The following is a 70,161-nucleotide window of genomic DNA, read 5'->3' on the forward strand; positions in this document are numbered from 1 at the left end:
GGGTGCTCAGCCATTGGAATGGGCTGCCCAGGGAAGGATTCTCCATCCCTGGAGGTTTTTAAGGTGAGACTGGATGTGGCATCAGTGCCATGGACTGGGAACCACGGCGGGGTTGGATCAAGGGTTGGACTTGATGGTCTCAGAGGTCCCTTCCAACCCAGCTGATTCTATGATTATTAATGAGTTTTATCTCTTTTTCCATGACTTTTCAGCTTCTGAGAGTTGGATTTGCTACAGAGGCTATAAAAATGTCTGAGTCATGTGTAGCTGAGCTGGGTTGGTGGGACACAAGGGCTGATAAGGAAGGATATCTCAGATGACCTCATCTGCTGCCTCTTGATTTCTGTTTCCCTTTGACACTCCTGATCACAGAATAAAAGTATTTCAAAAATCTGATTATCATCTGTGCCATTAAGTGCAAGTTTAATTGCTGAGCAGAAGCAAGAAGAGTTGAGAAATTTGTTCTCCTGGTTTTTCTTGGAGCACCCACGTGACACACACATGTACACACCCACTCCCCTCTGCAGGAAAAGCAGCAATTGTTTGTAAATTTGGAGTTGCTTGATTGGGAACCTTCATCTAAACATTGGTTTAGCTGTTGTGTATCAGCTCTCAGCAATTAATGCAAGGCAAGCCTTGCTGCTCTCCTGGTGGAATTCTCAGGGCCGGTTCCTGAGGCGTGATCCCAGCCTGGAGGAGATGACAGTGCTGCTGGCTTGCAGTGCACAGTAAAATGGGATTATAGGGTCTTGTCTTTTATCAGTGGAGATGCTGGTTAATGCCAACTAAGCAGCTTATGGTGCCAGAGGGCCTGAAACCACATCTCGTGACTGGCAGGTTTCCTCACTCCGGGGTTTTCTTGGCCTGGGGCCTTGGTTAGGGAGGTGTCCTGCTGCCTTTTCCCTTTCCCTTCCCAATCCCACCCGATAAAGCTGCCAGACTAAACCTTGCCTGTCTCCATCACTGATTTTCTTGGAGAATAAAATAAGTCAACATGGACAGAAAAAGGCAAAGTCTTTTGTTCTTTTGTGCTTGGAAAAAAACCCCTCATGGCTCCACAGTAAAAGCGAACAAAACCCCTCCAGAAATCCCAGCCCAGATCCCCCAGTGCCCCCAAACCCTTAACCAGGACCTGTCTCTTTTCCACCCTCAGCTGCACTTTGAAGAGGAAATCTGTGGTCATTGTAAAAATGGTCATTGTAAAAATGGAAATGACCATTTTTTCCAGAGTAACAAGACAGTGAATATTCAAACCAGTTCAGTTTTAAGTCTAAGTGAGAAATAATTAATTATGCTACTTAATATTTACTTTAATAAACAAGTTTTAACCCTTATTTGCAGGCACTGCCTTTCATCCCATCTTGATTTAATTAAGGCTTCAAGGCTGTCCTGGTGCCCACATAGTCTTTCTTGTATAGGTATATTTTCTCTCCAGAAAAGTTACGTTGCTTTGAAAGATTTAACATGTCTTTCACCTCAAGTAAACAGAATTTTCTAGCAAATGGGCAATTAACAGCTATTAAGAGGTTCTAAAATACCACTGTTGGAAGAGTCTTTGTCAGGTTTAGTTATTATTGCAATTACAGTAGACAGGAGCTGTTGGCATTTCCTGAGCAGCATTCGGAAGGGAAACTTAAGGGAAAAACCTAAACCCTACTTTTTTTTTCTTTCTAATATAAACCAAACTGTGTTTTTGAGTGTCCATCAGCTGCATTTCCACCTCTGTTGATTTACTTGAACATGTCATTACCTTACTTTTGAAGTAACCCCTGTGTGCAGTGGGTTTTGATGCTTCAATGTGCAGAAAATTCCACTTTCTGTGATTTTTAAAAGGCCATTTTTCAGGTTCTGTCCTGTACTTTCACCTGTATCTGAGCTGGTTTCACCCACAGGTGTTTGTGGCTTCATTTTCTGTTTGAGGCTCAGGAACCCCAGGCTGCAAAACTTGCTTTGCTGCAGAATTTTCTGTGCTGTCCTGCAGGAAGTTTATGTTTAAATCTGTTAAATGCTATTCTTTAGTCCTGGAAATGGCAAATGTGTGGATGATGATGGGCAGGGAGGGCTAATTTAAGGAGCAAATGGGGGAAAACTGTACTGCAGTGACCCATCTGGGAAAACAAAAAGGGAACTGTGGGCTGTAAGATCTTCCTGTTCCTGTGCCAGAAGAGTAGTGAAACTAATTAAAATGCACCAGTTTATCCTGAAGCTGTTGCTTCAACATCATCAGGCAGATGACCTGGAACATCCCTCAAACGACTGGGATAATTTTGGGTGGGGATGTTCAGCAGAAAGGGGTAATTTGGGGTGGGGATGTTCAGCAGAAAGAGCTGTTTCTGTCTGAATTAGACTCACTGAAAGGCAGGTCCTTCACTGTCCATCTGGTCTGAGCTTCCTGGATTCTTTTATTTAATAATGAGTTATTTTCAGAAAAAGGATTCAGTTACACAGAGGTAACTGCAAATGTACACTCCTTGAGGAAGCCCAAGTCCTGTCTGCAGTGGGTGTTCAGCTGTTTTAACTCTGCTCCTTACCTGGAGTACAAGTGTACTTTGTTCCCAAAAAATTCCATGGAAATGGCTGTGAAATGGGAAAAAACCAAAGGTTTCAATTTGCTACTAATGATTGAAGATCACAAGAGAAGAATGAGAAAATAATCACAGTATTCCTATCCTGAAAGAATTTAAAATACCTTCAGCTTTATATTTAAATGATAGTCTGTTAATTATTGGGGAGGATTGATGAGAGCTGGTGAGTCATGAGTGTGAAAGGGAGCCCAGGCTGTGGGGTGGTGTGAATGTACACAGATCTTAGGGAGTAAAAATATCCATCTTCAATTCCAGGAGCCATTGATGCCAACGACACCCTGATGTCCCAGCTGGATTACTGAGAACTCTGGTGATAACTGGAGGTGCTGCTGTTCACATAAGGAATTGTCCTCAGTCCTTGGCCTCTCATCCCAGCAGCATCCGTTTGGGTGCTGAATGCAAGTCCTGGACATTCTGGAAACGATGGGGATTGGCAAAAACACCACCTCGAAGTCGGTGGAGGCGGGAGGCTCCTCAGAGGGCAAATACGAGGATGAATCCAAACATCCCACCTTCTTCACCCTGCCTGTAAGTACCACATTCCAGCTCCACGGAGTCAGGCTCAGTGGGAATCAGGCCATAATGTTCTAATCATGTTGTACAAACCCCTCATTGCCACAAGCAGTTGGTAACAAACCTCTTTTGCCACTGGATGGTGTTTACATGGAAACACGGCCAATTTCCCAGTGTGGGTGTTCCCTGTGTGCTCCTGAGCTGGGCTGCTCCCAGGACAGGCAGCACCTCAGGCACTGCAGGACTAGAGCAGTTACCTGTCCTCCTGCAGCATGAGCACGAGCCCCTGGTATGGAATCATGGAATCATTAAGGTTGGAAAACACCTCCAGGATCATCAAGCCCAACCTTTGACCAAATCCCACCACTTATGTCCCAAAGTCTGCTTGATTTCTAAACACCTTGAGGGATGGGGATTGCACCCCTGCCCTGGGCAGCCTGTTCCAGTGTTTAAACACTCTTTCAGTGAAGAAATTTTCCATGATATCCAACCTGACCCTCCCCTGGCACAGCTGGAGGCCGTTCCCTCTCCTCCTGTCCCTTGTTCCTTGGGAGCAGAGCCTGACTCTTCCCCAGCTCCCCTCTCCTGTCAGGGGGTTGCAGAGCCAGAAGGTCCCCCCTGAGCCTCCTTTTCTCCAGGCTGAGCCCCCCCAGCTCCCTCAGCCCCTCCTGCTGCTCCAGCCCCTTCCTCAGCTCTGTTCCCTTCCCTGGACACCTCCAGCCCCTCAGTGTCTCTTGTTGAGGGCCCAGCCCTGGACACAGCCCTGGAGGTGCCTCGGCAGTGCCAGCACAGGGACGGGCACTGCCCTGGGGCTGTGACACCCCATGGCTGGGACAGCCCAGGGGCCACTGGCCTCCTGCCCCCCTGGGCACCCCTGGGGTCACGTTCAGCCCCATCAACCATGCGTCCTGAGTTGCTCAACTAAGAGTAAAAGACAACAGCAAGGAAACATTTGCTTCTCTTTTTCTACTTACTCAGATGGTCTGTTGGAGAACTCTTCCAACCAGTCTGCTGCTAGTTCCCCCCACCCCCAGCTGGCACTGCACAGGCTTTCAGGAGCTCTCTGTGATGTCTTTCAGGAGCTCTGTGTGATGTCTTCGAGGAGCTCCATGTGATGTCTTTTAAGCCTCTCTCTCTCCCCAGACCTGCTGTTACAGAAATGATGACTTGCCGTGCTTGTCATGTTTTCTGACAATGTCAGAGGCAGATGGCAAGTACCAAGGGAGAAAACTGAGAGACACAAGGGGTGATTGCAAAGAGTGTTTATTTTAAGACCTTGTGTTTGCTATTTGTTGTGTTTTTAAGGTTGTGATAAACGGTGGAGCAACGTCCAGCGGTGACCAGGATACAGAAGACACGGAGTTGATGGCCATCTATACCACAGAAAATGGCATAGCAGAGAAGGTATGTGGTGGTTCCCTTGTAGGTGAGGACTCGTTCTTGCTGTCTCAGTTCATTCTTTGCCCACCCCAGTCCCACGTGGCTGTGATTTCCTGTCTCAGCAGATGGTGCTGACTCCAGACTCACGTCAGGCTCGGGGTGGTTTGGCCCCATGACTGCTCTGGTCACACACTGTGGTTGCAGAACACGGGGCATGACTCAGGGGATGGCAGCAGGGAATGCACTTTGACCTGGCACCAGAATTCATAATATGCAAGTTTTTGATTTCTTCATTCCCACTGGCCTTTTGCGTGGTTTCCCTGGCAAGGTCACTGTGCTGTGCTCATCAGTTGATAACCTCCTCTGCATTTCTCTGGGGAGACTGGTGGTGCTGAGCACCTCTAAAAGTAGGATCTTTCCCACTCTCCCAATTTCTTCCAAGCTCCAGCCTCATAAGATTAATTTTTCTAGTCCTTTTTCCAACTAGAGGCTGCTCATTATTATTGAGTGGCAGCTTTATGAATAAACTCGAGGTCATAAAAACCCTTGAACGTTTTTCCTGGGGAAAACTATGACTGTGTTTCACCTATTCAGGGAGACCATTTGAAGCCTCAAAGGACACCAGTTTGGTTGTGATTTTTCCAGCTTTTTACTCCATTCCATCATCCCCTAAGCCTGTTCAATAATAATCCTGCCAGCTGAGATGCTTTGAATCTGAGCTTTTATTTAAAATAAGGACGAGGATTATGGTAAATCTGAACAGCACTTTCTGAAATGTATACTCCAGCTTCAAGTGTCCCAAGTGAAACAAGACCAAAGCTCTCCTAATTCCAAGAAAGAGCATCTTGGTGCTCATCTGTGTGAGGCTGTAACTTGTGATGGGACAAGGATGATACCAAGGGGTACAGTGGGGGTTTTCCAACTCAGACAGCAAAATTGTCCTCTGAATTTCAAATTTAAAATACTCCTAAATAGATGATTCTCCAGAGGTCTTTTAGTGGTGCATTTCAGAAGAATGTTACGAACACCCGCATGTCTCGAACACAACTCTGTGACCATCGTGGTCGTGCTGATCTTCAGTGGACAGATTTTGGCAACTGTTGACCTGCATGTCTGTGATGGCTGATATTTGGAGCGTGCTTGGACTGGAGTGGAGAGAGACAATCTGATAAAGCCCTGAGCAAAAGGTGTTTGGGTGAAATTGTGCAACCAAGATAAGCGATCTCCAGACACCAAACTGTGTCTTCATGGCCTGGTTTTACCAAATGCGTGTTTTTTCTGCTGTCCAGTTGATCCATGTGATCAGAACTATAAATGATGGGGACTAATTCACCTCAGAGAGACCCATGAGCTTTTGAGCAACCAAATCTACTTGACTTAAAGCTTTGTTGTGGTCACAGGGAATGAACAGGGTGGGGAGGCCCTGGCACAGGTTGCCCAGAGAAGCTGTGGCTGCCTCGTCCCTGGAAGTGTCCAAGGCCAGGTTGGAGCAACCTGGGCTAGTGGAAGGTGTCCCTGCCCATGGCAGGGGGTGGGATGAGATGGGCTTTAAGGTCCCTTCCAACCCAAACCATTCCATGATTCTGTGATTCTATGTTTGTTCTTGGCTTTCCTTTCTCTTGAGAGATCATTCCTAACGAAAGACCTTTATAAAGGCCTTTTATATATTTATATATTATAAAAATATATTTTTATAATTTTTATATATTTTATAATTTAGCAAAGAGGCCTGAAATGTCCTTAATCACTGGAGGGTGCCCAGTGCTCACATTGGCTCCCAGTATTTGTTAGCTGAGACAGTAAACTGTGAGCCCAAATGAGAAATAAGTGTTGCTGCATCCCTGTAAAATAAACAGTGTGATGTTGCTTAATAGAATCCTGGAATGTTTTGGGTTGGAAGGGACCTTAAAGCTCATCCAGTTCGACCCCCTGCCACGGGCAGGGACACCTTCCCCTAGACCAGGTTGCTCTGTTGTGGGTTCTTTATTGAAGGTGTTTCTCCAAAGGCTTTGCTCCCCACACTTCATCAGTTTTCTCATCAGAGCCTTTGTCTTGCACTGCTGGGGTTTGTTTCTTTGCATTTTGTACTTGATTGTTGTGGGGTTTCTTCTTTCCCTCCAGCATTCTTTCTACAACTTTGTCTGTCTCATCCCCCCTGTTTATACTTACCAGAAAAATGAAAAAAAAGAAAAGCACAGCATGTTCCACCTTTGGCCAGTTAAAAATAATTAAAGGAGGAATTAGCCTGTGATCAGTATCTTGTCCAGGGAGGTGCAGCTCATTCCCAGCAGTTCCCTTGGCACACTTGGCAAACACCAGCTCTGAGTCAGGGATAGACCAGCAGGCACATGCTGGAGAAGCCAAAGGGCCAGTGACTGCCCAGTGAGTTACTGGGATGGCCAGGCCTCACCTGAGTTCTGCAGTTCCTCATTGTTCAGGCTTGGTCTGCTCAGGGTTTGACCAAGGTGAGAGTTCCCTGTCCAAAGGGATCTAAGTCTGGCTTTGGAAGGAATGAGGAGTATCCTGGTTGTTTTCTTTATACAACCCCTTTACTGTGTAGACATTGCCATGACATTTATGCCTTGGAAATTGGAAGTTCTTTTGTTAGAAGACCTGTAACCTTCACTTTCTAAAGGAGAGCCTGAGTTGGTTGGCACTTGTTGATCTGTACCCAGAGAGACCTTCCTCCGTGCCACGGAGCAGCTCCCTTGTGCCTGCTCCTGGTTTTTGTTCTTTGCAAGACTAATTTAGGAATAATGTAATCCCAAGTGGAAAGCTCTGAAAGGACTAATACCCTTGCTGTGTGTGCTGTGGCCTTCCTGGTAGAAACAGGCCATTGCTTCTGCTTTCTGCTGCCCAAAGAAGAGGGAGGATAGAATAAGACTGACTAAACTAGGACTGACTAGAATAGGATAGACTAGAATAGGATAGACTAGAAGGGCAAGTGGAAAAGTTAAGGAATGCACTTGATGCGACCTCATCAGTCCAGTGAAGAAAAATAAGTGTTTGGCACCAAGTGGAACTCTGGGACAGCTTCTGGATACTGGTCTGGCCAAGCTGGAAAAGAGCCCAGAAGAAGGGTTTTCCAAAGTCCAGAGTCACCAACCTGCACAGATCTCTGACTGGGTTTTAGACAACCTGGTATCCTGCATGAGAACAGCATGAACTTTGGCAGTCCCATTTCTGTCCATCCTTGGTAGGGTTGTGGAGGTTTCTCAGTGCAGGGTGGTGGGTGTTTCATCCATTCCCTGTCCACAGCTGGTTCTCCTCAATCCCTGCTGCTCTTTGGGTGGCTCCAGCCAGCCAGCACTGACATGAGTCCCGAAGCAAACAGTTATTTCTGCTGGTGCTTCCCTGTTCATCCCTCACGGGCAGATGGTGTAACATCCTCACTGTGCCCCTCAGAAAGTGTGTGGTGCCCTCTGGGTCACAATGCTGGATAAACACAGCAGGGCTGGTGAGCAAAGTCCTGCAGTGGAGCCTGTGGCCGTGGAAAAGGGGAGGGACGAGGCAATGGGACACACCGGGAGTTTCTTGGTGTGTAACTCAGCTTTTGGGCTCCTCAGGACAAGAAGGACACTGAGGGCCTGGAGTGTGTCCAGGGAAGGGACTGGACTGGGGAAGAGTCTGGAGCAGCTGAGGGAGCTGGGGGGGCTCAGCCTGGAGAAAAGGAGGCTCAGGGGGGACCTTCTGGCTCTGCAACCCCCTGACAGGAGGGGGGAGCTGGGGGGGGTCAGGCTCTGCTCCCAGGGAACAAGGGACAGGAGGAGAGGGAACGGCCTCCAGCTGTGCCAGGGGAGGGTCAGATTTGACAACAGGAGGAGTTTCTTCAAGGAAGGTGTTGTTAAAGGTTGGAATGGGCTGCCCAGGGAAGTAGTGGAGTTGCCATCCCTGGAAGTGTTCCAAAAACATGCCAATGTGGCAACTGGGGACATGGTGGAACGTGGTGCTGGTGATGGGTTGACAGTTAGACTTGATGATCTTACAAGTTTTACCAACCTTAACGATTCTATAGTTCAAATTCCTGATTTTTTCAGGATTTTTTTCAGGATTTTTTTCAGGGTTTTTTAGAGAATTGTGTCAGGAGAGAAAAAATTCATGTTTCAGTTGATGAAAGAGTGTCAGTGGTGCTGCAAATTGACCCGATGGGTTGGGCAGGGAACAGTTTCCCTAATTCCTCAGTTTAGGACCTATATCCTGGTGAGAGGATTGCCTGGTGCTTAATGTGGTTTAAAAGACTTTTCTGAGATTAGTGTTCCTATATTTTACTTTTCCACTGCAATACCCCCAACCTCTCCATAATCCTGTGGTCAGGAGAATTATCCCAGTGGCACTTGTTTTCCCAACAGAAAACTGAGGTGAGAGGGAAGGACCAGGAGGCAGTTTGGCTTCCCTGGCCTTGTAGGTGATATGCAGTGGAGGTTCCCTAAGTGTGACCTGTGTTGGGATTTCTGGAGAAGTGAAGAGCATCTGAGGCAGTCACAGGTCTGGCAGAACTCCCAGTCTTGGTGTGAGGCAACTTCACGTGGGCTTGTTGTGTCCTGGTGTGGATTAGGGCAGAACAGTTCTTACATAAGGGGATTTTTGGTTTCTTGATAATGATAAAACCTGATACTTCCTCCTGCTTTTACTGTTGTGCTGGGGCTTTGGAGCAGTGTGGTTTTGCTCTCAGGAATTCCCAAACTGGAGAGTTGGAAGGAAATGATTCTCCATAGTTTTGAAGGAGAAATGATGGAGCTGGATTTTGTTTCAGTGGAAAACCCACAGGGATGTGGATGTGTGAATATATGTGGTCAGTTGTCTGTTGGCCCTCTGGGCATGTGGTGGGGCAGAGTGGTCTCACTGAAATTCCTGCAGGGATTTAAATTCCTAGGGGAAGTCTAACACGAATTGGCTGGGGATGTGTTTGGTTATAATAATTAGCATTTTTCTTGACTGCTTGAATGTGGGGTGGAAGCAAAAATAATAAATCCTTTGGCTAAAAAAGGTTAACCAAGATGGAATTGGGTAAGAATTACCATAATGAGGAATTTTTTTGTCCGTCATTTTGGTCTGTTAGGCAAGGACAGAGCCCTTCTGCTTTGGGAGCAGCCACTGGTGGCTCTTCTACTTAGATCCAGTTCTTCCCTAATGCCTTTTTTTGTTTGGTTTTGTGGTTTTGGTTTGTTGGTTTTGGTTTTTTTTAACGCACTTGTCATGATTATGCCATTTTTGGTCACCTTTTGGCTGCCAGATCAGTTCTGTGATAAATCAGCAATTATAAATAAGTCACTTGTGTAAATAAGCAGGGGATGGCTGACAGCAGGGGACACGTTCAGGGCAAGTTCAGGAGCTGGAGCTGAGCTCGTCAGAGGTAAAAGGCTTTAAAAATGTCACGTATCAGCATTGTTTGGGAGTGCTGGACCAGCCTTGGAGTATGGGGAGCTACCTGACAGTTCAGACTCACTTTGCAGAGCAATAACCTGCTGTGTCCTTTGTGTGCTCCCCCCGTTTGCCCCCTGCCACCCCTCAGAGCTCCCTGGCAGAGACCCTGGACAGCAGCGGCAGCTTGGACGCCCAGAGGACTGACATGATTTACACCATTGAGGATGTTCCTCCCTGGTACCTCTGCATATTTTTGGGGTTACAGGTATGTTCCAAACCAGGGGTTAATTCTCCCTCTGTGCCTTCTAAAGCTTGTTCAGTATTTTCTGCCCAGTTCGTTGGATTTTTGTGTGTGATAATTTTATTCTTCGCCCTCTCAGGTGTTTGAAGAAGGTGTTAAGAGGCTTCTTCTGAAGCTGATCACACACTAAGATCACTGTGTTGATAATGATCTGTTTTCTGCTCCTGCATTTGTGAGATTCACTTCAATATTTAGTCTTATAAGCTGCTGTTAGTAAGTAAGTGAGGAAATGCTCAGTGATGACCTTTAGAAGTGACATTTGGCACTTCTGGAATTAAAGATGGAGAGGGATAATGGTTTAGTCCTGAAATCTTGAATATTAAAGCTGCTAGTCTAGTTACTTCAATTCTGAGTAGTTTTTTCAGCAAATACTCAGTAGAGACCTTGAGAAGTGACATTTTGCACTTCTGGAATTAAAGATAGAGAGAGATGATGGTTTAGTCCTGAAATTTTGAATATTAAAGCTGCTAGTAGTGATTTCAAGTCTTAAGGGCATCATTGTGGGCCTGTCTTGCCGGGAAGCAGAGCAGGAAACTTCTGTGTTCCTTGGAGAATCCTTGGAGTAAGAGCATGTGCTTCCTGCAGTGAGTAAGGCTGTAGTAGAGAGCTGGACCCTACTGCCAGCTCAGCCCCTCACTTGTGGGAAGCAGAACAGCTCCAGTTTCATCTCCTTCTTTTCTCCACTGGTAATAATGTCTGTCCCACAGGAATGCTGGGAATTTGGTAATATCTGTAAAACACATTGAGGTCTCCAAACAAATACATTCCAAAGCATCCTTTTTATTTCTCCTTTCCTCAAGGACAGGCAGTCCTGGGGGAATTCTCTTTTTACTTGCTTTGCTCAATACAGTGAATTTGTTTGTTTGTTTTGCTTCATGTGGTTGGATTGAGAAGGAACCAATGAGTGCCTGGTTTCTGGTCCCTGGGAGCTCCTTTGCATCCTGCTTTGTGTGTGCTCCGGGTTCATTTGTGAGCAGAGGGTTTTTCACATGGGTGCAAGTGAATGCAGCTATTCCTGTGCTTTTCTCTGTTTCCAGCTCAGTTACCTGGATACCTCCTGCTCAAGAGCAGCAACCCTGCAGCTATTTAAATAACCTGGTTTATGCTACAAAACCAGGGATCATTAGCAACTGGCGAGTGGTAGCTGGGGGAGAACATTTGAAGAAATAAAGCTTAGGAGCAGGGAGAGATCTTGGGTGGAAATTCAAAATATCCAAAGCAAGAGAAAAACTGGTGATAAATGAATTTGTTTTTGAGCAGTGGGTGCAGAATTAACCGAGCTTTTGCCTCTGGCAGCACTACCTGACGTGCTTCAGCGGGACGATCGCCGTGCCCTTCCTGCTGGCCGATGCCATGTGTGTGGGCTTTGACCAGTGGGCCACCAGCCAGCTGATTGGGACCATTTTCTTCTGTGTGGGCATCACCACGTTGTTACAAACAACCTTTGGCTGCAGGTGAGGTTTGGGGCTTGCTGGGGTGGTGGTAAGGCCAGGCACGCGTCGGGGTTTCCAAGATCCAAGAGGGAGGGGATGTATTTTCAAAGGATAAACATGAGACACAAGATAGGTCAGATACAGGGCAAGCTTTAGAAAGCTGCTCCCAAAAAAAGGTGGATCTGAAATAACAAAGGGCATTCCAAGGGTAAGAAAATACAGCAGGGAAGCAGGAGAAGGAGGAGGGAAACTCATGAGAACAGAAGAGGCAGAAGTGTTTCTGGGGAAAAGGAAAAATTCATACACCATGGTAAAGAGCAACTAATTTGGGTATTATTATATAGTTGTTATTTGTTTCTTGAATGATATTTTATTCTTTCCAATATTAAGGTGGTTGTGATCAGTCCTGCACCAAATTACGTCCTTGATCCTGTAAAGGGCTTGGCAAATTAAAAAGGTGGGGAAAGATGGTGAGGGTAACTTGTAATTCTCTGAACTGAGGCTCTGTTACCTTCCAGTGCATCAGATAATTTGTTTTTATTTGTTAGTTGCTCTGAGTTGCAGGTCATGATCATACCTGGAGTTAGGAGTACCCACACACAAAGGTGTAGCTTCCCAGGGATGCCTTTACCTCTCCTTAGGAGGAAACAAGAGCCCACTTGGCAAATGCTTGGATAAATCTGGTGTTGGCAAGGACAGGATGGTGTAAGTTTTATTAACATGAAGATAAATCTTCTTTAAAAACCTGTGTTCCACAGTGATCACTGCAGAAATGTTCGATGTGTTTATTTAAACTTTGGGAATAACTAAAACCTGTGGAGTTACTTCTGCATGTTATTCAGGAGGATAAACCAAGAGTGATAAGGAAAACCAGAACCAAAGTGCATATTTAAGAGGATTCCCTCAGATGCTTCCCTGAATGATTCACAGGCCATTCAGTTCCATTTCAGAACAATTTTCTATTTTCCAACAGCAAGTGGCCAAACACCTCCCACATTTTCCCAGATTTATCTGAGAACCAGGATTTTTGGGTGTCAGAGGTGTCTCAGGGGGTGCAGAAGCCAAGCCTGTGGTAGATCAGATTTTCATCTAAAAATTTGCCAAATATTTCGGGTTTTCCAGTGTAGTCTTTGATTGCTATTTTAGTTAACTTTGATTTGCTGTCTGTTCTTTTTCCTTAAAAAAACCCCAACCTTCCCTATATTTTTTTTTATATCTTACTCAACTCAGGAGATCACTCCTCTCTTGAGTAAAAAGTTCATTCTGATGACAAAACAACTTAGTGAAAATTGTTGAAATTGGAGAAAATTTTCTTTCCCCAATATATTTTCTTTAAGTCAAGACTCCCCAGAGTTAAGAGTGGTATTTTCAGCCCAATTGGCTCTTTGTGCTGTAACCACAAACCCTCCAGCAGCTCTCCTGGAGGAGCAGAGTTGTTCCCCTTGCTGATTTGAATTTCCCTTCCCATGGGAGTGATGGATTTTCCTCCCATCTTCAATTTGTCCTTTTTTTTTTTTAGGGAATGGAGGGATTGTGGACCCAGGCAGGAATTGGATTATAAGGTTTAATTGTTCAGCTTTGAGTGTCTCCTCCTTGGATTTCTTGAAGTTTAAAACCTTCCAGTTATGTTGGAAGTGCAAAGTTGTGGATGGGGATGAGCTCAGAAGGGGGCTTTGTTTTCCTCTACCCCACTAGCTTTCTTCCTCTGCCTCAGATTTTTCAGAAAAGCTTAATTTTCATGTTTCCTGAGACTTTATCTCCTCACATTTGTCATATTTCATGTTTTTTCCCCCTAATTAATTTTGGCTCTTTATTACTTACCATGACTTTATTTTATTTTTAATTTCTTTTTCTCTATTTTATTTTTAAAAAATTATTACTTTTATTTTTAATTCCTTTATTACTTAATGAGTTATTTTGGGCTCTTTCAGAAATAAAAGGACTAAACTGATGGTCCCATCATATTGAAATTCTCTGTTCCTTGTGTATAATCCCACCCCTGCCCTCCATCTGTTGGGATTTTCCCCTTTTCAGTGGCTCCCACTTGCACTGGAGTTACATTTTTTTATATACTTGAAGGCAATTGTGTTTGGGCCTTAAAATAACTTGTATTTAAGGAGAAAATCTCCACACTTGGCTGTTTTATAACTATTTACCACGTGATTGGGGGTTTATGTAAGGCTGGGAATGGGATATAGCAGCAAAGGCCTTTAAATGAGATTTTAAAGTATTCATTGGCAAGTCTGTCAACTGCAAAGTATTTCAGCAAATAAAGGTTTCAAAAGGTCAAATTCCATGGTTTAAAGGTCCTTACAGAAGGATTTAGCTCAGTTATGAGGCAGAGTTGCGGGCACTTTGGTACCCAGACTGGTTTTAGGAATTCCAGCTATTCCCCAGGTTGTGGGGTGAGCCAGGAGCCTTGGCAGGGATCGAGGGTAATTAGTGACTGAGACAATCAAACCCAGCTTTAATCTGCCTCAGATTTCAGGGTTGTTGCTGTGCCCATCACTGTCTGAGCTTTCCTGCATCCGTGGGACATGTTGGGATAATGAGACGTTTCCAGATGACTTTAACTGCATAAACCCCTCCGTCCTCACAGGACTGCTGCCAAAACTGAGCAACTTGATCATTTAGTCATGAAATTAAAATGATGTCCCAGTCAAGCTTTAGGACTTTAAGCTTTTGGGGCTTCAGCTGACTAGCAGTGGGTACCTGGCTTAACATCCATAAGTCACATTCCAGACTGGAGCTGTCTCTTCAGAAAGAGACGGATCTTGGTTGGCTGATTTTGAGGAATAAGAGTAAAAAATTAAAAAATAAAACGAAATACCTTTTTTTTTCTTTTTTCCCTCCTGCTTAGGGAAAAACCCCACTATTTTGAGTCTGCTGGTCCTTTTGGATCTGTGTCATGTAAAGGTTAAACAGGACGTGCCGAGATCTGATTATTCAGGATATTTAATGTGATACAGAACAATCTGGACCCAGGTCTCAGTACAGCTGAGTTCATCACTGGAGAATGTGTTTGCAAAGTGTATTTACAAGATCTCTGGAGGTACAGAGGGCTGTGTAGGTGGGATGGAGCAGTAACAGCTTGTCTCAGGTGTTGCAGATCTTGCCATGGGCACCAGCAGCTCAGTTTGCTTAATGAACCTGCAAAATAAGGTGAATCATTCACTGAGCTGCCAACCATGTCTTTCTTCCCAGAGATAAAACTGGGATTTGTGCTTGGAGAGACTCCCAGGGGGAATTGCATCCAGTCAGCCATGCTTGGATGGCTCATGAGTTGTATGAAGTTGAAGTTTCTGATGCAGTTTTCGGTGGGTTTTTAGGGTGCCCAAGGCCCAAAGTGCTTCCCAGTGGTGCTCCAACTCCTGCCTGTAAACCTAACAACTATTAGTAACATGCTTCTGGTTTGATCTTTTTTGTGTTCAGTGTGTACAGGACTTTTTCCACTTATTTTTCTTCCTTTGAGCCTTTTCTGGTCTTTGTGTGATTCTGCTGCAGTTCTGTCTCCTCTCCTGGTGTTTGCCCTCCCTCGAGGAGCTTCACTGTGGCTGTAAGAGTCATAACATGGAGCAGCCCAGGGGCAATAACCATGTGTTCCACTTTGAGATCTGCTATTAAAGGGAATCTTATTGCAATTACTGTCAGTATTTATAGAATAGTTCAAAGTGAACCTTGTCTGTAGTTAAGTAACATCTGCATATTTATGTTACACGACCTGCAGTGAGGTCAGTAAACACGTAGTTGATGCTGGTAGATGCTCTTTCGATCTTAGATCTTTTGGGAAGTATAAACACCAATGCTAAGAATGTCATCTTGAAATTCTTGCAGTGTTTGTGTTTATTGGTGGTAAGCACCTGGAACATCTAATCTGCTTTTATCAACCTCGCAGTTATTTACACACTTCCAAATGAATGTTTGAGTGACTGTGCTTGGAGTCATGCAGAGGGGAGGCACTGAGCCTGCAGGCTGGCCCTGCAGAGGGCTTGTGAACTGTGGTGGGCTGGGAAAAGCTGCCTGTTCAGCAGTCTGTGTGGTGGTTACCCCAGACAGTGCATCTGGATCCCTGAGCTCTGAGTCAAAACCTGACATCAGCCCCTGGTGCCTGGAATGACCCGGTGCAGATTGGTTAAGGAGTTCAGGTGGGTGGTGTTGGCTCTTTGGCTTGGGGAGTCTGTGAGTATTTCACTGGCTGGGTTTGTTTGAGGAGGAATTCTCCCATTTCACACCTTCCTGACTCGCTGAGGGTTTGAGTCTCAGTGACCACCCGCCTGCAGCTGCCCTCCTGCCACGGTGCTGGGGCACCACTGAATGTCACCATCTCTCCTTTCCCTCCAACAGGTTACCCCTGTTCCAAGCCAGTGCTTTTGCATTCTTAGCACCTGCCAGAGCAATACTCTCTCTGGAGAAGTGGAAATGTAATAACACAGGTAATTGTCGTTTGTGCTTGTTCAGGGTGAAGTGACCAATGGCCCAGATCACTTAAAGTGCAACAGCCAAACCTTCTGAGGGGGAAACTGGAAGTGCTGAGGAGGGAATAGGAGAAGTCTCTCCTTTTACGATGTTAAACTTCGTGCCTTAGAAGAAGATTCCTGAAAATGCCCTTGTGGAGTTCTATTTCTGGGGGCTTTTTAATATTAAAAAAATGTTGTCAAAAGCAATCCAGCAGTAGCACAGAGTAATTCTTCTGTTACATTTACATTCCGTAAATGTTCCTTCCCGATATTTGGAAATAGCAAGTTCAGTCGAATCCTTTGAAGTTGAGTAGGAGGAAGTTTGATGTTCAGCATCACCTCAAGACCAGGATTTTTCCCTGTTTAAGTCATACCTGACAGGTTTTGACAAGATTTGGATGTTCATTTGAGCTCTTCCTTTGCTAATGTCATCATCCTGAAAGGTTTTAACTTCAGAGGGGAAATACGCAGTAAAGCTCATTGGGATGTGGTGTTTGGCTTTTAAATTAGGTTAGAAACTGAAGTGGAAACTCCTCTGGCAGTTTTCTTTTTAATGGGGTGTGGTTATTCAGTAACAAGGCTGTGGGCAGTGGGAGGCAGCCCCATAGAGAATCAGGCTGCTTGTTTCTACCTAAAGTTCTTCCCAGGGCTCCTTTGGATTCTCTAATAATTTAATTTATATTATCTATATGTTTAAGCATCTCTGTTGGTTCACATTCAAAATGTGCCAGTAACTGAATACACATCTTGTCGAAAGAAAATCCTGTCTGATAACCTTGGATGGCAAAGGCTTTTTCCCACTACTCCAGCCTTTCCAAAAGAGCTTTGCTGCATCTTCCTCTTGGACCTTTTCACCTTCAAAAGATACCAGTTGGGGTTGTTGCCATGGGTCAGTTCATTCAGTGGGTGACCTAAATTGATGGAGTTGGAGCCTGTGATTCCAGTGTGCACTCGAGTAATTCTCCATTCATCTGTTTATTGGAGTGGGAAGGGAATCCCCAATTGACCTTCCTTCCTGAAAGTTAGGATTTGTTCCCACTTTGGTGCAGTGGGTGGAATGAAGGGTTGGTTCTTGGGGAGTGTGAGGCTGTTGCTACTTCATTCGTAGCACTGCAGAGCTTGTTCTCTGTGTAAATCCAGGCTCCTTCGTCAGACCCAGCATGAGGAGGGGTTTATTTTGTAGGAAATGATGGCAGAGTGGCTGAGGAATAAATAAATAAATGCCTGTGTTTTCTTGTCTCCTCTCTGTAAGATATAACAGTTACAAACAGGACAGGAGAGCTGCCGCACACTGAGCACATCTGGTACCCCCGGATCCGAGAGGTAATGTGGGAGTTGCCTTTAGCTGTCCCTCTGTCCAGTTCCAGTTAAGTTTCTCACCCAAACATCTGTGTGTCCTTGTCTTTAAGTTGGTAATTTCTTCTTTCACTGCGATTTCCATTTGAATATATCCCTTTACTCATCTCATGGAAGTCTTTCATCTTTCCAACCTGTTCGTACTGGACAGCAAATACCAGGAGTTAGTTACCACATTCCAAAAGACCTGCAGTGAAATGCTCAAGTGAGATGAAAACTCTTCTTGTACCTCTGCTTTGTGCTCATTGGCAGCAGTTCAGCTGCTGCCAGACCTGCTGCCTGCTGGCCCTGTGCAGTGGGCTGGCCCCTGGAAGATGAACCCACAGTTTAGCAAAGCTGGGTCATCCCCCAAGAGTTTTTAAGTTGGAGACTCTCCTGATAAGTTGATTCTCCCAAGAGACTTGCAGAGCTCCCCCAAAGTCCTTCTCCACTCTCAGCCCTGCAGGGCCCAGGACGAGGGTTGTACCACGCTGGAGTGGTAGATAGCCAGGTCCAAACGAGGGCGTGTGTCATGGAATTTATCTCCCATCCCGTTGCTTTGGGCTGCCAACTTTTTCTTAATTAAAAACAACCCCTCTCTCTTCCCCATGTTCAAACCATAGCTACATCCTGCCAAGAGCCCTGCAGCCAAGAGGGCTGACAGTCTCCTGAGACCACAACGCTGCTCTAATCCAGCTTCTAAGGAGCGCTTGTGACCAATGCAGACACACTCTGCCCCTAGGAGCTTTAGGAGCATCACCTCGTGGCGCACCAACCCTTGCCGTTCGATCTGAGAGCTTAAAGGTTAGCCTGGACCCCAGGTCTCCTGTCTGACAGTGTGATGTGCTTTCCACACAGCTTCCAGACTGGCCCACTGGTCTGTTGTGTAATAGTTTTGTGGAGAAAAAAAAACAAACCATAAGTGTTATGCTTAAGCAATAAGTCACTTAAACATAATGAGCTGTTTTATGACGAAAAATATACTGAGTTCTTCTGTGTCACTGAATTCTTTTTAAGTGCAGTTTGTAATCCAGAGCAGAAAAAGAAACGCTTTGGCTTTGCCTGTCAGAGGGGACTGAGGTGGCTCTTTGCCCTTGTTGTGTGTTCAGATCCAAGGTGCCATCATCATGTCCTCCCTGATCGAGGTGGTGATCGGACTGCTCGGCCTGCCCGGGGCCCTCCTGCGCTACATCGGCCCCTTGACCATCACCCCCACCGTGGCCCTCATCGGCCTCTCCGGCTTCCAGGCTGCTGGGGAGAGAGCTGGCAAGCACTGGGGCATTGCCATGCTGTAAGTACTGCTGGGGGGTGCTCCTGGCTCAGGCCAGAGGGGCCCCGTTGGTGAGTTGTCATGTAGGAGTGTTGGGTGTCAGGGAAAAGCTGGGGCCGGCTCGGCTGCCAGAGGTGGCATTGCAGTGCTGCCAGCAGGGAGGGACACCAAAGGTGGCATTGCAGTGCTACCAGCAGGGAGGGACACCAAAGGTGGCATTGCAGTGCTGCCAGCAGGGAGGGACACCAAAGGTGGCATTGCAGTGCTGCCAGCAGGGAGGGACACCAAAGGTGGCATTGCAGTGCTGCCAGCAGGGAGGGACACCAAAGGTGGCATTGCAGGACTCCCCAGCAGGGAGGAACAACCTGTGCAGGAATAGGAATGTGAGTGGGTCTGGGTAAGGTCAGCTGGCACTTTGGCAATGACAGCAGCAGCTCAGTTGCCCAGAGAAGCTGTGGCTGCCCCCTCCCTGGAAGTGTCCAAGGCCAGGTTGGAGATGACTTGGAGCAACTCGGAATAGTGGAAGGTGTCCCTGCCCATGATGTGAGGTGGAACTGGGTGGGGTTTGAGGTCCCTTCCCACCCAAACCATTCTGGGGTTCTGTGTTTCTGTGACCTTGAGGAGGCAGGAAAGGACAATAACTGAAGGGTGTGGAGAGCAGGATTTTGTAAAGCAAGAGTTGGTCTGGGAGCCACTGGCTGGATTGGCTTCAGTGCTATAAGAAGAGATGATTTAGCAAAACACCAGAGAGATGAGTGACCCATTTGCATTTCTGGTTTTGTGTTTGTGTCAGCAGGCAAATCCCATTGGTGGTACTGGTCCCTTTGTCACTGGGACTGCTTTGCTTACCTGTGTCCAAGAGAAATCTGTGTGATGACAGGGAGCAGCAAATATTTCCATAAATGCCATCAGTGGATGAGCCAGAAGTAGAGAGATTTCTATTTAGTGGACAGAAAGGCTTTTTGAGGGAATTTCAGGGCCTGGTGTGTGTGCCAGGGAAATTAAAGAACTGGGATCAGTGGTATAAAAAGGAATAGCTGGGAAAAACGAGATGAAGACAAAAGCTTCCCATGAGCTGGATAACCAGCCAAATGAGGCTGGAAAGCAAATTTTAGGGAGAAGGGAACTGGCTGAAGCAGTTGCTGCAGTCAGTGTTCAGCACCCAACTGTGCTGGCTCTGGGAGGAAGGAATGCCTTGATGAGATCAGATTCTGATCTGACTAATCTGTTTGCACAGTTCTTTGAACATGCAAAGTATTCTGTAAGTGCAGCTTATGATTAAAAGGGCTCTTTAATTCTCTTTTATCTTGGATGGGAGCATCATGAATATTTTTGTAATTCTATTATGTTAAGCAGCTGATCCAAAGGAACGTTTTATTTGCCTGTAAAACAAATTCCCTGCAAGTTGGGACTCCCATGAAATGAATGATCTTGGAGTTGGACATGGAAACGTGTAATTCAACTTGACATTTTGCAGATGGAAAAAACCAAATCAATTTAGGAGCAGCATTTAAATGTTACCCAGTCAATAAGTATTTCTGGCTTCTGGCAGAGCGAAAATGTGGGTTGTTGGAAATAACTCCCGTGGCCTCTCAAAAGTGACTGTGAGCTCTACAAGATGTGGCTCTTGAAATTGTAATGAGATAAAAGTCCTTCCTTCAGCATCACCTGTGGGAGAGCTGGGACCTTCTACAGGTGCTACTGGATAATATTCCCAGTTTCCCAAACAGTTTTCTGACCTCTCTTGTTCTGCAGGAGCCAAGCTGGAATAATTTAATCCATAAAACACATCTCATCATGATCTGTAAAAAGGGAAATTATTCCTGAATTGGGCTTTTTATCTGGTGAATAAAACTTCTGGGATTTAAGAGATTTGGGGATATTTTACAGACTGGCAGGAAGCCCCTCTGCCATGGAGCCAATGTAATGTTAATTGCAATAATATAATAGTAGTATGTTTTTTACAACTCTGTGCTAAATAAATCAAAATACAAAGCTACCTGTCCTCAGAGGGGGGAGCCCATCTTTCCATAATGGACTTTGGGAGAGATGCCAAAGTGTTTCCTGCAAGGAAAAGGTGCCTTTCATTCAACAGTGGGGGCTGTAAATGCCCCTCCTTGTGCTCTGTGTTCTGGAGACTGAGGGAGAATAAAGCTGGTTTGTGTGTGACACTGGAGCTGAGCTGGGACAGAGAAGGGAGAGAGGCTGAAAATCCACTTTTTTTTAAAGTCAGCTGATAAAAACATAATCTCAGATTTCAGGGAAGCTTTGCTTCTTCAGACAGCTCAGTCTTTGTGAGGCCTTTTCAGAGCAGAGCTGGGGTTGGCTCCTTCAGAAATGAGCAACGTGCCCTGGCTTCTTATTTTGCATTGCAGTGGGGGCTTATTTTAGCTGTAAAAATGGATTTTTAACATGTAGAGGAGCTTGGCAGTTTCAGTGAGGGGGGAAATGCATAATAATTTAGCATCTAAAAGTGGTGAATGCAATTGCATGAAATCTTGGGTTTTTGGGCTCTATTTTGCTTCATTTGCAGCTGTTTAGATGCAAATACAAAAAAAAAAAAAGGATTCTCAAGAATAGAAGAAATAATTTCCCTCACAGAAAATTTTCAAGTGCTTTTGAGTTTTATGCAAATTTTGAGATGTAAAGATTATTGTACACAGGCCTTCAGTTTTCCTTGTTTTCAGCAAGTTTTGGTCCTCGTACTCAGCAGACCTGGAGCACAGGTAGAGTTTGGGAGGAAAAGAAGCAGGAGCACAGAACAGGAATGGCTGGAAATCTCCCTTCAGCCCAAATCCATTCCTAGTTCATTTACCTGTTTGGTGCTGGCTGTTTTTGCAGCACTTTAGAATCCAAATTTTGTTGTTTTGGCCTTTGTGGAATAATAATTTATTTAAAATTATGTTCTCTTAAAATGCCTTGTCTCGTGCTAAATTGAAAATGTACATTTATGTCTCGTGTCTGAAGAACCTGAACAGGTTAATGCTGGGAGGGATTTATAATATATTGGTGCTAATGACATGTCTTTTTTGTCCCACCCTCCTCCTCCTTTTTTCTCAGGACTATTTTCCTAGTGTTGTTGTTCTCTCAGTATGCCAGAAATGTCAAATTCCCCTTACCCATTTACAAATCCAAGAAAGGATGGACAGCATACAGGCTGCAGCTTTTCAAGATGTTCCCTGTAAGTCCTTGAACTTGTTCTTCACTTGGCAAAGAAAACCCTGATTTGTGTTTCGGGGGGTTTTTTTATCTCAGTTTTGATTTTTCTTAATAATACAATAGATCACAAAGGGGAGGTAAAAGCTTAAATGGATTCATTGGAAACTAAGTGGCTCTTTGGCCAGAGGAAGTATTCTCATTGCCAGATCCCATTCTGATGTCTGATGAGGGGTTGTTGGAGTGATGAAGATCATGGAGGGGAGGGAAGAGGGAGAGAAGAAGGGATGTTTGTGGATGCAGGGAAAGCCTAAACTGAGCCCTCCAAAAAGGGATGGTGAGATCGTTATCGTCTCATTTTACCAAAGCAGTTCTCAGTTCCCCCCTGAAAGGCTTCTTTTCATTCCTCTGGTAAAACTGAGACTAATTCCCGAGTTTGTTTAAGTGCCCACTTGGAGACTTTCCCATTTGTTAAGGAGAGGAGAGACTTGCTCCAGTTCCAGAGCTTTTGTAACAGCACCTTCCTCGGGGGCCGGGGGAAGCACCCAAAGGATCTGTTACAGCATTTGCTGCTTGTTCAGCCCTCAAACCCCTCGGACCCAGGGCTGACAATGTTCCACGCAGGAGCTGTTGGTTGCTTATTTGCTGCCGAGATTTGATTTTAACAGTTTGACTTCTCCTCTCTCCCAGATAATTTTGGCAATTCTGGTGTCGTGGCTGCTGTGCTTCATCTTCACGGTGACTAAAGTGTTTCCCTCGGAGAGGTCCGAGTACGGCTTCTACGCGCGCACGGACGCTCGCCAGGAGGTGCTGCGGGTGGCCCCCTGGTTCAAGGTCCCTTATCCCTGTAAGTTGGGCTGCTCTGAGGGGCAGATTTCCCAATAATACCCCCGTTTTTCCAATAATACCCCTGTGAGTGTCAGTTCTCCTGTTTCAGAAGTGTTGCTGTTTCAGTGATAAATTCCGAGGAACTTCGACAGCAGCTGTGGATGGGCTGTGCCTGCAATTGTCTAAGGCCAGGGTGGAGCAACCTGGGCTAGTTGAAGGTGTCCCTGCCCAGGGCAGGGGGTGGCACTGGATGATCTCCAAGGTCCCTTCCCACCCAAACCATCCCATGTTCTCGCCCATCTCTGGCAGCTCCAGCTCATCCCACCAGCAGCACTGGGGCTCTCAGACCCTCCTCAGCCCCAGCCCAGAGGCAGCTGAAAGACTTGGGATTAACCTGTCACTGTAATGGATTTAAATGACAGGGAGTGGGGGGTGAGATGGGATTTTGGGAAGGCCCTGGCACAGGTTGCCCAGAGAAGACCTGAGAGCCCCTTCCAGGGTCCAAATGGGCTCCGGGAGAGCTGGAGAGGGACTTGGGACAAGGAGTGGAGGGACAGGACAAGGGAGAACGGCTTCCCACTGCCACAGTGCAGGGATAGATGGAAGGAATTCTTCCCTGTGAGGGTTGTGATGGGCTGGGATGGAATTCCCAGAGAAACTGTGACTGCACCATTCCTGGAAGTGTCCAAGGCCAGTTTGGAGCAACCTGGGCTAGTGGAAGGTGTCCCTGCCCATGGAAGGGGACAGAACTGGTTGATCTCCCAAGATCCCTTCCAATCCAAACCATTCCATGATTCCAGCATGCACTGATCTAACAACAGCCATGGGGGGGCTGATGGTTTTTTCTCGTTTTCCCCTTTCATTGATACCTAAAGATCTCACCCAAGAAAGGCCTTGTTTCTGACACTGGAGTTTGTAGGAGGCACTTGCAGGGTTTATCTGGGCAACTCTTGATAACATTTTGTGACTTTCCATCAAACGTGGATTCCCAGTCCTTGCTGCTCAGTCCTTGGCAGTGCTGTTGGTGTTGTGCAATGACAAGGTCATGTTATTTCAGCTCCCGTAGAGCCACTGGAGTCACTGAGTTGTTGTCTAAAGAATCACTATTGTGTGGAGGTTTTCCCAGCTTACTGCACTTCCTTGCCCCAAAGACACCCATCCCTGAATTGGCACAAATGTTAATGACAAAAATGTCCTGACTTGCCAGAGTGGGGTTGGAATTGGGCCGATGGGCAAGTCAGAGAATGCCAGTCCCTGCTTATCAACGGGCAATGAAAGTATTTACAAGGGAACACCAAACACTTCATACAACAGTTGGATACTTGTATTCTTTTATTGGCCATCTCTGAGTTTAAAGGTGTTAAAGGCTGGGTTTATGGCATGAGATAGTGTTACACAACTGGTTCACCTTGTGCTGCTCAGAAATTAAGGGATAATAAGAGAATAAAATAATATAAATTGTTAGGAGTATCACTCCACTGTCATGAGGCAGCTTCATTGTGGTTTCCCATATGCTTTAGTTCTGATTAGTTCTTAAAAGAAACCACTTCTAAAGCAGAAGATGAAGCATAGAAGCTTTTGGGAAAGAAGAGGAGGAAAACTTCACCATGATTAGACCTTTCCTATTTGTGAACTCCATTCACGGTTGTGTGATTTCAAGCTCCTTTTGTTGCAAGAGGCTCATCTATTTCCAAGAGATAAAAGCATAGAGGCAATTGCTGTGGAAAACCTGCCAAGCTTTTCTGCAGGCTTAAATTAATCTTATTTTCTCTACTACAAAAGTTTGGAGCGGGGAGGTGTTTGTGCAGTGATCAGAGCTGGTTGTGGCCCATCCTGTTTGATAACCGAAACTCATAACCAAAGGCTGAGTTCTTTGAGCAGTAATAATTAAGTGGCATCTGCCTCACTGACCAGAATTGTTTTCCCACAAGCTGTAGCTCAAATTCCTGCCTTCTGAACAGGAGGAATTCTTTTTGGTGGGGTTTTGTGGTTCTTTGGGACTTTTCCAAGCAGGATCAAAGCAGTTGGTTTGGCGGATTTTCCTTTGCCTCTTTCATCTACGTGGACTTGCCAGATTGTGTTTGAGTGAAGGGAGCTTGTTGTTTCCATTAAAGATGCATAAATAGTGTGGCCACGGGCCCAGGGCAGGGACTGTCCCCAGAATCCTGGGACAGTTCTGGGTCCCTCAGAAGTAGAAGGACATTGAGGGGCTGGAGCATGTCCAGGGAAGGGAACGGAGCTGAGGAAGGGGCTGGAGCACCAGGAGGGGCTGAGGGAGCTGGGGGGGCTCAACCTGGAGAAAAGGAGGCTCAGGGGGGACCTTCTGGCTCTGCAACTCCCTGACAGGAGGGGGGAGTGGGAGGGGGGGTCGGGCTCTGCTCCCAGGGAACAAGGGACAGGAGGAGAGGGAACGGCCTCCAGCTGTGCCAGGGGAGGGTCAGGCTGGATATTGGGGAAATTTCTTCCTGGAAAGGGCTGTCCAGCCCTGAGCAGGGGTGGAGTCCCCCTGCCCAGGAAGGATTTAACATCCCTGTGGATGTGGCACTTGGGGACATGGGTCAGTGGTGGCCTTGGCAGTGCTGGGGGAGTGGTGGAACTTGGTGATCTCAGAGATCCTTTCCAAGCCAGACAATTCCATGATTCTGTGAAATGGCTGTATTTTTTGGTACCTGAGTTGTTTTTGGGCAGGGTTGATCTCAGTGTTGTTCTCCCCACAGTTCAGTGGGGGCTGCCCACCATCTCTGCTGCCGGGGTGATCGGGATGCTCAGCGCCGTCGTCGCCAGCATCATCGAGTCCATCGGGGACTACTACGCCTGTGCCCGGCTGTCCTGTGCTCCTCCTCCACCCATCCATGCAATAAACAGGTCTGGCCAAACCAGAAATGTTTGCAGTGTCTTCAGCTGCTTGGGTTTTTGGTTTTTTTTTCCCCTTGGGATAAGACAGGAATGTGCTCCGAGATGAAACGTTACAGTTTGGTCAAGCACAAGGGCCAAGAAGCTGAAATACAAGATGCAATTGTCATGTGAAATTATTTTGTTGCAAATGGAGCATTGGAATCCCAGTCCTGTTCTTGCTGGAGTCTGTGGAAGTTGATAGCATGGTTTCCATAGGGACAGAATTCTAAATCAGGTCTGGAATTTGGGGTGTTTTGTCAAATTCACCTGAAATGCAGCTGGAGAAATAAAGAGCAGCTCTTAAAGTTTGACTTGAATTATGTTGTAATTTCCTCAGTTTAAGAATGTGGGTATCTAAGACTCAGAAAACAGAACTCAAATGGGTGTTCCAGGTTTGTTGGAGCTGGAAACATGAATTACAATAATTCCATAGTGGAACAGATGCCCTGACAGCCCCCCTGTAACCCTGAGCCATAAAATACCCTCTGGAGGAGTCTGTGCTCAACAAACTGACTCTTGGTTTCTGTTTGTGGTTTACAGGGGGATTTTTATCGAGGGTCTCTCCTGTGTTCTGGATGGGGTATTTGGGACAGGGAATGGATCCACCTCTTCCAGCCCTAACATTGGTGTCTTGGGCATCACAAAGGTATGTGCTTTACCTCGAGCTCTCAGGGACTTACTGCATCTCCTCAGGTGTACTCCTTACGTTCACGTTTCACAGCATGATCCTCTTCCAGGAAACCATTCTGCTCGTGCAGACAAACTTTACACATCATTCTGAATTCACCTGCCTGTCTGTACCAGCTGTTCTCTGGTGGAAATGCATTATTCTGCATCAGGGCCTCAAAGATCTTTTTATTCAGAGTAAAAGGCAGTTAGAACCTGCAGAAAGCAGATGCTGCCAAATAAACTGTCCCTTGGAAAACCAAGGCAGCATTCCAGGCCTCTGGGGTGGTTTGAGTGAGGCATAAACACTGTAAACTATGTAGAAATTGGTACTTTTTGGGTGTCTTGGCTCTGAAGGCATCAGTAGGGAAGTGACTGTTTTTAATGCCTCACTTGAACACAGTAAAGTGCAATTTGTGGTCCTTGGGCTTTATCTACATCTGTACCAGGACAGACATCAGTACACTGACACAGACGCTGCAGTCAAGGTAATTTGAGAGTTAAATGTACCCTAAATGTTTGTTTTTAAGGCACTGATTAAGGGGTTACGTATTTTTTGGGGTGTTAATCAACAAAATATATTGAGGAATCCCTTTGTTCACATGTGGGACTGGATGGATGAGTGCCTTGAACTGGGAGGCCTTGGGATGCAGAGAGATTTGCTTGATATTGTTAATTTAACCTTGTTAAGAAATACCAGCAACATTGGTAGCAGTAATTTATGTTGTAAATTGGTACATCTTGTTGTGGATTTTGCATGGAAGCCATAAATCCTTCATGCACATGAGGTGGAAAATGTGTGTTCTGTGCTTCCAATAACTCATCCCTCTGACCTAATACAATATAAATGATATATTTATCTTCACCCATTTATCATCTACCACCATTTGTTTCCTGCACAAAGGATTATTCTACTGGGTTTAGGATGAAATATAACACTAACAGCACCATCTGCTGTCTGTACCAGTTGCCATTCAGCTGCTGATGGAAATTTCCCAGAAGAAATTTTAGTCAGAAAAATCCTTAAAGAAAGGTTTATTCTGTTCTGCTTCCTTTCTGGTGTTATTCATGGGGGCTGATATGAATTAACAACACTTTTCTATTAACAACCCACAGAAATGAGTGGGCATTTTGCTTTGGGACAGTAAAGAATGAATGTCTGATGGCAGCTGAAGCAGGGTTGACCACAGTTAGTCTGTTCAGAGCATGTGGTGGAGGAGTGAATGTGCCTTACCCAGAGTGGCACAGCTGGATGGCTCTGCTCCAGTGCTTCCTCTAGCTTTCCTGCCTGCACACTCATTCCTAAATTCCTAACAGTATTTCAACTTCATTTCTGCCTAAATAGATTTTTGGCATGTGGATACTCTGTTGTTTATTTGGGAGGGGAAAATCCTTAGTGCTGCATCATCCTGGTGATCCCATTCTATCATTTCAAAAGGCATTTACCCTCCTTGAAATTGATATAGAATGACACTTAGAACTTAAATTTCAGGCTCCAACAGGATGTAAACACTGCACAATCTCTGAGCTGGTCTGTGAGTTTTATTTGATGAGGGGAGCATCAATTAACTCTGATCAGTTGGGGCTGAAGTCTGGGCAGCTCATGCCATAATGGTGGTGGGGAACTGGAGGTACCAGGTCCCACCTCGTGCACTCCCAAATAATCACCCTAAATGTGTGTGCTGGCAGTAAATATGCAGGCAGAGCTAAGTGCTGCCCAGGGTGTTTTCAGGAGCTTTCCAGAGGAGCTTAATTTGTTTGCCTTGCAGTGATTGAGCATTTGCATAAATAAGTGTCACCAGCATGTGGGTCTCTAAAGAATTTGCCTCTTTCATGCAGGAAGATAATTTTAGAGCAAGATATTGATGATACTCTATTTTAGAGCAAGATATTGGTGCCCCTAAGGAAATTAATGTCTTCATAAGGTAGAGAAAGGTGCAAGTTAAACTCTGTTGTAATTTAGTGAACTCCCCAGTTTGCTGGTGTAGCTCCTGTTTGCAGGTGAACAATCCCACCTGAGAGCTCAGCAGTGAGGAAGGGGGGGAGAGAAGGACCATTTTTCAGGCCTGCTCTGTCTTGTGTTTCTCATTTCACTCATTTAGCTCAGCCACACCTGGTCAACAAATTAATATCTCCTTCACTTTGAACCTGAACACTCTGTACCAGGAGACCTGCAAAGGGCTTTGCCAGAAACCACCTTACAGTGTAAAAAGGGGTTTTTTTGTCCCTGGGGCACCTCTTCTGGCACTGGAACAGTGTTAAAATATCAACTCTTCAGGTTCTTCATCTACCACTGCAACACAGACAAGCACTGCCTGAAGTTTGGATGCTTAAAATAAAACTGGGAAGGAAGTACAGGCCCTTGGTTTCAGTGTCAGCACAGCCCTGATTTGCATGTGGAGTGAACTCAGTCCTGGTCTCAGAGGGGTTTTGCAAAACCTTGGTAATGTCAGCTTAGACATCCCACTCCTCTTTCACCTCATCCACATCTTGCTGTGTCAAAGGGCAGCAACACATGGAATTTATTTGTTCCATTTTCCATCTCTCCCAGGTGTGGCCTCTCTCTTCTTGCTTTCTCTGTTGTAGCTGGGCCTGCACCACATTTCCTGGTGGTTGTGCTGTAGCATTTACACGTGGTTTTAAAGCTGACTTGGTGTTAACAAAACCCAAATTAAAGCAAGTTCTGTTAGGCTGGAGCACAGCCCTGTCCCAGCTGGGCCACTTGGAAAGGCCCTGCAGCCTCTGAGCACCATCAGAAACACACAGGAAGCTTGAGAAGAAATTTAATTGAGAAGGAGAATAACAACATAAATTTCCAGGTGTGAAGTTGGACCAAGTGCAGACTTTTTCCAGTGTCTTTTCTTTTTTTCCCTGCAGGTTGGGAGTCGCAGGGTGATCCAGTATGGAGCTGCCTTCATGCTGCTCCTTGGGATGGTTGGGAAGTTCAGTGCCCTCTTTGCATCCCTGCCCGACCCCGTGCTGGGGGCTCTCTTCTGCACCCTCTTTGGTAATATGGACTTTACTCCTCTTTTTCACTCTAATTCTGTGTTCATATGTATTTTTCTATCTGTTTTTGAAGGAAAAGCCTATCTAAAAGCTGATCTTTGGTTTGTTTTTTTTTCTGTAGGGATGATTACAGCTGTGGGTCTGTCAAACCTCCAGTTCATTGATTTAAACTCCTCTCGGAATCTGTTTGTCCTTGGATTTTCCATTTTCTTTGGGCTTGTCCTCCCAAGTTATCTCAAACAGAACCCCCTGGTCACAGGTACGTGTTCCTGCTCACCCACACAAAACCTGCTTTTCCCTTCTACTCACATGGGAAGTCCAAACAGGTACAAAGGAATGGAAAGGTCAGTAAGAGAAAAACCAAAGTATTTGGAGACAATAAAAGCTGTAGATACAGATAAGCTTTATATGTGTGTGTGTGTGTGTGTATATATATATATTCTCTGAGGAGAATTAATTAGGATGTTGAGACCTGAATTAAATGTTTCAGTGGGATACAGCTGAAGTTTTCCCGCTTTTTCTTGGTACTCCATAGAGCAATGAAAGGGGGCAAACACCAGGAAAAAAAGACAAAAAGGGTGAATCTGAGATGTAAATGATGTTAAAAGACTAAGGGGAAGCACCAAGGTAAAAATTGGAAGGGAGGAGGGGGTTGAATTTTTTTGTCACTACAGACACATGTTCTGAATGGGAATTTTAATTTTAATGAACTCCAGGCTGTTAAATTGTAGCTTTGGGGAATCCATGGGGAAGGTTTTCTGGTTTAGTATTCCCTTCTCAGCAGTGATCATGGCATCCTGTGTCATCAGAGATGGGCTCTCTAAAGGAATATTTCACTGGTTTGGGGTGTTTTTAAAGGAAATATTAACTGACAGTATTTAGCTGTCACTTCAGACCCAGATTTAAGGGCATATCTGTCCTACTTTAAGTGGTTCACAAAGCAGATCATTCAGGCAGAGGTGGGTGATCACACACTAATAGAATGTTCTGCCATGAACTGGTGTTTTGAAATCTTACCCTTTTAAAAAGTAAAGATTTATAAAAAGAGGTACTTCAATCCCACACCATTTTACATTTTGGACATTTCTCTTTTCCATTTTATAGTTTTCTAATAATAAAAAAAATATGTATATAAAAAATCAATAGTTTAAATTAGCTGTGTCTGCAGTAGACTCTCAAATGGTGTTTTGTGACATTATTATGAGCAGCTGAAAGTTCATGGAGTTACATTTTGGGGCAGAATGTCCCATGGGGGGCTGTGTTAGGTGAAGGTTCTTCTGCATTAATTCCCACATGTTTTCCAGAGTCCTGTTTGAACAAATCCCTCACTGAACTTGGCAGGATGTGTATATGCCTGATAAAAATGACAAAAGGTCTGTATTTGTGCCTGTTTTTTGCAGGAATAGCAGGAATTGATCAGGTGCTGAACGTCCTGCTCACCACAGCCATGTTCGTCGGGGGCTGCGTCGCCTTTATCTTGGACAACACCATTCCAGGTCAGCACTGGGCTTGTCCTTATCCTGAGCAGCAGCTGCCTTTCTGCAGGAACAGCATTCCAGGGAGGCAGGGGAGCAGGGAGACATCCCTGCTTTTGCTGTTCCCTCCTCACACCTGCAGGCCTGGCCTGGCTTTCCCTGAGAACCCCCCGGAATCCTTTCCGGGCTGAGCCCTCTGTCCTATAAACATCCCAAAGAGCTGATCAAAACCAACCCACAGCAGTCTTCAGAAGGCAGAGAAAATTGTTTTAAGATCCAAACCTACTCCATTCAAGAGGAAAAATTTGCCCCGACTTCCACTTAAGAAATTAAACATCGTATTTTTTTCCCTCTTCCTGCCTTTCTGAGGAGTCTGGAAGATCTTTTCAGAGCTTTGCTGAACGTGGTGGCTGAGCCTTGAGCTTTTCTTCCTTCTTTTAACCTCTGCTTTATTACTTGTGTGTACACATAAAGATATCCAGGAATATATATCTTTTTTTTTTTTCCCTTTTGTTTTGCCTTCTAGGAAGCCCTGAAGAAAGGGGAATACGGAAATGGAAGAAAGGGATCGGGAAAGGAAGCAAATCTCTGGATGGCATGGAAACATATGATTTGCCTTTTGGCATGAACTTCATTAAAAAATACAGGTGTTTCAGCTTCCTGCCCATCAGCCCCACCTTCATGGGATACACGTGGAAAGGCTTCAGGAAAAGCAGTAACTGCAGGAGTTCAGACGAAGACTCAGAAGCTACAGTATAGCCTTAGTTGAAATTATATTATCTAGTTGTAGTAAAAGATGTATTTGCAGTTTCTTGCTGATTAAGAAGCATTAAAATATATGTTTTGTATATCTGCATTTAAATTCTGGAACCAGAGCTGAGACAGATTTAAAAAAAAAAAGAAGAAAAAAAAAAAAAAGAAGAAGAAGAAAAAGAAAAAAAAAGGCTTTTCCTGTTGTGGGTGGTGGGAGCCAGATCTGGTGTCTCTGGGGCAAATTCCAGGGGTTTGGGGGAGTTGTAGTACCTAAGTCTGTTTATTTTAAATGGGTTTAGGTCCTGGAAGTGTGTAGGTGCTGTTGAAAAACTTTAATTAACTTAAATTTTGATTTTATTGGAGCCCTCAGTCCTGGCACTTGGCATAGTCATTGCTGGCAATGTTGGTTATGCCAGGAAATCTGAATCCATGGGAAGGGGGGGGGGGGGAAGAAAAGAAAAAAGGAAAAATAGTTACTTCTAGTCATGTCAAATCCCATAGATCTTGTTTTTTACTCCCTGATTTGCACATTCCATATTTGCAGTACCCTGAAAACTGGATTCAGTTGATAAAGGCAAATCATGAAAGTATTATTTTGAATTATCCACAATTCCAGTGGCACATCCAGTGCTAAGACAGGAAATTTCTGTACTAACTTTGCCCATGAAAACCAGGACTGATTTGTGCTGGCTCAGTGCTGCAGGAGCCACTTCTTTCACACCATTTCTCGTTTTCTGAACGTTTGCTTTTTCCACCTGGGATTCCCCCAGCTAATCCCAGTGTCCAGGATTTCTACCCAGGGACACGTGGCTGGAATGTTACAGGGATGGGAAACTTGAACTTCCAGACAGGACTTGGTGGTTTTTCAGCCCAGTGCCTGCATCCAGCAAGATGTTTCCCAGACAGCAAGGGCAATGAGTTGAGCAGTTAAGCAGTTAACCCCTGTCTCTGTGCAGGGAATGCCAGTGGTGGGAACTTGGATCTGGGCAGGAGGTTTTTATGGGATATCAACAGCTGATGCTGCACGAGCGGCTGACGTCGCTTTGCCTCTTCCTTCTCTCCTTGTGGGGCTTGTCCAGAGGCTCATTCCTGCTGGGAAGGGGGTTTGGAATGGCAGAGACACTACATCTGGCGGCCCCACCCACGGATGGTTTCACGGGTATCGGGTCCAATCAGGGCACCACTCAGAGATTTTTTTTTCCTGGAATAGTCTCAGCTCTGATGTTTTGTGGGTGTTCACGCTCATCATGCATTCATAATTAACAGTTTTATTCCTGTTTAATGTTCTTACTATTGCAAGTTAGTTTTAGACTTCAGTGTGGCCCCAAAAAGCATTTTCAGCTGTGGAATCATCAGGGAAATGTCGTGTAATGTAATTTCAAGGCCAGTAATGCTCTACGGTGCTTGCGTTTTGTATTCCTGGAAAACCATAACAGTGGATCCTGTAATTCCCTGAGATATTTATCAAACTTTGACTACTGGACAGGAGCGCAGGAACTCTGTTTTCTCTGCTTCCAGGTGAATTTGTTCTGGGTTTTTGAAGCATGGAGGGGTTGGGGTGGGAGGGCAAGGCAGGAGTGTAACGGATCAGTACTGAGTAGTGTAGAGTCGGAATGATTCCGTGGATATTCTCAGCATGCCATGGCTGTTTCCAGAACCTATTTTATCCTGCTTTTTCCATATCCAAGCATGCCTTTGTTCCTGCTTCGGGGAACTTTCAGTAGTTTGCAGTCTCGGTGTCAGTTGGGCTGTCTCGAAAGCTGGTCAGAAGAGTTGTTGTGTAGTAGACGAGGTTTGTTTGCCTGTGAAACAAAGTCATTTTTCCTCATTTTTTAAACTTTCCCTCTCCAGGTAGTCAGGTGTTCCATTCCCACGTCCACCTGCACACAGTTGGAGTGCAGACACCTCTGATCAGTGGCACGAAGCTTCCAGATTTCCCAACTTTTTAAGTTCAACCAAAGATGTGTGTGAGACGTGGGGGAGTTAAAAATACATATAACAAAGGAAAACAAAAGCCACCTCTGGTGGTTGTACAACCCAAGGGGTTGTGGTGATGTAAAATGCCAAAGTTGATTATCTTGTAAAAGTTGAGAAATGGAGAAAAAAACCTTTTTATTTCCAGTGGTGCCACTTCAGAGCAGCTGAGCTGCCCCGTCCAGCGGCACAGGAGGGACACCCCTGTTCCCAGACTTTCCAACTCCTCCCCCAAGCAGTTTGGAGAACTTCAGAGAGAGGAGGTGATGAGAGGTTTGTCTCCTCTCACCCTGGCTGAGGTCAAGCCATGTGTGTTCTGTGTTGCCTCACCTGGGATTTGCCAAGACACTTCAGATTCCAGGGCACTGAATCCAGGGGGAGTTTTCCTCCTCCCTGGAGCAGAACACTCCTCCTTTCCTGCAGCACTGGAACGACTCCCTGAACAGGTGCAGTCCAGTTCTGTGTTTAACTGTTGGGTTTTGTTCTCTTGGTGACTTTGGGCCCTCCTGTGCCCGTTCCCCCCTGGCTGAGGGCAGGGCAGGGAACACCGAGGAGCAGTTGAGGTTCTGGTCATTTTTGTAACCCTGTCTGTCAGTTGAGGACTCTCCACCTTATCCCGTGGGTGAATGGTTAAAGGTGTGCCTCAGGTTGGGAAAGGAGACCTGCTGGAGCCCCTGGGATGTGCAGGGAAGGGTCGGGATGGAGCCAGAGGCAGCACCTGGAGTGGCCTGGGCTGAGGTGAGCGAGGACAGAGCTGTCACAGGTACCTTGGGAAGAGAAGCTCCCTTTTCCCTTCCCGAGGCACCTGGACCCCACCAGTGCTGCCAGTGCAAGGAGACCCGTTGCTTTTCCTTGTGAGGGAAATAACTGAGTTTCCCCTGGGTTTGTGCAGCTGCAGCAGGTGATTTTGGGCCTTAAACCCTCCCATGGCCACTTTTCCTGGTCACTTTTCCACCCCAGTGGCTGCTGTGAGATTCCAGGGGAGCTGGGTGCCCATCCTGAGCTGCTGAAAGGTGTGTTGGAGGATTAAGCTGCAGTTTGGAAAGCATTTAAACACGTCATGTCGTGTTTGCTGGTGACATCCAGATGTAACCTGACTGTAAATGCAATACCGTATTTTCCTCTCTGTTTTTTTCCCTACCTTTCAAACAGCCAAACTCCAACCACCCAGGGAAGGCAACACCTGAGAGGTGAGTTAAGAGGTGATGAGATGTTTCAACCATAAGAGGGAAGGGCAAATATTCATGGTAGAAATATCATTTTGTCATATCAAAAGTGGCATCAATGTATACAAACAAAGTAACTTGGGATTTTTGTAATTGATATTCTCTTGTATTTTTTTTAGGTTAAATTAAGGATTCTTGCTGACATGTTGAAACACGTTTTCTAAAGCAAATACTTGCAAATTATACCTATAGAAATTTAGGTTTCGTAGCTGCCGGCTGTGGCTGACTCACGTTGTCATATTAGAGGGACTTCACCTTGTACCTCGCTCAGAAAGTTCAACCTTTTAAACCCCAAATTTGCTTTTATGCCTTTTAATACTGACTTGAAATATGACAACTTGGTTTGTACATGAATATATTGCAGTATTTTATTTCCATATATTAAAAAATAACATTTCCACTCAGGATAACGGCGGCGCTTTCCTGGGAGGGAGTGGTATGAGTGTCATGACAATGTCATGTGATGGTAGAATTTCTTCATTGACGAATCTATAGTGGTTGTGTATACTTTATTTACCCATGTTTGTGTTCCTACCCAAAACTGAAGGGTTTTCTTGTTCCTTTCCCCACTGAGCCCTCGGGGCTCCCGGTGCACAATTGGCGCTTGCACAGAAAACCCTCCCCGAGGAGCATCAGTGCGACCCCTCATTGATACATTTATCCTTCCAAAGTGTGCAAATCACATCATTCTGGGTATAAACAGCACTCCAGGCACACGTGGCCCCAAACCCCTGGTGTCTGATGGTTTGGGTGAGCCTTGGATGCCTCCACCCACCCCAACTATGCTCGATATAATCAATCTCTTGGTGTGTAAAACGCGTGTGTGAGACCAGCACGACCTTCACGTTTCTTTTCCGTGGCCTTTTGCAACCAAAAGCGACTTCACTTTCCTTTTTCCTTGATTTTTTTGGAGCAAGGGGTGCTGTGGCTCACTCTTTTTTGCAGAGAGGTCCCACCTGGGGCAGGTTTCTCTGTGTTTTTGGAGGCTCACGGCCCCCTCAGGGCTGTGGAGCTGTGGGGTTGGGGAGGCCACGAGTCCCCAGGGTCTCCCTGGGCTGCTCCAAGTGTTGGGATCCGTGTTGGGAGCCATCCCGAGTATCCCTGGCTGGTTCCCATTTGCCTGTGGCTGTTGCCATCCTTACCTATGGATATCAGAGGGAAATCTCGACTTGCCTTGTGTACTCTGGCTTTTCCTCCACCTTTCCAGGTCAATCATCTTTACTGCCAGTCCAAATTCTTGTATTTGTCTGTTCATAACAACCTTTGGCGTAACAAACTATTGACTGTTCTTAGGCAGTGGGGATAAATTTTCTTTTTCCATAACTTTTTGTGACTGACTTTGGCTGTAAAACTTTTTTTGTTAAACAGCAAGAGTTTATTTGGGGGAGGGTGTTGATTTTTTTTTGTTGTTGTTGTTCCAAGATGTGTAATTCTTTTATGGAGTTTTGGTTTGGGTTTTTTGTTTTTTGGTTTGGGTTTGTTTGTTTTTTTTTTTTATCTCATGGTTTGTTTGGTTTTTTTTTCTAACATTGCTTCATTAAACAACTAAATATTTAAAAATGTAATATTTGGACCAGATGTTGTGAATAATAGTAGATAAAGCTATTTTATTCTGTATTTTTAAAGCTGTTCAGTATAAATAAACGCGGGCATAGATGCAACGTGGTGGTGTTACAGTTCCTTTTAACATCCCTTTTGATGGAGAATCATGGAATTGGAGAATCCTGGAATGGTTTGCGTTGGGTGGGACCTTGAAGCCCATCCAGTGCCACCCCCTGCCATGGGCAGGGACACCTTCCACTAGATCAGGTTGCTCCAGCCTGCCCTTGAACACTTCCAGGGATGGGGCATTCTCTGGGAATTCCATCCCAGCCCCCCCCCCCATCCTTACAGGGAAGAATTTCTTCCTAATTGAGAATTGACGATTTGGGAATCCAGGTCATGGGGACACCCAGAATCCCTTTGTAGCAAGTGCCACCCAAAAATACAACCCCCAAGCACCTTCCTGAGCCTTCCAGCTCTCAGCCCGCAGCTCATGCCACATGGACACGTTACATTCCTGGATTTATAGGGAAGAGGCTCTTCCTGCCCATTCCTCTCCTTATTGTCCATCCCTGATTTCAGTTCAGGGCCTCCAAGGTCTCCCCGAGTGCTGAACCAGCCGAGTGTCCCCTTGGCTCATCACCAGCTTTTAAACGAAGCTGAGAGCACCTCAGCTCCTCCCCTGCCCTTAAATGAACTCATCTGGTTCATCTGCAGCTCTGCTGTTAAATTCCCAATGTTATCCCAGAGCAGCAGCACTGCCTGTAATGGATCAGGGGCTGGAAACATCCAGCTGAGGCACCTTCAGGTGTCCGTCGGCCTTTTGCAAGAGCTGCTCCTGCTTTGAGGGGAATGAAAGACACCCAAGTGCTTTCCCAACTTGGATGTAGCCCCTGGTGATGAGTCCAAAAGTGGTGGAGTCAGATGGGAACTAAAATGGCCAAAAGTCACCCAAATTGGCAGTGGGAGCAGGGGAAAGCGGATTTGGGATCAAAGCCAGTGGAGCAGCTGTGTGACCAGGGCAAGGGATTTCTCATCACTTCAGGTTTGGGTCCGTGATGAAAACCCCTCTGATCTTAATCCTGATTAATCCCCTGTGCTGCTGGATCAGAGCTGAGGGAATAACTGTGTTTTCTCCTTGTGTTTTGCCCAAATCAACATTCGGCATCGACCCATGGAGGGCTTTATTTATCTGGGGCAGAATCCTGGAATTTGAGGATTTTCAGAACGACTGAAACATCTTCAGACAGGGCCAGCAACTGTGTGTCAAAGAAAACCAGTTCAGGTCCAAGGAAAGGCTTTTCCAGAGCCACATCTCTTCCCATCTGGTTCCCAGAGGCTCTGTAAGAGCTCCCAGATGCTCCCACACAAACATGCATCCAAGTGTGTAATATCGCTCAGCATTTACTGACGATCAGCTTGGGGGGCTGAAAGCTGAAATAATGGGAAGCTGCCAAGGGAGCAAGGAAGGGATTTGGGGTGTTTGCTCAGTCCAGGAGGAAACAACTGAATCTAGGAGAGTTTTGGAGCTGGTGCTTCATGCTGAGGCCTGACTGAGGTCCTTGGTGGGAGCAAATCCATCCAAGATGACAGTTTAAAAGGCATCAGCTGCGATCCCTGTGTGGCATTTGGCACAGAAATTCAGGATTCAAGGAATTCACCTGCAGAACAGGTGGTGTAGCATCCCTGTTTGCCTTTTCCTGGGAGATTTTCAGCAGCCTGGAGGGATGCTCAGGCTCTGGGGGGATGGAAGCTTTGGTCTCTTCCACATGTATTTGGTTCCACATGTATTTGGTTCCTCGTGGATCCGTCTCATGCTTGTCTGTGGATAAGGAGGCACTGCCAGCCTGGCCCAGCCTCTCACACTGCAGGGTGTCCACACAGCAGGAACGGGTCAAATTCCTTATCCTTGATAACTAAATCCCTCCATCCAGGCTCGAGCCTTCCCAACCCACCACAGCACATCACAAAATCAGGATTTAACCCAAATTTGCAGCCAAATCCCCCTGTGCTCCCACAGGTGCCCACACCAAACCCTCTGTTTATTTTCACTTTTCACTCCCTGTGCACCCAGCCCGCAAGCTGAGGGTTGGTAGAAGCCTCTCTTTGGGGTGAAATCCCTGGGGTTTGGGGCCAGGGCTGGCTCTGCTCCATTGTGAGCCTGGCCGGGCTCTTCCCACGACAAAGGGCCTCTGATCCCGCCAGCCCCGAGATGCTGCTGGAATATCAATCCCAACCAGCCTGGCTCACTTGCACCGAGTCAGCGCTTCCTCAAGCCAGATGGCTCCTCCAGAACTTCTCATGTTTTACATACAAATCCAAGAAAACGGGGGAAAAAAGGCTGATTGCAGCCCATGCCTGCAGAGACGCCTGTTTGGCTCAAGCAGCTGCTTAGATTATTTCTTTGTTTTGGGATTTTTTTTTCCCCTTCGTGTGGGCTGTTTCTGGGCAAATTCCTTCAAAAGAAAAAAAGCCCAGAGAAGCCACACGGCACTGGGAAAGGTCAGGAGCAGACAAAGGAGGAGGGACGTGGCCGCTGCTCCTCTGGAATACTGAATACCCCCCAAACTCCCCCGACGTGCCCCCGCGGTGTCGGGGCCGGATGGGCAGGATGGGACCCCCATCCCGGGAATGCTGAGCACCAGTTCAGAGGTAACTGTGACCCCCCAGCTGCAACAGCTGCTTCCAGGCAGATTTTATTTGAATTTTTTTCCTCCCAAATCCCTTTCCCGGGGGTGGTTTTGGATCCAGAGGGGATCCCACGGCCGTGGCTGGGAACCAGTGCACGGCTCCATCGCTCCCTCCCGACGGCAGAACTGCAAAGGGCGATGCCTGCCTGGCTCTGGCACTGGATATCCCGGGGCTTGGGGCCTTTTAAGGCAGAAATAACCACTTTAGCCTGCGTGATACAGCCCACAAAGCTCCTTCTGGGAATTCTGCATAGAGCTGGAGCTCTGTAAGAGCGTTTCCAGCCTGGATGCGTGGGATGGGGATTCATTTGGAATCCTGCTCCTGGCAGCGGGGATGGAGCATCCTTTGGGATCCTGGTCTTGGAGCGCAACCCAGGTGCCAGAAGCGCGTCCTTTGAGAATCCAGAGCCCGAACCAGGGATGCGGGACGGAGCATCCTTAGGGATTCCGGTCCGCGCGGGGACAAACCGGGCGCCCGAATCCTTCGGGTTCACCAGCCCTGGTCCCCGGAAAGGGATCCCGGAACCGGGCTGTCCCTTGGGATCCGGGTTCCGGGATGACCCTGGAGCCGGAGGGGGGGTGTCCCCCGCGCTCCCACCCCCGCGGCCCCGCCCGCGCCCCTCCCCGTCGCTTCCCGCCCCGCCCCGCCCAGGGGCGGCCCTTGGGGGGCACCGGCTGCGGAGCGGGACCGGCACCGGCACCGGGTGAGTGCGGCTGGGATGGGGCGTCTCCATGCTCATCCTCACCCCCATCCCGTCCTCCATCCCCATCCCCATCCCCGTCCCGCGGGGAGCGGCCCTGGGGCTGAGCCGCGGCCTCGCGACGGCCGCGAGCGGAGGAGGTGAAAGCCACGCTCGCCGCGGGGAGCGGGGCCGTATCCGGCCCCCCAAACCCCGGGGGGACACCTCGGCATCCTCCGCGCACTCTCAGCATCCCCCTCCGTGCTGGGGCCGCCGGAGCCGCAGCGCCCGCGGGTCCCACCCCGGGCACGGCACCTTCGCCGCGGCACCGCCGGGACCCTCCCGCCGGGGGTCGGTAGCCCAGGACAAGCCTTTGGTGGCCACCGGCTCCAGCCGGGGAAGTCCGACCTGCTGAGTGTGCAATGGGTCCCTCGCCCGTCCCCGAGTGCCCCCCCACCCCGGTTGCACCGCCGGCTGTGCCAGCGCTCAGCACTCCCCTCCTTTTCCCCCTTTCCCCTTCCAGGACGGAGCAATTGGGCTGGAGAACAATAGCGGCGCTGGAAAACAATGGAGCTGCCGCACCTTGGCGCGTAGGGATGCGGGAAGGACGCGGGGAAGGGATCCCAGCCCCGGAGTAGCGCCTGAGCCGGAGCCCCCAACGCCAGCACAGGGAGGATCAGCGGGACGGGGTGAGCGCTCGACCGTGTCGTGTCCTGTCCTGTCCCGTCGTATCCCATCGTTCTGCTGAGCAGAGCCTGGTGGAGGCTCCCGGGGGGAATTGTCGCCTTCGGATGATGCTTTGCTACCGATCGCGGCGGGATCGAAGCGCCCTTGGGCCGGGTAAAAGCCGCCCTGGGCTGCGGGGACGCGGCGGGGTTTGTGCAGGAGGGAATATCGTGGCCTCCCCGGGGACAGGGATATTCCCACAATCCCTCGCACGGCCGGGGGGAGCCTCAGCTGCGCCAAATCCGCCTCAGCGGGATCGGCCGGGGATGCAGCCAAAGCTTCCGTGCGCTGCCGGGGGGACCAAGACAGCACCCCCACCCCCCCCAAAATGCTGATTTCTTTGCAGGAGCAGGGTCGAACATCCCTCTCCTGCTGAAAACACAATATTGAGGGGGGGTTTCCTACTTTTCCCCTTGTTTTGTTGTTGTGTTTGAGTTGTGAATCTCCCTGGGAGCTCGGCAAAAGTGAGAGCTCACTCCTTCTCCATGTGAGGGGCTGGGAGCATGACCAGTCTCCCTCTGCCCCACGAGGCACTTGGGGCTGTAGGGATGTGGGAAGGGGCTTAGGGAGGTAGTTTTTAGGGAGTGGAATAAGTCCGGGGGCCGTGGGGTGGGCCGGGCCTGAAAGCACTGGCAGGAGCAGCTGGTGCTGGAAGGCAGAGAGGGCTGAAATCCTCCTGCCACGGGGGCAGGGCATTGATTTATCTACTGGTGGTTTAAAAGCACTTTGTGAGGCCTCAGCAGAAGCTCAGGCTGGGCAGGGACGGGGGAAATGCGTCAGCTCAGGGTGGGGAAACTGAGGCCCAGCGGGGCCGGGGAGGGGCCGGTGCTGAGCTGCCCTGGCCGCGCAATTGGGCAACTTGCACCTTGCCAACCCTTCTGCTGGGGGCATTTCCAACCTTTTGCCAAAGCTGTGGGGGAATACTGGGGGGCTCAGTAGTGGCTGCTCTCTGGCTGGGTCTCTGTTCCCCTCCACCCACCTCCCAGAGCTTCTCCAGACCCAAAAAAGGAAGAATTTGCCCCTTTCCTGCTGCTCGGAAGGGGATGTGATGACGGAGGCGAAGGTGGCAGCGCCGGGGCGTAAACAGGAAACAGGATCCTCAGCACAGGAGGATGAACCTGCCTTTTGGAGCTCCCCTTCCACTCCAAAATGTGCTTTTTTTATGGCTGGAGTTCACCCCCTGTCCCCTTCAAGGATCCAGGGATTTGCCTTTACCCCTTGCATTGCTGTGATGCTCCAGAGTGAACCTCCCTGTGATACCAAAGGCTCCACCGGGCTGTGCTGCTGTTGGAGGGGTTTTTTTCAGCCACTTTTATTTTTTTTTCAGCCACTTTGATATTTCTGGCACCGTTTTTGCATGAGCCAACAGCCCTGTCCTTTAATCCTCCCGGGACATCTCCAGAGCTTTGCCATCCGCTCTCAGGGGACACCCCTGAGATCCTCATTCCTGCCATTCCTGCATCTCACAGGTGCTGAACCCCAAATTTGGGTCCCCACAAGCACTGACATTTGTCCCAGAACCTTGAAGCCGGCTGCAAAATCCCTTCCCACTCTCATTTCTGAGGGATAAATAGGATTATTGCTGGGTTTATTCCCTGTGGGAGGATGGATGGATGTGGAGAGGTGGCTGCCAACCACAGGAGGAGGGTTTTGCTGGGTTTTTCCAGGTTTTCCCGGGGTTCTCCTGTGGCTCCTCAGGAAACCCAAAGCTCTGTCAGCCCTTCCACTGCCCCGCTGGATTTTTCAGTGCTGAGTTTCTCTTCTGCTTTTTCTCTGGGGCCGGAGCAGCTTCCTGCCCTTCCCCTCCTGCCCCACCTCCAGCGTGGCCTTTGCAGCCTCTTCTGGGGTTTGAAACATGTCAGGGAATATCTTTTGTCATTGCCAGTCATTTATATGCTGGGATTTATCCCAACTTCAGGATTGCTGCTGGTTTTAGGGGCAGGTTCATCCTCCGACACAGGTTTTACCACACGGCCTTGGCTGAGCCATTTCTCTGCCTGCATTTGTTGTGGGGTTGTGTGTTTTCCTTGCAGGAAAAGGGGTTTGTTTCCCAGGGGACTGGGAGGAAGCACATGGTGATGTGGGAGGTGGAAGAAAACAGGGGTTTGCAGAGTAAAGGCTTCTTTTCTCGCCTCGGTTTCTCTTTCGGGACAAGGGAAGGGAGTGGAGAGACCCTGGAAAAAGGGAAGCCCGTCTGTAGGGGAGGTGGCACAGACATCCAAGGGAAAACACGGCCTGAGAAGCCCTTTTTCATCATTCAAAACTGCCCCAATGCTGCATTTCAAGGTCTCTCTGGTGCCCCATTTCCACAGTGCTCTGAGTCTGCAAGTGCTCCAAGGTCTTCATCCCGAAGCCCATTTTAATTCCCCTTCGTTGTGTCCAAAAATCACTCTGGAGATCTAAGCCAGGGCCAGTCCCAAGGCAGGATTTTTATGGGACTTTCCAAGTGTTTTGCACAAGAGCAACGGAGCTGTTTTGGCACAAAAATCCAACTGGCAGCATTTAAAAAAACCCCTGAAGGACCAGCCCAACCTCTCTGGCTGCTCGGAAAATCACCCCCTGTGGCACCACCGGGTTTGGGATGGCACAGGGAAGCAGCAGCCAGGTCCAGACTCCAATGTCCAAAGCCTTGCAGAATAAAATAATAGTAAAATAAATACAGGAAAGGAGCAACTCCCACTTATAACCCTCCCACCTCCTTGTTTGGCATCACAGGGACGTCCATGGATGCTCCAAATGCAAATTCCATGTAAGTGAATCCACCGGGATTAAATTTTCAGTGAGTTTGCGGCTCCTCTCCCTTATCTGATCTCCCTCCTTTCCCATCATTTTCCCTGGAGAAGCCACATCAAACTCCACATCTGTGTCCTCTGGAGCCTTTTCCCAGGAGCTCTTCCAGACCCAGGGGCTTTATTTTCTCTCGGTTTTCCATGGATGGGGGTCAGGGATGTGGGAATGGGGGGCTCACACTGATGTTCCTCTCTCCTCCCTCTCTCCAGCTCAGCTCCATGACAGAAGTGGGGGGGGATGGATTACGGAGGTGGAGAGGACCTGGTTCCCTGCGGGAAAGATAAATTCATCTCCAAGTAAGAGGCTCAACAGGGCTGGAATTCAGGAATCCTGGAGGAGCTGGGAGCTGGGGGGCTTATTTGGAATGTTCCAGGGGAAATATGTATTCATTTTATATATATATATATATATATACACGTACATATAATTAATGTATACACACATACATATAATTAATATATTTATTTATATATTTATATAATGTATATATTTATATATATTGGTTATATATTTTTTATATAGAATGAACATATATTATATAATATATAATATATATTATATATTGTATTATATTATATATAGCAGAGTATGGTATATTATATTATATTATATTGGTTTATTATATTGATTTATTCTACCTGTATATTATATGTATGTATTATCTATAATATGTAATATAATATACAATGTATAATCTAAAAATGTAATGTATAACTATATATATAATATTATAACAATACATAATGTTACATATATATAATGTTATATAAGAATACATAATACTATAAATACAATATATAATATATTATTTATGACCCATGCTATATTATCTATGACCTATAATATATAGTATTCCATCGAGCTGGAAGAATGGAGTGACCCTGGGTTTTAACTCAATTAAACTTTGGATTTGGAAGGAAAAAGCCATTCTGGGCAAGAAATGGTGATTTTTCTTAAATAAAAAGGGTTGTTGATGGGATTTTGAACTTTTCCTTAGGGGTGTGACCCAATGCTCGATAAACTTTCTTTAAAAAACCAGGTTTTGCTAAAAAAGTCCTGATTAAAAACTCTTCTTTTATTCTTTGGAAAAGAAGTAAAATGATTCTCAAGTTTCAGGGAAGATTTTGGAGGAGCTAAAGCAAATCTGTGATATTCCCCCCTCCTTTTTGCCTTCTGATAACCCCAAATCCCCATGATTTGTGCTTGTTTATGATGGTCTGGTGGTGCTGAGCATCCTTAACCTCCACCAGCCAGCCCAGCTTTGGGAATTAATGCCAGGGGCATCACTACCCTGGCATCACTCTCCTGGCCGGGTTTGCCAGCTGGGGATGGCTTATTCTTATTTTTGCAATGATTTTTTATTTATAATTTTCAATTTTTGTTTTCATCTTTATCTTCATATTTTATCTTTTAAAATTTGGTTTTGCCTTTATTTTTATTTTTGTGATTACTTTGCCACCAGAACAAGGCTCAGACTTTGATTCTGAGCTCGAGGTCAGGCTCTGGCGCCCGGAGCCAACGTGATAAACCAGCCTGTGAGAACTTGTGACTCCACATGACCCCAGGGCTTGGGGGCCCCGAAAATGGGTTTGTTTTTCAGCCTTGTGACCAACTGCCCCGGGGTCTGATGGGTTTTCCTACACCTCTTTGGGATATTTATGGGGGACACGATCACAGGGAGCTTCTCCCCCTCGTTGCGGATTGAACCCACGGCCAATACCTTCAACAAGGGAGGTCTAGAGGTGCCAAAAGAGCCAAATTTGCCTCACATTCAGCTATTTTTGGGTCCCCCAGCAGCACAGCAGGTTCTTCAACCAGGAAAGCAATTCCTGCTTTCTCACAGATCCTCAAAATTCCCTCCCCATCCAGCTCAGGAGTCAGTGGGTGGTGCCTGCAGCATCTCCTCTCCTCCCTCCAAACCTCTTCTCAGCGTCTTTCCCGTGTTTTTTCCCCAGAAATGAGCTGCTCCTGCACCTGAAGACCTACAACATCTACTACGAAGGGCAGAACCTGCAGCTGCGGCACCGGGAGGTGAGAACGGCCCAGGCAGAGGGAAACCAAGGGAACTGGGCTTGGTTCAGGCTTAGGGAGTCATGGAATCATGGAATGGGTCGGGTTGGGAGGGACCTCAAAGCCCATCCAGTGCCACCCCCTGCCATGGGCAGGGACACCTTGCACTGGCCCAGGTTGCTCCAAGCCCCGTCCAACCTGGCCTTGGATCTTCTCTCTAAACTGGAGAGACTGGATTTGTTGAATGGAGAAGGAATTCCCTGACTGGTCTTTAAGGTCCCTTCCAAACCAAACTATCCCATGATTCCATGTCATGATTCCCTGTCAAATGCTTTACCCAAGCCCAGGCAAATGCTGCTCTTCCCTCATCCCCCAGTGCTGCAGCCTCATCCTGGAAGGCCACCAAGTTTTCCAGGCATGATTTGTCCCAGGGAAGCCATGCTGGCTGTCACCAATCCTTATTTTCCACTTGCCTTATCAGAGTTTCCAGGAGACTCTGCCCCACGGCCTTCCCAGGCGTGGGGTGAGACTGGGTGGATTTAGGGCGTCCAAAAAATGCCTTTTAATCACAGAATCACTGAATGGTTTAGGGGTGAAGGGACTTAAAGTTCATAAATTCCAATGCCACGTTCCTGGGTGTTTTTTGGGACGCAGGAGGAAGGGGAGCTCATCGTGGAGGGGCTGCTGAACATCTCCTGGGGGCTGCGGCGCCCGATCCGCCTCCAGATGCAGGACGACAACCAGCGCATCCGCCCGCCCCCCCTCCTCCTCCTCCTGGCACTCCGGCTGCAACCTGGGAGCCCACGGGTGAGCTGGGGCTGGGGAGACAACAACACCCCCAAAACCACCCCCAAAAACCCCCTCAACCCCCTCAGGGCTGTCAGGATTCGCTGGTTAGCCCCCCTCTGCTGTCTCTGGGCAACACCTGCAAGGAGCCAAGTCAGAAATAAAGGAGGGGGGGTTTGCTTTGAAAAGTCCCCCCACTTTGCAAAGACCCCCAATTTTTTTGACCTCCCTTTTGCAAAGACCCCCCTCTTTTGCACCCTCAATTTTGCAGAACTCCCCTTTCATAAAGCTCCCCCTTCTGCTATGACCCCTCTTTTGCAGACACCCCCTTTGCTAAACCACCCCTTTTTGCAAACCCTTTTTTCAGACTCCCCTCTTTTACTTAAATCCTCCTTTTTGCACCCCCCTTTTTTGCACCCCCCCCTTTTTACAAACCACCCTTTTTTTGCAAATCTCCCACTTTTTCCCCCCTCTTTTTTTAAAAAAAACCCCTTCTTTTACTAAACGCCCTTTTTACACCCCCTTTTTTTGCACCCCTCTTTTTGCAAAGACCCCTCTCTTTCACCAAGATCCCCCATTTAGTTTCAAAAGGAAACAAATCCCCCCATTTTTCAACTCCTCCCTTTTTACAGCCCCCACTTTTTTGCAAATCTACCACTTTTTGCACCCCTTTTTTTTTCAAGCCCTCTTTTGCAAACACCCCCTTCTGCCAAAATCCCCCTTTTTGCAATGCCCCCTTTTTTCAAAGACCTCCCTCTTTTGATGAAACTCCCTTTTTGTAACCCCCCCTTCTACAATCCCCCCTTTTTTGCAAAGAACCCCCTCCTTTGCTAAGACCCCTCCTTTTGATTAAAAAAGAAACAACCCCCCCTTTTTGCAACCCCCCCCTTCGAAAACTCCCCCCTTGCAAAGACCCCCCCTCTTCTGCAAACCCCTAATTTTTGCTAAACCCCCCCTTTTTGATGTGACCCCTCCTTTCTGTCCCACTTTTTTCAAACATTCCCCCTTTTGTAACCCCTCTGCCAACACCCCCCTTTTGCAGCCCCTGCTCTTGCAACCCCCCCTTTGCAGGGACTCCCCTTCACAGCCCCTCTTTTCCTGCAGGAGTCCCCCCAAACCCCACCTGGTTCTCACTTCCATCCCTAATTCCATGCTGGATGCTGCTCTGGTCCCAGTGATCCCGGGGGATCCTGGAAAGCAGCAGAGCTGGGATTTGCTGTCTGTGCAGAGGGGGAGGGTCTTCCTGCTTTTTCCCTGATTTTGTAGACATCTCCCAAGGGAAAGAAGGGTCAGGTTCAGCTTTCCCTGTGCCGGAGTCAGGAAAATACCGTTTGGCACCTCAGCATGCCTTCCTGGGAAGAGGGCAGTCGGGATAACACCCTCCAAGGATTTTTTGGGAGTGGGGCAGGATAGGATTCAGGATTTATATTGCAACCAGCCCGTGCTGTGACCCTGCAGGGCTGGTTACCTGCTAAATCCACAGGGAGAACAGGCAGCTTCCCAGGCGGGAAGCAGCAGCGTGGGAGCTCGGGGAGGGTGGAGATTCCCTGGATTATCATTCCCTCTGCAGCCACACGCTGACAGGGCACCACCCTCACCTTTGCCCACTTGCAGGTCTGTGCTGAAGCCCAGCACCCTGCCCGACATCCAGGTGACGGATGCAGAGGCCACACCCAGCACGGAGGCTCCCGGGAATGGCACAGGTGAGCCGGGCTTGGATCCACCTGCATTTATGGAGGAGGTTGGGAGCAGCTGCCTCGTGCTGCAGTTTAACTTGAGAAAATACAAACCAGGCTTGGTTTTAGCTCCAGACTGTTTCCCGTCCTGCTCCAGGTTCTTTTAAGCCACTTCCAAAGAACTTTTATTTATTTTGTTTAATCTTAGCCCCATATGGCCCAAAACTCAATGATTTAAAGATTTTTTTTCCTACTTAAATGATTCCACGATTCCCAAGGGTTTTTGCTCAGTGGGATATGGTGGAGAGGAGCTTGGAAAGAAATCAGGGGGATGGAGCAAAGAGCCCCGTGGGATAGCAGGGAAAAGGATGTCAGCGCTTCCCCTTCCCGGAGGCTCCGCTCCTGGGGAAGAAGAATGGGAGCATTGGGAATGGGAGCACTGGGAAGTGCCGTTACCATGGGAAGTCAACAGAGCTGCAAAGTGTTTGTCCCCTCCCTGGTTTTTCCTCTGTGGAGGGGGAAGAGCTCGGCCAGCGCTTCATTAACCCCTTGTTCCGAGCAGGGACAGCGAGGAACGGGACACAAACTGGAATTCCCACAGGGAAAAACCTGCTTCAGGTGTTTTCCTCATTCATTCCAGGCATTCTGATGTTCTGACTTTTGGGGGTAATTTTTGACAGAGAAGAACCAACTCATCCTTTTGACTTTGAGATGCTCATCCACATCCCACGTCAGGGAGGAGCTGAGCCCTTGCAAAACTCACTGATCTATGAACCCTCATCCCTGATCCTCCAGCTTTTTCCCTTTTTTCTTTTTGATCTTCCCACTCATGATGCTTTTCCTCCTTTAATCAAAGCTTTCCTGGGTGATTCCCACCCCACATCACCCCACTGCAATTGCCCAGCAGCTCTCTCAGCCTTATGACCTTAATTTGCCAGCACATAAAAAAGCCTTTTATTACATTTTTTCCCTAAAATCCAGTAAAACTCAGCTCCCAGTGTGCGTTCCTGGCTCCTCAGGAGTGCTTAGTCACCATGTGTGCATCTGGAGCAGCGTGTCCCGGAGATTTTTCCCTGCTGCAGACATGCTTTGAATTAAAACATCCAAAGCTGGAGCCCAAGAGGTTCATTAAAAATGGATGAAGAGCTGGTTTATAATAATTTGGATCCAGGCCAGTTTTCATGCAGAGATCTGAGGCACTGCCCTTGTTTGCCTGTTCTCATTAAAGGGAGGGAGAAAAGAGAAAGTTAAACTATGGAAAAGGCAGGGAAGATGCTCGAGCTCCCGGGAGGTTTTAGTCAGGTAGCAGCACGGATTTAGGCAGTTAATTGTGAATTAATCACCTCCTTCAGGAGCTGGAGGAGAATAAACCAGTTGGTGTGCTTTAAACTAGGGGGTTAAGTGTGTTCTGGGAAGTTTATAGGGCTGGGTTCCTGGGATGGGGATTTCTGCACCCTTGGGGGGACTCCCAGCAGCAGGAAGATTCAGGAATCAATCACCTCCTTCAGGAGCTGGGGGAGAATAAACCAGTTGCTGTGGTTTAAACTGGGGAGTTCAACGTGTGCTGGGATATCTGTAGAGCTGGGTTCCTGGGAAGTTTATAGGGCTGGGTTCCTGGGATGGGGATTTCTGCATCCATGGAAAGACACTCAGCAGCAGAAAGGTTCTGGAATCACAGAATATCCTCAGTGGGAAGGGACCCCAGGGATCATCGATGATGATCAGGATGATCATCGATCCCGCTCCTGGCCTGGCGCAGACACCCCACAATCCCACCCTGTGCCCGGGGCGGTGTCCGGGCACTCCGGGAGCGTTGGAGCGGGTCCTCAGCCGGCTCCCCGGGATGTTTCCCAGCCCCCAGGCCCCAGGCGGAGGAGGCCCCGCAGCTGATGCGGACGCGGAGCGATGTCGGGGTGCGGCCCCGCGGCAGCGCCCGGACCGCCGGGGAGCAGCGGCGGAATCCGCCGGCACCGCTTCTCCATCAATGGCCACTTCTACAACCACAAGGTGAGCCCGGCCCCACAGCCCGGCCCCACAGCACAGCCCGGCCCCACAGCCCTGCCCCACATCCCAGCCCCACAGCCCGGCCCGACAGCCCTGCCCCACAGCACAGCCCTGCCCCACAGCACAGCCCGGCCCCACAGCCCTGCCCCACAGCACAGCCCTGCCCCACAGCCCGGCCCCACAGCCGTGCCCCACAGCACAGCCCTGCCCCACAGCACAGCCCGGCCCCACAGCCCTGCCCCACAGCACAGCCCTGCCCCACAGCACAGCCCGGCCCCACAGCCCTGCCCCACAGCACAGCCCTGCCCCACAGCCCGGCCCGACAGCCCTGCCCCACAGCACAGCCCTGCCCCACAGCACAGCCCGGCCCCACAGCCCTGCCCCCAGCACAGCCCTGCCCCACAGCCCGGCCCCACAGCCGTGCCCCACAGCCCCGCCCCACAGCACAGCCCGGCCCCACAGCCCGGCCCCACAGCACAGCCCTGCCCCACAGCCCAACCCCACAACCCGGCCCCACAGCACATCCCGGCCCCACAGCCCTGTCCCACAGCCCAACCCCACGGCCCGACCCCACAGCCCGGTCCCACAGCCCAACCCCACAGCCCGGCCCGGCCGAGCGGGGCAGCTCCAGGGAGGGGTTTCACGGGGTTTGTGTCCCGCAGACGTCCGTGTTCACTCCGGCCTACGGCTCCGTCACCAACGTGCGCATCAACAGCACCATGACCACCCCCCAGGTCCTCAAACTGCTGCTCAATAAATTCAAGGTGTGTTCATTGTACCCCCCGAGGCTCCTGGATTGCTCTGCATGGGGATTTTATGGATATAAAATATGTATTTTTAAAATATTTTCATTATATTAAATATATTATATATCACATATGCTATATAATATATAACATTATATTGATTATAATAATTTTAAGATATTTATCTATATATGATATATATTTAAAATAACTATTTGTAAATATATTTATATATTTAAAGTATTTTAATTATAATAATTATATAGTATATTATATATTATATCAATTATATATAGTATATTGTGTATACAATATTATATGTAGTATATTATATGTTATATGTATTATGTATAGTATATTAGTATATATATGTATAGTATATACATACATATATACTGTATATATATACACTACATATACATATATAGTATATGTATGAACATTAATATACTATATATAGATTCTATATGATAGTATATATATACTATATGTATAACATTTATAGTATATTAGTATTTATAGTATAGTATATTGGTATATATAACACACACTATATATCACTATATTAATTTTAATAATTATATATGTGTATTTATCTATGTATATATCTAAAAATGTCTGAGATATATGCCATTATATACAATATTACATTAAAATATTGTATTAATTTGTTTCCTACTATAATTAATTCATTGTATTAATGTAGAAATATTTTATATATTTCATTATTTACATATAAACATGTATTTATATATAAACAGATTTATGCATAAAATACAACAGCACAGCAAAATAGTGGGGTGTGTTTATAATTCCTTGGAAAGCCTGGGGTAAAACCTGGACATTTGACAGTGATTTGTGTGTCCCCAGATTGAAAACTCGGCGGAGGAGTTTGCTCTGTACATCGTCCACACCAGCGGAGGTGAGTGGCCCCAAATTGTCCGCGGTGCCACCCTGGCTCAGTCAGGCAGTGCCCCCCATGTCCTGGGCAGTGCCCCCCATGTCCTGGGCAGTGCCCCCCGTGTCCTGGGCAGTGACTCCATGTCCCAGGCAGTGCCCCCCATGTCCTGGGCAGTGCCCCCCATGTTCTGGGCAGTGCCCCCTGAGTGCTGGGCAGTGACCCCATGTCCCAGGCAGTGCCCCCGGAGTGCTGGGCAGTGCCCCCCATGTTCTGTGCAGTGCCCCCCATGTTCTGTGCAGTGCCCCCCATGTCCTGGGCAATGTCCCCGTGTCCTGGGCAGTGCCCCCATGTTCCGGGCAGTGCCCCCTGTGTCGTGGGCAGTGCCCCCCGAGTGCCGGGCCCAACCCCAGGGTTTTGGTCTTGCAGAGAAGCAGAAGCTGCGGGGCAGCGACTACCCCCTGATCGCCCGTGTGCTGCAGGGCCCCTGCGAGCAGGTCTCCAAGGTTTTCCTCATGGAGAAGGACCAGGTGGAGGAGGTCACCTATGACGTGAGTGAGCCGGCTCGGGGGGGGGCGTCGCTCCTGGGGGGGCTTGGGAAAACTGGGGGATCACAGAGTCATGGAGTGGTTTGGATGGAAAGGACCTTAAACCCATCCACCCCCTGCCATGGGCAGGGACACCTTCCACTAGCTCAGGTTGCTCCAAGCCCCGTCCAACCTGGCCTTGGACACTCCCAGGGATCCAGGGCAGCCACAGCTTCTCTGGCAATTCCACATCCTCACAGCCAACAATTCCTTCCCAATCTCCCATCTCTCCCTGCCCTCTGGCAGTGGGAAGCCATTCCCCCTTGTCCTGTCCCTCCATCCCTTGTCCCCAGTCCCTCTCCAGCTCTTGGAGCCCCTTCAGGCCCTGCAAGGGGCTCTCAGCTCTCCCTGGAGCCTTCTCCTCTCCAGGGGAACCCCCCCAGCTCTCCCAGCCTGGCTCCAGAGCTGAGGGGCTCCAGCCCTTGGAGCAGCTCCGAGGCCTCCTCTGGACTTGCTCCAGCATTGACATCATGGATTTTTTTCTTAGGAAGGGCTGTGTTTGGGGTTGAGGAGATTACAGGCAGGCTGGGTCTGCTGCCTTCTCATAGAATCATGGAATCATGGAATGGTTTAGGTTGGAGAGACCTTAAAGCTCATCCCATTCCACCCCCTGCCATGGGCAGGGACACCTTCCACTAGACCAGGTTGTTCTGGCCTTGGACACTTCCACGGATCCAGGGGCAGCCACATCTTCTCTGGGAATTCCATCCCAGCTTGTGACCACCCTCCCAGGGAAGAATTTCTTCCCGATGAACGGATGTCTCCATGTGCTGGGACTGCAGGAATTGCTTTGCTCCTGCATCTTGCCGTGAAAACTCCCCATTTTATGGGAAAAACCTCGTTTTGTGTTCAAAGAGCAACTTCCAATTCCAACCCAGAGCCAACGCCCCCGGCCCTATTGTGTCATCCCAAATCTGCTCACGGGGAGAGCGATTTCAGCGCAGCCTGTGGCGGAATTGATGTTTTTCCAGCCGGGAAAGCTCCACTGTGCCATCTGCCGGCTTCCCAGGGCTGCTCTGCTCCGAAATCCGAGCTCAGACGAGGCGCTTTTGGGGTATATTTGGGCTTAATCAGCTCTCTGCGACGCTGGAGATGCTCAGGGCTCTGACTGATCGAGCCACGTCTTCCAACCAGTGGGTAAATTAAAATAAATAAATAAAAATTAATTAATAAATGGAGAGGGGGGAGAGATTGTCCCAGTAATTATCCAGCACTTACTCATTTACACGAGTTAATGTTCACACTGCGCAGAGGAAACATCCCTTTTTTTTAGGATTCTTGCAAAAATTGGGGAATCCTTGACTAAAATCCAGGGAGAGGACGCTGCCTTCGCCTCTCAGGGTGGGTTCATCGCCCTCTTCATCATCTTTCCTGCCGTTCCTCTCCCATCCAGGCGCTCAGTACATCAAGTTGAGATGCCCATCCTCAGGAGCTTCATCCAGAAGCTGGAGGAGGAGGAGGATCGTGAAGTGAAGAAGCTGATGCAGAAGTACGTCGGCTGGTGGCACCGAGGGGGGGTTGTGAGAGGGAAGGACATTGTTGGGTCCCAGAAATTCCTCTGTGCAGCCCTGCACCCCTGATGTGTGCAAGAGCCATTGGGGTTTGCGTCATTCCAGGGTTTTCTTGGCTACTGAAAATCCCTCTTTCCCCTGCCCTGTGCCTCTCCAGGTACACCATCCTCCGGGTGATGATCAAGCAGAGGCTGGAGGAGATCTCGGAAGGTCCGACTGCGATGTGAGACCCTTCACCAGAGCCATGTGCCTGCAGGATGTACTGTACCAAACCCCAAAGCATTCCCAGCACATTCCCAGCGTCCATCTGGATTGCTCCAGCTCTGAGCCAGTCCATCCTCCCGTGCCTTCACCTGCGCAGCGGCTCGGGAGGTTCCTCCTCGGCATGTGGGGCTCTTCCCAGCAAGGCTCTGGCTGGTGGCAGCTTCAGCCAAAACCTCAGATCCCTGGGAAACACAGGGAAAAACAGGGAAAAAAAAAAAGAGAGAGAGAGGAAATCCATGAGCAGCACAATGAGGGCTACAGGTGTTCCAGAGCAGGAATTTGGGGCTGAGTCTGGGGCCACCCACACAGGGGACCCGCTGCTCGGTGGCAGGAGAGCACCAACAGTTATAATTCCTCTTTTTTTTTTCTTTTTTTTTTTTTTTTCCCTTAAGAAAAGCACATTTCTATTGCAATAATTCGCAGGTGATGGGAAGTTTCCGTAAATCCAAAGTGTTGACTGAGGTTTTGGGGGGTTTAACCCTGACCTGGTGGATTTACAGCACAGGAGTAAACAGCATTTTTCCGTGTGTTCCCCAAACCTGCATCCGGTGGCGTCACCCCCTCCCTCCCCCTTTCTAATTTGCACTAATATTAGGGATTTTTAAGGAAATCATGACGTCAAACCTCTCTGTAGCTGTAAATGCCAAATAGCACTCGCAGGGATAGTTGGGGGCATCTCAAGGATGCTGGATGGAAAGGGAGGGAGACAGGAGGAGGAGAAGAAGGAGGCAGAAATAAGAGGATTTTATTTTCCAAATCCATCTTCCAGCAGTGCCAGCACATTATCCTGGTGAAACCAGACTGGCTCTGTTACCACCTGGAAAAACCTCTTCCTCCCAGGCTAAACAGCAATATCAATTTTATACCTCGATGTGAACTAAGACTCTGACTTTCTCCCTCCCTTTGAGTTTTTGCAATGTATCTTGTAATTTTTTTTTTTTAAGTGTTAATGGTACCTTTTCCACCTCTAACACATGTTCAGGAAAGTGTTGTACAGCGAGAGGAACCTTTTATGTGTTTGAAGGATGATTGTGGCATTGCTGCGTGGATTAACAAGAAAATAAAATATGTAGCAACTTAATACAGAATAAAACCCCTGAAGTTGGAGCCTGGTTTGTCAAAAATAAAGCAATTTGTGGATAGAAACACCTTGGGAATGGGTTCCATGGGGGCTGGGAGTGATGAGGGAGAGAGCAAAACTGCCTGAGTCCCAGTGGAGAAGCTTTCCGAGGAGAAATGGTCCTCTGCCCTGAGATTTGGAGACTCACAGCCACATTGCTGGAGGATTTGGGGGTAATATTGGACTGGTTTAGGGCCCTTCCAGCCTTCAGTGACTATTATCCCTATTTATCCATATGCACCGTGGTCGGCGAGCTCCATCCTCTGGATATTTCTCTTCCACAAGGTAAAACCCGATGTATTTAATTGTTTTGTCCTCCTGCACCCCCCAGGTCATCCCAGCCGCGCTTGCTGCCTCCCCGAAGCCGCTGGCCCGGCGTTTTCCAGCCCATTGAAGCCCAATTATCCCTCCCCAGTGACGTGGGCTCCGTTTGTCCGCCGGGAAAAGTCCGGTGGGAGCCGAGCCCGGCGGGCACAGACGGGAGAGCCATCACCGGCACAGCACCGGGCACGGGTAAGGGCGCCCCTCGGCACGGAACTGGGGGAAAGGGAAGGAATTGGGCAAGAGAGCGAGGTGAAAAGTGGAGGGGTTTGGCCCACACCTGAGCTGGAGGTTGGGATGGGGAGCCTGTGATTTTCCCTGCCTGGTGACCTCTACTATGGAGATATATATATATATATATGCATATATATATAGCATATATATATATATATATATATATATATAATTCGGGGAAATAAGAGAGGGGGAAACTAGGAAGGGAAAAATCCATGTATGTAATTTTCGGGGGTTTGCTGCCCTGTTTTGTGGTGTTTCCAGCAGTGATGCAGCTGCAAACAGCTGGAAAGGGGACACTTCTCCGGACTTTCCTTAAAGTAACCCTTTGGCTGGAGGAGCAGGGCAGCGAAACGAGGCAAATTCAATCAATCAAACCAGATATTACTGTTTGGAGCGCTGGGTCGGGGGGGGTGGTCAGGCCTGGCACCTTCCAGCAGGGGAGGGAATCGCTGACACAGGGAAGCCGCGGCCAGGGGGGCTCTGCCTTTTCAAAAGGCTTTTGTCCGCGCGGCTCCGGCGGGGTTTGGGCCGGGTTTGGGGGCCGCGATGGCTCAGCAGCTTCCCCACAATGGGGCGTTTGCTCAGCCGGCGGCTGCGGGGGCTGCGGGCGGGGGGTGCGGGGGATCGCGTCGTGGGGTTCGCAGGGGGGGGGAGGACAACGGTGAGAACTGGGGGGGAAAGTCGGGAGTGTTTGTTTGCACCACGGCGCCACCTCCCTGTTTATTAATATATGGACTACGGTAAATATGTACAATAACACATCAAGTCATGGAATGGTTTGGGTTGGGAGGGCCCCTAAAGACCATCCGGTCCAACCCCCTGCCATGGGCAGGGACACCTTCCACTGGAAGTTGTGTATTAACTATGTATAGTGTACTTAAATCAACATAAATATATACTAAATATATATACATATATATCAATCACATATATATATATAAAAATATATATATTGGTTATATATAAATATATAAAATATAAATATAAAATAAGTATCTATACTATATATAATATAATATATAATATATAACACATACTTTAGTATATAATATATATTGGTTAGTATATTATGTATTATAGATTATATTTATACTATATATTTATATAGTAATATATAAATATATACACTATATAAATATAGTGTACTTAAATCAACATAAAGTATATATAAATATATATATTGGTTTATATATAAATATATTAAATATAAATAGAAAATATATATTATATACTATATATAATATATAACACATAATTTGATATATAATATATATTGGTTAGTATATTATGTATATAGATTATATTTATACTATATACTTTATATAGTAATATATAAATATATACACTATATAATATAGTGTACTTAAATCAACATAAAGTATATATAAATATATATATTGGTTTATATATAAATATATAAAATATAATATAAAATATATATTATATACTATACATAATATAATATATATATATAACACATAATTTAGTATATAATATATATTGGTTAGTATATTATGTATTATAGATTATATTTATACTATATATTTTATATAGTAATATACTATGTGTATTTATATTTATATATAAATACATAAAACACGGAGGTATATACATATATATTCATATAAATATATTCATATATAAATATATGAATATAATAATTATATAAATATATAAGTATTACACACGTGTATATACCATGACAATATATAAAATCTGAAATTCTCCAAACCCACGTTTCCATACAAAATGAAACCCAGCGTTTCAGCCTTATGCTTTTCTCCTCTTGGCTGTAGGTTTCTTTCCTCCATTCTTAGCATTATTCCTGTGTTTTGCTTCCATTTGGGCCAAAAAGTCATTCACTTGCTTTCTCGAGCTCCACTTCACCTCTGAATCAGCGCTGCAATATATTGCAATTTTATAATATGTAATATGTAATAATATTATAATATATAATAAATATAATATATAAATAGATAAAATAGATAAATAGATAGATAAATAGATAAATTACATATAGATAAGACAAGAGGGCTCGATCTCAAGTTGTGCCAGGGGAGGTTTAGGTTGGAGATTAGGAAGAATTTCTTTCCAGAGAGGGTGCTCAGCCATTGGAATGGGCTGCCCAGGGAAGGGGGTGATTCTCCATCCCTGGAGATTTTTAAAAAGAGACTGGATGTGGCATCAGTGCCATGGGCTGGGAACCACAGTGGTAGTGGATCAAGGGTTGGACTGGATGATCTCGGAGGTCCCTTCCAACCCAGCTGATTCTGTGATTCTATGATATAATACATAAAATATATAGGGATATAAAATATATAAAATTTATACATCCACAACAATATTATAAGTAAGTTGGACCAAGGCTGAGGAAAACCCCGCGACCCCCCTCGGAGCCGGGATCGCCGCGGAACTCCCGGAGCGGGATCCCTGCGAGCCCCTGGGGACGGGAGCCCTGCAAATCCCTCGGAGCGGGATCCCTTTAACCTCCCTCGGACGGCAGTCCCTCTAAACCCCTCGGAGCGGGATTCCTGCTAGTCCTTTGGGAGCCGAGATCCCCGTGAACCCTCGGAGCGGGATCCCTGTGAACCGGGCACGACTCGGAGCCAGGATCCCTGAGAACCCCTCGGGTCGGGATCCCTGTAACCCCTCTGGGAGCCGGGATCCCTGCGAACCCGTCGGGTCGGGATCCCTGCGAACCCCTCTGGGAGCCGGGATCCTGTAACCCCTCTGGGAGCCGGGATCCCTGTAACCCCTCTGGGAGCCGGGATCCCTGTAACCCCTCTGGGAGCCGGGATCCCTGCGAACCCCTCGGGTCGGATCCCTGTAACCCCTCTGGGAGCCGGATCCCTGCGAACCCTCGGGTCGGGATCCCTGCGAAACCCTTTGGGAGCCGGGACCCCTGCGAACCCCTCTGGGAGCCGGGATCCCCGCGACCGCCTCGGAGCGAGACCCCTCGGCCCGGGCGCTGCTCCGGGCGATGTCCCCGCGCTCACCGTCCCTCCTTGTGCCCTCTCGCAGGTGGGGCAGGATGAGGCCCCTGGACGGCTGGTGCTGGGGTGGCGATGCTGCTCCTCGCCCTCTTCAGCGACGTGGCCGGCGGTCGCCGCGGGGGCGGCGGGAGAGCCGGGGGTCGCGGCGGCGGCGGGGCCGGGGGGCTCCGCGGGGGTTTCCGCGCCGTGTCCCGCGGCGGGGGCACCCCCGGGCGCGGCTCCAAGGTGGCCGGAGCCATCGCGGCCGGGGCCGCCGCGGGCTACGGGATGGGGCTGCTGGGGCGGCCGCGCCCGTCCCGCCTCGGTCACGGCATCCCCGCGGCCCGGCAGCCCCCGCCCGCGGGTGGGTTCCACGCCGCCAGTTGGCCGGACCTGGGGGGCAAGCGGGGACCCCCCGGCCGAGCCCCCCGGGACCGCGGCGGCGTCGGCCTCGCCCTGCTCTTGGCATTCACCGCCCTGTTTCGTGAGCCACGGGCTGCAGCGCTGAGCGCCGCGAGGGCACCTCGGGACCCCCGGCCGGCCCCGCCCGCCGGGATTTCTTAGCGGGTGACTTTCCTGGGAGATTAGATGTGGCTTGGGGGAGGTGGAAGAGATGCTCCGCGGCTGCCTCGGTGTCCCTTCTCCCCGGAGCTGGGCAGCCATCCCAGTGCTCACGAGGACATCTGGGAGCTGGATGGATCCTGGAAACCCCCGTCTGTGCAGGCACCTACACGAGCAAACCCAACCCCGCAAGGACCTGGGGATATCTACACCTGGAGTGACGCCGGAGCGGCCCCGCCAGCGCTCGGCTCTGGTTTCCCATGGCACGGCTTTCCCAAAGAAATCGCTCCTTTCCCCCCAAAAGAGCGCTGGGACTGTGGGGAGGGGGGATGTGGGGTTTGGAAATGGACCCCCTCTGCCTTGCAATAAGTTTGGCCTTGAGACATCCTCTGTTTTTAACCAAATCCTTTGTCTTTAGCACCCGGAACAACTCCAGGAAGAGCCACATCTCCAAGGGATGCTGGCGGGGGGTGAAGGTGGTGCCTGGGATATAAACCCCCTCGGTCCCGTCTCTCGGGCTTTCACATGATCCATCCCAATCTTTAATATCCCGATCTTTAGCATCTTCTGCCCAAACACACACAGATCTGGGACTGACCCTCTCTCAGGCAGAGAGGATGCAAATTCTCTCTTGAAAGAGCTTAAAAGGAGCAGGGAGGGATGTTTTGCCCTCCAGCGGCTGCAATTTCTTCTCTGATCCCTGTCCTGGGTGCTTAAACCTTCCCTAAATCCTGGTTTAGCTGAGCAGCTCAACCACTGCTGCGAGAAAAGAACATAAGGAGGTACTAAGTGAAAAATTTGGAATCCCAAAGAAGCTCGTGGGCAGGTATAATCACCATCCTCCAGCAGGTAAGTCCTCACTGAAAGATTTTTGAGCATGGATGTTTGTGAGAGTGTCACCTCTCCTTGGAATTGGTGTGTTTTGGGAGTATAAACATCCTTATCTTCTCCTCGGGGCAGCAGGTCAGTCAGCTCTCACCTCTGTCAAGGAGTGGAAAGAACCCCTGGCTGATGGACGTTGATTTTTGGGGCTCCTTTACAACATTTTCTTAAATTTTACAGAAGTCATTTGCTCCTGAGGGATTCAACAACATTCTGGAGCAGGGATGCATGCAAGGCCCATGACCTTGTCCAAATCACTGTACCTCTGGCTTAGGAACAGGTTTTAGGCTGGACAAACCCATCCATTCCTATAATGCACTGAGGGTTATTTTTTTTAGTGTTCTTGCTTAAAATACACAACAACCCCGGCAGAACCTCCAGCCACAGCTTAGATTTGCATTTTTCCAGCATCAATTTTGCATCCAGACCCAGGTTATGCTTCAGTGTCCACATCCCATCATGAGCATCCTCTGCTCACAGTCCTGAGCTCAGAAATGCTTCAGGGATGATCCTGAACTTCCTAAATTATGACATTCCCAAATTTTTCTTGCTTTTTCTCTCCTTTTTCTCAGCATGCAGTACCTGGGGATGGATAATTTTTACACAAGAAGGACTTTTACAAGGACGTGGAGTGACAGGACAAGGGGGAATGGCTTCCCAGTGCCAGAGGGCAGGGAGAGATGGGATATTGGGAAGGAATTCTTCCCTGTGAGGGTGGGCAGAGACTGGGATGGCATTCCCAGAGAAACTGCAGCTGCCCCTGGATTCCTGGAAGTGTCCAAGGCCAGGTTAGACAGGGCTTGGAGCAACCTGGACCAGTGGAAGGTGTCCCTGCCCGTGGTAGGGGTGGGACTGGATGAAGTCCCTTCCCAACACAAACCATTCCATGATTCCATGATGCACTCCTGTGCCCACCCAGTTTAATTTCCAGCCCCTGTAAGGGTTGCACTGCAGGAAAAAGCCTTAAAAGCCATGAACAGCCTCATGAATCACCTCATGTTGGGGATTTTGGGGTTGTGTGGCAGCTGGGACAGCGGGGCTACTCCCGAGCCTCCCCAGACTCCAAGATCCCTCGGGATGTGCTTTTCCAGGCGAGTGGTCGCAGTTACATCAAAGCATTTTCCGTGCACTTCGCTCTGAAACAGAGTGAGCTGGAAAGTTCAGCCAGGTTCTGGAGTGTCCTTTGGGATCTCCAGCCTTGTAAAACACCCCAGGGCTGATTCCAGGGGGAGCTGGACGCGGGGCTGGGCTCGGGCCGGGGAGATGGAGCTGTTCGCCCGCCGATCCCCGACCCCGGTCCGGGCACGGTTCAAACCACCCCGGATGAGGTTCGGGCTCTCGCTTTGCGTTTCGAGCCCCTAAATCAGACTATTCCTCCCCCAGCGCTCCGCAAACTGTGCAGCTGCGCACCAAAATTCTTCTTTTCACATTTTTTTCATGCAGGAAAAATATATTCCGTTGCCTTGGCTGGACGGGAGATGCTTGTTTGTGGAGATGAGGGATGTTTATTTGTGGAGGTGGGGAATGTTATTTGTGGAGATTAGGGGTGCCAAACGCCGTGTGATGAGAGAATTGGAAGAGAGTATATAAAAAAACAACGCTCAAATGTTATTGTATTATATTTGACTTGTATTTAGTTATTATCATCCTGATAAACACTCCCCATCCTCACTTTGCAGCACAGCTCCTGCCCACACAGCAGGATTTGGAGCATTTAGCAAATTAATCTGGTTCAACAGATCACTCTGGGGGGCCAAGAGGGCTCCAGGGTTGTGGATCCAGTTGTCCTTAAAGGACACAAAGGTTCAGACCGTGTCCCCATATCCTGTTTTAGTGTCCTCGAAAAACAGCTCCAATGATCACCCAAACCCCAATACCCCCATGAAGGGTAGAAGTATGGGTGCTGAGTGTGCAAAGGGGGGAAATGTTATTTTTGAGCTCATTACTTCCAATGTTGGCGTTTCCCCTACTTTGGGGGGGCTGGAGCAGCTTCCCTGTGCTGGGAGGGGGAAGGAAAGATGTGGGGGGTTTGGGTTAAAAATTAGCATTTTTAGTGCTGCTACCGAGGTCAAAACTTTCCCCAGGGAGAATTCATTGTGCAGGTGCTGCCAGCTCCTTCCTGGAAATATCCATGTATTGACCTTGGAAAACAGAGATTTTTTTTTTCCTCCATTGTCTTAGGGGATTTTTATTTTTTTCCCTTCTCTTTCATGGGGATGGGAATTTTTTCCTACCTTCTTTTAGGGAATTTTTCATCCTCCCACTGGGCTGCAGCTCGTCAGTGTCAGGTCTGTTGGGGGATGGGCCCTCTGGTTGTGTGGTGGTTGGAAAATGCAATTAAAGCTGGAAATTAATTGCACTGAGACTGATTTTTATTGAGCCTGGGCTGGCCCCACAGCGTGGGCAGCAGGGTCAGGGGGATTCTGCCCCTCTGCCCCACTCCAGTGAGACCCCCTGCAGAGCTGCTCCAGCTCTGGGACACCGACATGGAGACATGGAGCTGCTGGAGCAAGTCCAGAGGGGGCCCCGGAGCTGCTCCAAGGGCTGGAGCCCTCAGCTCTGGAGCCAGGCTGGGAGAGCTGGGGGGGTTCCCCTGGAGAGGAGAAGGCTCCAGGGAGAGCTGAGAGCCCCTTGCAGGGCCTGAAGGGGCTCCAAGAGCTGGAGAGGGACTGGGGACAAGGGATGGAGGGACAGGACACAGGGAATGGCTTCCCACTACCAGAGGGCAGGGAGAGATGGGATATGGGAAGGAATTGTTGGCTGCGAGGGTGTGGAGGGGCTGGGATGGAATTGCCAGAGAAGCTGTGGCTGCCCCTGGATCCCTGGGAGTGTCCAAGGCCAGGTTGGAGCAACCTGGGATAGTGGAAGATACCCCTGTCCATGGCAGAGGGTTGGAACTGCATGGGCTTTAAGGTCCCTTCCAACCCAAAGCATTCCAGGATTCCATGATTAAGCAGGGCTCGGGTCGGGCTTAATGCCACCAAAACAGCAAATGTAAAAACTCTTTTATTAGACAGAAATTAGAATTAGACAGAAATTAGAAAATGTTTTTGTTGACTTCAGCGACACCATTAGTGGGAGCAGGGGGAGGGGAAAGGGTTAACTGAGACTGTTGGGTTGAGATTGTGGGGTTGAGGCCAAATTTGGTGTCCAAAGGGAACAAAGGGCTCCCACAGGCTGGAAAATGCAAAATGCAGCTTTTGGCTCTGGTGGGATGGGCCCAGAGCTGTTTCCAGGAAGGAGGCTGATGGTGCATCTTGGCTTTATCTGTTTGTATCTGTACCAGAACACTTAGAAAAGTATCAGAACTGCAGATCCCGAGCATGCGCCGCCAGGGGTTTACAAAACATCCCGCGTATCACAAAGGACGGGGAACCTCAAAGCCCTGCTTCTCCGAAGGTATCCCGAAAGATTCCTCTCTATTTGTGTGTATATATATATATATATATTTATATTTCTTCACTTAGCTTACATTGATGCAAAAAAAGAACAACTCGTTTAGGACGGTGTCATTCAGTGCCTTGCAAAAAAAATACCCGAGATATTAAATAGAACTGGGTCAAACAAGCATTGCAGATGCTGCGGGTCCCCCACGACCCGGCTCACGAGAAGCAAGAATTCACCTGCTGCTTCCACGTGCCACAGAAATTACTCACAAGTGTGGTTTTTATGAAGCATCTCGCATCCCAGGTTTGTTTCTCCTGGTGCTGTAACTCTATGATTCAGCTGATTTAAGTCTCTTGCTAAGTGCTTGACCCGCCCTGAGCATCCTTTTGGCTGCATTTTAACTTCCTCTAGGTCAAGGTGCTGGAGTATGAGTGTGACTTGTCACCTATAGCATCCAAAATAGCTTTTTCTCAGGCTGTACACACCATTTTGGGGGTATTTTGGGCATTCAGCAGCACTTTTTGCCTTTGGCAGGCTGAGAAAGACTGACCACCGGCGCTTCGGCCTCGCCGAGGGGGGGAATAAAAAATGACTTTATTTGGTGTGTTGCTGCAGGAGGGTTTTGCAGCATGCAAAGGTGTGGGATATGTACATGGGGAAGGCGGTTTTTTTTTAGGATTAAAGGGTTAAAATTGCAACCTGGCAGCTTGTTGCTTGAAAACCCCATATCTGCCCCTATCCTGGGGATAGAGGTGCTTGGGTGCCCAGGGAAAGGGGGTGGCAGCGGGACTAAGGGGTTAAATAAAACCCTGCTCATTAGCAAAGGGCATTTTGGAGATGCTCTTGCAAGGATGCCAAGGAGAGGTCCCCTCTGCCTGGTCCCTCTCAGGGTGGCCCTGAGGAGGAGGAGGTGGTGAAGGCCATGTTTTTTTGGGTACATCCAGCTGTCCTGCCTCACTGGGGACGTGTTTGGAGCGGAGAAGGAAATTTTCAATCCAGTTGCCTAAACCAGAGACAACCCCAAGGAAGCAATGGGGGTAAACCCCAAGGAGGTGATGGAGGTGAACCCCAAGGAGCTGATGGAGGTGAACCCCGAGGAGCTGATGGAGGTGAACCCCGAGGAGCTGATGGAGGTGAACCCGAGGAGGTGACGGGGAGCGCCGGCACCCGCGCGCCCCAAGGGCTCTTCACCGACGACGACCGCAAGCAAGAACAGGGAGGGCGGGGGGTCCCCACGGGGACACGGGTGACATCTCAAAGCCGTGGGATCCCGGGATCCATCAGTGCATGGCGAAGAGGACAAGGAGCAGGAGGGCGGCGAGCGAGGCGTCGGCGAGGTGCAGCCGGATGCCGTTGGCCAGGCGGTACTCGCGGTACTGCTGGATGCACATCTCCCGGATCACCTTGGTCACCACCCTGTTCTCCAGCTCCACCTCCGTCTGGTTCACGGCCTGCCCGGCGTCCGAGGCGTTCTTCTTGGCGGCGGGGCCGATGCTGTGCTCGGTGACGGTGATGTTGAAGCAGTCGGCCACGAAGACGTCCTGCGGGACGTAGCCGCCGTAGTCGCGGTAATACACCTGGTTGGGGTAGCGCGCCGAGTTCTCGTCCACCAGCGGTACTCGTCGGGGCTGTCGAAGCGATAGTGCATCCCCGACATGGCCCTGCCCATGGCGTAGCCCCCCAGCCCCCCCACCCACCGGCGCCCGCCGCCGCCGCCCCCGCCACGTGCTTGAAGTTGGTCTTGGGCTTGGGAGCTTTCCACGGCTTCTGGTTGTGGTAGCTGCCCCCGCTGGAGGGGTTGTAGCCCTGGCCCCAGCCTGGGTAGCCAGGGTTGTGGGGGTAGCCCGGGTTGTGCGGGTAGCCGGGGTTGTGCGGGTAGCCAGGATTGGTGGGGGTAGCCCGGGTTGTGGGGGTAGCCGGCTGGCGGGGGTAGCTGTGGCTGGCGGTGGCTCCCCGTGCCCCACGTGCCCCCCCCGGGTTTGCCTTTGCCCTTCTTGGAGAAGGCGACGTCGGTGCAGATGCCGAGGAGCAGGACCACCAAGAAGCAGGTGAGCAGCAGCCTGGCCATGCTGTGGAACCTGAGGACACAAGGACAGGGAGTGTCAGGGCAGGAGGCAGAGACCCCCGTCTAAAACACACTTCATCCCCCTAGATCCAGCTGCAGAATAAACAGCTTTGCACTTAAAAGCATATTCATCTCTCCCCCCAAAGTATTAATCCTCCCCCCAAAAATAAATATATTTTTTATATGTATATATTTATTTTGTTATACATATATATCCCCCCACGGGTTTTCAGCAGGGTAACAGCAATTTAAGCAGTGAAAGAAAAACCTTCTGGAAAAAAAAAAATGCTTCGACTAATTAGGAGGTAAAACCCCACTTATCAAACCTGCTCTGTCTAATCAGATGAACATAAATGGGATTTCTGATGTGCCAGGATCAATGCAAGGAACGGATAGAGCCCAATCCCAAAGCTTTTGCATTACCCAGTGCTGTCAGGAGGGCAATGCCCAACTGGGCCCCAAGAGGTTTTATATTCCCAAGGAGCAGAATTCAGCGTATTTTGCCCAAATCCCTGTTAACGTGCAACAGGCCTGAAGTTAAACCAACATTTTTTGAGTTTAACATGTTTGCAATTATCCCTTACTCAGCGTTTCCTGCTGGCATTCCAGGGACATGCCAGGAATCTCCCACATCAGCTGGTGGCTGGCAAGGCTGAAATCCTATTTAACGAGCCATTTCTCTCCCTATGTGTAAAATCCAGCCTGTATACACACACCAGGTCTGCAAATCCTTGGAAAGGACCTCCAGGATTCCTTTGGATGCCTCCCTGCAAAGCCAAGGGCACCGAATTGCTGCTCCCCTCCTGTTTAATATGTGAGTGCACATTAGCAAAGAGTTTTTCCATCCTTCCTGAGCCTGAGCTATGCCCCAAAATCCCACGCCAGGATGCTGGGTAGGGCGAGAGAAGCATTCTCAGTGTGGGTGGGTGTTTCACAGCATCCTTGGATGTGCTTTTCTGGCTCCTGTTACAGTAGGAAACAATTAAATGTTAAGTCCTAAATGCTTTTTTTTTTTGCAGCAACTAATGGACCAACTTCCTTAAATTCACCCCTTTCCCCAGGGATAACCCCAGTGCAAGTAGGAGGTGATGGTCTCTCCTGAGATATCACCCTTAACAGCCAAAGAGGCCAAACAACCCACTGTTTAAACCAGAATTCTTCTGTTGCGACCTAGATATGGTTTTATGGGCTACAAAAAGCAAATTAATCTCTCCTTGGGTTCAGATAACAATGTTTTTCTCTCCACACTCCCTAAAATCTGGTCTTAGGTCAAGAAGCGTTTGATTTAAAGCCTTTTAAACATCTATGTTTGGGTGGGATCGTTTGCAAAAGGCCTAAATGAAAGAGCAGGGAAGATGCACAAGCCTGTCCCTGGTGATGGGGAGGAATTCCAGGCTTGGGCTGCCTGGCCATGGAAAAATCTGGGTGCAAACCACCCTCTTTGGAGTGGGTTTGCTGCCTCCTCACCCACCCGCTGGGGGCAGGGATGAGATCAGGGGGTTAAAAATAGCTGAAAGACGCGGCAGAACAACAAAACCTGGGTGAAAACCAGGAAATGGGGGGGAGACAGCAAATGGCAATTTTTAATTTTTTTTTTTTGAGATATCACTCCCCACAGTGAGTTCCAAGGGGAAAAATCAGCCTCCGGATGAAAACAGGTTATGGCAAAGCCCTGTAGGATGTTCCAGCCCAGCAGCTCTGACCTGCTCCTCTAATTGCCTTCGCAGAGCTGAGCTCTGATACACAGGGCGAAGGCTCGTTAGCGTCGCACTAATTAACCAGCTCTGAGCTTCATCCCGAACAAACGGTTCCCTGGCAAAAACCCGGGGCTGATGGGCACCAGGAGCCGCTTCCCCGGGCTTGGAGCTGTGATCCCTCTGCTCGGAATAACATTTCTGCTGTGGCCATAATATCGATATTAAATTATGCCACCGAATGGCTTCGTAGTTATTTTGCCCTGACTCTGTTTAACCTTCCTCTCCTCTCATGCGGATGTGGGAAATGAGGAATTAATTCAGGTGGTTTAGACCGGGGCGGTTTCTCTCCCGTGCTGGAGAACGGGAGGAATTCTGTGCTCCTTCAGGGCACAGGGGGAGTGGAAAATGGAGGCTGCGAGGAGGGATCAGGAGCAGCAATTACGTGCTCAGGGTCGGCAAGGAGGAGGTTTCGGGTTTAGAAGGGAAAACCAACACCCTGGTGCCAAAACAACTGTGGAAATAACCTTGGTAAGGTGCCCGTGGAGAGGGAGAGGGTGGGGAGGACGCAATGGGAGGTGTGGAAGGTGGAGGTGGGAAGATGCTCGGGAATGGGGGTGTCCGGACCCTCCTGGCGATGCTGGGAATGTCTCGGCTTGTCGGGGATGGAAATTCCAGGTCGGGGTTTTGGGAAAGGGGGCTGCAAGGTTGGCAGTTTGCTCTCCTGAAAATGTCACCTCCAGTTTTAGAAATCCTCCCCCCTCCCCTTTTTTTCTGTTAATTCCCCAAATATAACGGGGGAGCAGCTGGGAGACGAGGGAAAGGACAAAACCCTCCGAGGAAAAATTCCCCGCCGGCATCGGCGCTGAACAAGCGCGGAGTAAACGAGCACCGGGCGAAGCCGAGCTCTGGCTCTTAAGGAGACGCTGGAAACGTCTATTTTAGGCAGCGATGGCAGGGAAAGGAGGCAGCTCCCGATCCCCGCGATGCTGCTCGGCCTTCAAACCCCCCTCACCCCTGGGTTTGTCCCACCCGGAGCCGCCGCGTCCCGTTTTCCCGGGCACTCACCGGCCGGGAGCTCCTTCCCTGCTCGGCTCGAGGTGATTCAGCCTCAGCAGCTCCGGGGAGGAATAAATAGCGAGAGGGAGGAGCTGGGGCTGCGCAGCCCAGCCCTGCCGGCCCGCCCGGGCTCCAGCCCCGTCCTTCCCCAGGGAATACCGCGCCGGAGCCCCCAAAACCGGGGCTGCGCCCCGGAGCAGCCTCCCGCGGGACCCGGGAGTGGGGAGCAGCTCCGGAGGCCAAATGAGTGCTTGGAGAAATGGCAGGGATGGGGAAATCTTGGAAAATCGCAGGGCTCGAATGGTTTTATTGGAGAAATGCCAGGGTTTGAGGCTGGTTTGGAAACCCTGGAATATTGCGGCGTTTGGATTTTGTGCCGAAGAAATATCAGGATTTGGGGCTTGCTTGGAATCTTGGAATGGTTTATTGAAGAGATATCAATGGGTCAGCAGGGTTTGGGCCTGGTTTGGAAATCTTGGAATATTGCAGCATTTGGATGGTTTATTGAAGAATATCAATGAGGCCAGCAGGATTTGGGGTGGGGTTGGAAATCTTGAAAATCGCAGTGCTTGGATTTTTTTTATTGAAGAAATATGAGGGTGTGGGGCTGGTTTGGAAATCTTGGGAAATCACAGAGTTTGGACTGTTTGTGAAGAATATCAACGGGATGAGCAGGTTTGGGGCTGGTTTGGGAATCTCATGGTTTCCTTTCTCTGGGAAAGGAGAAGATGCTTTCAGCACTTGCTGGCTGCAGCTCCAAACCCATTATCCATTATCCTGTGAAACAGGGAGCTGTTCTGTGGATTGATGGAGCGGAGATAAAACAGGCTCAGACTTGTGGGAGAAAGGAGAAATCTGCCTTCAGAGTTTGTCTCACTCCAGAGGGGGAAAACTCACTCCTACAGTCACAGTTTCTGGTTGAGTTATCCTGAGATTTAATGGGAGGAAACACCACAGAGGGCAACTAAATTTCCCTGGGATGCCATGGCAAACTGGGGCTTTTTCAGAGGGTAAGAATGGAATATACAGGGACCTAAAGAGCAGGATGGGAGTTTTCCCATCCTTTAGGGTTAGGATGGGCTGTAATAACAGCTGGAGTCCAGAGAAACCTGGGCTGGTTGCGTGGAGGTTGGGAGATGCAAATAAAGCTGGAAATTAATTGTCACTGAGACTGATTTTTATTGAGCCTGGGCTGATCCTGGGGGGATTCTGTCCCTCTGCTTCCTCAGGTGAGACCCCACCTGTAGAGCTGCTCCAGCCCTGGAATCCCCAACATCAGAAGGATTTGGAGCTGCTGGAGTGAGTCCAGAGGAGGCCCCGGAGCTGCTCCAAGGGCTGGAGCCCCTCAGCTCTGGAGCCAGGCTGGGAGAGCTGGGGGGGTTCATCTGGAGAGGAGAAGGCTCCAGGGAGAGCTGAGAGCCCCTTGCAGGGCCATGAAGGGGCTCCAAGAGCTGGAGAGGGACGGGGACAAGGGATGGAGGGACAGGACACAGGGAATGGCTTCCCACTGCCAGAGGGCAGGGATAGATGGGATATTGGGAAGGAATGTTGGCTGTGAGGGTGTGGAGGGGCTGGGATGGAATTGTCAGAGAAACTATGGTTGTCCCTGGATCCCTGGGAGTGTCCAAGGCCGGGTTGGACAGGGCTTGGAGCAACCTGAGCTAGTGGACTGTGTCCCTGCCCATGGAATGGATGGGTTTTGAGATCCCTTCCAACCCAAAACATTCCAGGATTTTATGATTTTAACTCAGCAGCCAATCTCTCCTGAGGTTTTGCTGGGGCCAGGAACATCATCCCAGCATTGCTCCCACCCCTGGACCACAGAGCACATCTGGCTGTAAAGGGGATTTACCCTGATGCTCCATTCCCTTGTTTATCCCTCTGGCTGGATATGTGAAAAAATTAAAGTGATTTCTGTCTGGTAGGGAAATGGGCCTGTACTGGGAGCTTGAGCTGTGCTGGGAAGAACTGGGATATTAATTTCTGGAGGAGAAAATTAAATAACAGGGCCAGGATTAAGGTGTGTGAGCCTGTCAAGGCTCTCTCCTGCAGGAGATATTTATTCCGTATGTGAATGCACAGATGGTTCCCGATTCCCTGGTTTGGGTTCTAATACTCTTCCCTGGGATGTCTAAATCCCAAGCCAGGAAGGGAAAGAATACAGCACTGAGAACGAGATGTTTGGGATTAATCCATCCACAGCTTCTAAAAATATTTTCTGTTCTAAAATATTTGAAGGAAGTTTTGGTCTGTTTGGTGAAATACAGAAACTCTGTTAGATCCCAGCTGCAATGGAGCAGGAGCAGCCTATGGATTATTAATTAATTTTAATTTAT

The 70,161-nt window shown here is 48.5% G+C and overlaps 3 protein-coding genes across 3 annotated transcripts; 2 read left to right on the plus strand and 1 right to left on the minus strand.

Moving 5' to 3' along the window:
* Positions 1–2,836: 2,836 nt before the first annotated feature.
* Positions 2,837–36,278, plus strand: SLC23A2 (solute carrier family 23 member 2). Its single transcript, XM_032712547.1, has 15 exons — positions 2,837–3,113; positions 4,404–4,502; positions 9,991–10,107; positions 11,440–11,597; positions 15,921–16,009; positions 17,286–17,356; positions 18,478–18,659; positions 21,699–21,819; positions 22,485–22,641; positions 25,340–25,487; positions 26,058–26,163; positions 29,061–29,190; positions 29,311–29,448; positions 30,590–30,685; positions 31,191–36,278. Exons 1-15 carry the CDS (start codon positions 2,982–2,984, stop codon positions 31,421–31,423), a joined length of 1,977 nt encoding a protein of 658 aa, XP_032568438.1. The 5' UTR covers positions 2,837–2,981; the 3' UTR covers positions 31,424–36,278.
* Positions 36,279–39,484: 3,206 nt separating this feature from the next.
* Positions 39,485–54,620, plus strand: RASSF2 (Ras association domain family member 2). The gene is given in 14 exon segments (XM_032712815.1): positions 39,485–39,553; positions 40,053–40,218; positions 43,255–43,341; positions 45,001–45,076; positions 45,710–45,811; positions 45,813–45,862; positions 47,456–47,544; positions 49,372–49,475; positions 49,477–49,524; positions 50,184–50,285; positions 51,138–51,189; positions 51,595–51,720; positions 53,154–53,241; positions 53,421–54,620. Coding segments are annotated over 12 exon segments (966 nt in total). The 5' UTR covers positions 39,485–39,553; positions 40,053–40,218; positions 43,255–43,282; the 3' UTR covers positions 53,491–54,620.
* Positions 54,621–62,613: 7,993 nt separating this feature from the next.
* PRNP (prion protein) lies at positions 62,614–67,945 on the minus strand. Its single transcript, XM_032712722.1, is given in 5 exon segments — positions 62,614–64,613; positions 64,616–64,703; positions 64,706–64,895; positions 64,897–65,085; positions 67,835–67,945. Coding segments are annotated over 4 exon segments (783 nt in total). The 5' UTR covers positions 65,076–65,085; positions 67,835–67,945; the 3' UTR covers positions 62,614–64,287.
* Positions 67,946–70,161: the final 2,216 nt, after the last annotated feature.

This window comes from Chiroxiphia lanceolata, chromosome 28, assembly GCF_009829145.1.
Source record: "Chiroxiphia lanceolata isolate bChiLan1 chromosome 28, bChiLan1.pri, whole genome shotgun sequence".
Classification (NCBI taxonomy): Eukaryota; Metazoa; Chordata; class Aves; order Passeriformes; family Pipridae; genus Chiroxiphia; species Chiroxiphia lanceolata.

Excerpts from the sequence above, each read along its gene's own strand:
- SLC23A2 (XM_032712547.1), top strand. The coding sequence starts at position 2,982 with ATGCAAGTCCTGGACATTCTGGAAACGATGGGGATTGGCAAAAACACC. Across the intron at positions 17,357-18,477 it reads GGTACCCCCGGATCCGAGAG|ATCCAAGGTGCCATCATCAT; the intron begins GTAATGTGGGAG and ends TTGTGTGTTCAG. Across the intron at positions 26,164-29,060 it reads GTGTCTTGGGCATCACAAAG|GTTGGGAGTCGCAGGGTGAT; the intron begins GTATGTGCTTTA and ends TTTTCCCTGCAG.